Source organism: Durio zibethinus, chromosome 25 (genome assembly GCF_047325235.1).
Source record: "Durio zibethinus cultivar Kanyao isolate XHJ-2024 chromosome 25, ASM4732523v1, whole genome shotgun sequence".
NCBI lineage: Eukaryota > Viridiplantae > Streptophyta > Magnoliopsida > Malvales > Malvaceae > Durio > Durio zibethinus.
In genome coordinates, this window is record NC_143186.1 from 12779662 (window position 1) to 12851750 (window position 72089).

Sequence of the window (72089 nt, forward strand, 5' to 3'; positions counted from 1 at the left end):
TAGAACTTAGCTCTATTTATAGAGTTTTTGGGATTCAAGATCCCAAATCTTTTGGGATCCTTTTTTATGGAAAATTTACGTCTATTGGGTGACTTTTGGTTATCGGATTTCATGCTGCCAAGTTAGGCAGTGTTAGGGGAAAAATTTGAGCCACTCTAACAGCTTGATTTCGATTGCCAGAGTTAAAATGAAAGATTTTTTTGACTTTTTTTTAAAGATTAATAATAATAATAATAATAATAATAATAACAACAACAACAACAACAATAATAATAATAATAAGGAATAAAATTTATGCCTACAACTACCCTTTTTTGCTTATTTTTTAGAATCAGGATTAAAGTAAAGACAAAAAAAGACATCAATTTTATTTGGGCAAACACATACAAAATATGAAACATTAAACATAAAGTTTTTTTTTAAATGCTCCTTTAAATAGAGGCAACAAACTTTAAATATAAAAGCTCCTTTAACTAAAGGCAACAAACTCTAAATTCCAAAAGCTCTTCTCATCAAAGGCAACAAACTTTAAATCCAAAAAGCTCTTTTAACCAAAGGCAAACAAACTTTAAATCTAAAAGCTCCTTTCACCAAAGGCAACAAACTTTAAATCCAAAAAGCTCCTTTAACCAAAGGCAAAAAACTTTAAACTAAAGATCTGAGAGGACTTATAGATTATGCCATTTGGTCTTACAAATCATGCCTAATTTTGATAGAGTCCTCTAACCAGAGACTCTTGAAATTAAAAAGCTCTTCTGATCAAAGGCAACAAACTTTAAATTTCAAAAGCTCCTTTAACCAAAGGCAACAAACTTTAAAAATTAAAAAAAAAAGCTCCTCTGACCAGAGGCAACGAACTTTAAATTCAAAAAATTTGAAAGGCAATGGTATTTGAAAGATTTCTCTAAACAAATGGTTCATATCTTTCTTGCTTTGACTGTTTTTTTTATTGGTCTTGGATTGTCCTAGACCCATACATATGTCATGTCATATGAATGCGTGAATGACAATTTCATGTTTTTGCAATATCATGCAATAAATGATGATCATGATGCAAATGCACTTATTATGCAAATGAAAAGACCATCTTTTTTTTTCGTTGTCATTTTCCTTTAATCCTCAAAATTTGTCAAGGTTTGTCTCTTTTCTTGTTCTTTTGAATCCCATGTATTCCCACAGTTGATTAAGTTCCAATGAAAAAGATTTCTCTTCATATCTCATATTCCATATCAACCATTTTATGACCTATAGGCCACTTTTCTCATTAACCTTTGTTCCCTGCTATTTTGCTCATCATTTTAAATCTTATTCAAAATAATGTGTGTGTCTTTTATGGTCATTGTTTTTCCTTAATCATCTTTTGAATTTCAAACAATTATAACGCATTTCACATTTCTCTTTTTTTAATGAAAGGGACAAAAAGAAGGATTAACAAAATGGTATTTTATTTTGGTAAAAGGGAGAAATGTTTCATGCATTATAAAAAAGGATAAAACAAGGACAATAAGTAATCATATAACAAATATTCAGATCATCATGAACTAATTCATAATGGATTCTTTTATGAAAACTTTTGATTGGTGCCCTTGACTTTTTTGAAAATGCAACAAACCAAGCAAGCCTAAAACTAATGAGATCTTTTGGCACATATTGAGGATTGACCCACTCCATTCACTATCCCTTTTTTTTTTAATTTTTATCTGAGCTTCCCTTTCAGGTTTTCAACTCATATATCTTTTCAACTCAATTTTCTTTTTTTTTTGTTTTTTTTCAAGCATAATACCTTTTACTCTATCGATATTGATTGGATTTGGTAGATCATCTCCATCCATTCTTACCAAGATTAGTGCCCCATCAGAAAAGGCTTTTTTCACCACATATGGTCCTTCCCAATTAGGAGTTCATTTTCTTCTAGGATTCTGTTGGTTAGGAAGAATCTTCTTCAATACTAATCTCCCTATCGAAATTATCGTGGGTAAACTTTCTTATCATGAGCTTGTATCATTCTTCTTTGATATAGTTGGCTATGGTAAAGTGCAGCTAATCTTTTCTTCAATGAGATTTAATTACTCATATCGATCGTAAACCCACTCAGCTTCTTGTAACTCAACTTCTATGAGAACACGCAAGGAAGGAATTTCAACTTCAATAGGCAACACTGCCTCCATGCTATATACCAATAAAAATGGTGTAGCTCTTGTAGATGTGCGAATTGAAGTTTGATAAGCATGTAATGTAAATGGTAGCTTTTCATGCCAATCTTTATACACATTTGTCATCTTTTCAACAATTCTTTTTATGTTTTTATTGGCTGTTTCAACTGCTCCATTCATCTTTGGATGATAAGGTGCTGATTTATGATGCTTGATTTTAAATTAAGCACAGACCTTAATCATTATTTTATTATTCAAATTAAAAGCATTATTCAAAATGATCTTTTTTGGAAGGCTATATCGACGTATGATTTCTTTCTTGATAAACTTGCAAACCACCATTCTTGTCACATTGGCATATGAAGCTGCCTTTACCCATTTTGTGAAATAATCAATTACCACTAAAATAAACTAATATCCATTTAAAGCTTTTGGTGTAATGAGCCCTATCACATCCATTCCCCATATAGAGAAAAGCCAAGGTGTTGACATAACATGCAAGGATGTTGGAAGAACTTGAATCTTGTCTGCATAAATTTGACATTTATGGCATTTTCTAGCATATTCAATGCAATCTTTTTCCATTGTCAACCAATAGTATCTTGCTCTCATTATTTACTTAGTCATCATTTAGTCGTTTGCATGAGTTCCATAAACACCTCCATGAATTTCTTCTAGTAACTTTTTGGCTTCAGCAGCATTCACACATCTCAATAGTATTTGGTCTCGACTTCTCTTATATAAAATTTCTCCATCTAGAAAGAAATTCATTGCCAACCTTCTCAACATTTTCTTATCATTTTCTGATATGTGCTTTGGGTACTGTAGGTATTTAACATATTGTAATATGTCAAAATACCATGGTTTTTCATAAACTCTTTCCCTAACATTTGAACAGTGAGCTGGTTTCTCTCATAAGCTCAATTTGATGGGTTGGATTTTAGCATTTTCATTTAATTTGAACATTGCTGCCAATATAGCCAATGCATCAGTCATCTGATTCTTTTTCTTGAGGTAAATGATGAAACCAAATACTTTCAAATTCTTTGATCAATTTTGATATGTACTTTTGGTATAAAATCAACTTTGAGTCTCTGGTTTCCCATTCTTCTCGTAATTGGTATATAACTAAGGCGGAGTCTTTATAAACTTTCAATGCATGGGCTTTCTTTTCAAGAGCTGTTTGATGACCCAAAACACACGCTTCATATTTTGTCATATTATTGGTACAATCAAAATTTAGTTTCGTAGTGATTGGGTTGTAATCCCCTTTTGGAGATATTAAAACTACTTCAATACCATGCCCCAAAACATTTGATGCACCATCAAAATACATCTTCCATATATCTTCATTATGCTATTCTTTATCTATGTGTAGTACAGACATAAAGTCTTCATCTGGAAAATGAAATGTCACAGGCATATAATTTTCATGAGCGCGTTTTGCAAGAAATTTAGTAATAGCACTTTCTTTGATTGGGACACATATACAATGTCATATTCAGAAAGTAACACTTGCCATGTTGCTATTCTTCCCAACAGTGAAGGCTTTTCAAAGATATACTTGATTGGAGCTAATTTTGTAATGAGCCATGTGGTATGATACAACATGTATTGTCTAAGTCGACGAGCTATCCAAGCTAATGCATAACACATCTTTTCCAATGGTGAATACTTTAACTCGTAATCAGTAAACTTTTTGCTCAGGTAATAAATGGCCTGTTCTTTCTTTCCTGTTTCATCATGTTGCCCTAAAACACATCCCATTGACTTTTCATACACTGTCAAATATAGGATAAGAAGTCTTTCAAGGACAAGAAACATTAATACTGGTAGGTTTGATAAGTATTCTTTAACTTTTTCAAATGTCATTTGATAATTTTCATTGCATTTTCCTAACCCATGTTTTCAAATAATCTTAAATACGGGATCACATTTGGTTATAAGTTGAGAAATGAAACGAGCACTATAATTCAATCTCCCTAAAAATCCCCTTACTTCTTTTTATGTGCGTGGAGGTGATAGCTCTTGGATGGCATGTATCTTATCTGAATCCACCTCTATTCATCTCTTACTGATAATAAATCCTAATAATTTTCTTGAGGTTACACCAAAAGTGCATTTAGCTAGATTGAGCTTGAGCTGAAACTTTCTTAATCTCTTAAATAACTTTATGAGATTAGTCACATGATATTCTTCTTCACAGGATTTGGCAATCATGTCATCCACATACACCTCTATTTCTTTATGCATCATATCATGGAATAGAGTTACCATGTCTCTTTGATATGTTATCCCTGCATTTTTTAAACCGAAGGGCATGACTTTGTAGCAAAATGTTTCCCATAATGTCACAAAAATAGACTTTTCCATATTTTTTATGCCATTTTAATTTGATTGTAGTCTGAAATCCATCCATGAATGAAAATAGAGAGTGTCTAGTGGTATTATCCACTAGAGCATTAATGTGAGGCAATGAAAAATTATCTTTTGGACTTGCTTTATTCAGATCCTGATAATCAACACACATTCACACTTTGCCATCTTTCTTAGGTACTGAAACTATATTTGCCACCCATTCATGATATTTGGCCACTTTTAAGAATCTCGCATCAAATTACTTTTTCACTTCTTCTTTTATTTTTAACAACATTTCAAGTTTCATCCTTCTCAGCTTCTGTTTAATTAGTTTGCACTCAAGCTTTAGCGGTAGCTTATGCACTATAATTTTAGTATCCAACCCTGGCATATCTTGATACAACTAAGCAAATACATCTATATATTCATGTAGTAACTTTATCAACTCCTGCTTTATTGGTGATGACATCGAAGTACCAATCTTAACTTCTTTTTTAGTTTTTTCATCTTTTAAATTAACAACTTCAATGGTTTCTTGATGAGGCATGATTTGTTTCCTTCTTGTTCCACTAATCTCAATAATTTTGGGGATATGGCATGGTCTTCCACATTTTCTTTGTCATCGAGTTCACCAATATAAATAGAATTTTGAAAATCAAATCCTAGAATATTGTCATGATAATCTTCATTTTCATTATTCAGATACCTGAAAATAAGTGAAATGGATGAAATGTAGAATGATGTATAGTAATGTAAGGGATTGAAATGAAAAGAGCAAAAGAAATGGACAAATGTGCTACATTTGTCACTTATTCAATTGAAAATGAAGAAGCAAACACATATAAGACATTTAATGCTTTTAACAAAAGCATTTAGATTAGGTTCAACACATTACTTTGGAGAAAGTTTAAAAATAACAGGTAGCTCCTTAACATGCCAATTTTTTAGTTCTGCACCAAGAGGAGTAAAATAAACCCATGGATAGCCTAGATCTTCTTTCTCCTTTCTTTACCCACCATTTGTGTTAAAAATTTAGCGAAGATATTTTCCAACAATGGTGTAAACTCTTTCTCTATGTTGCCAGCTACATCTGGATAGATATAACCAGCTGAGATGAAAGTCTCATAAAGAGGAGGAAAAGATAGGCCTTCAGTCTCTACTTCTTGCCCCAAAAAATAAGCCAACTTTTTTTTTTCATTTTTTCTCTATGAATTTCATTCTTTATTTCGAGTTGGCTTGTACCCCAAGACAAACCGATCATCTTTCTTAGGCATCATCCATGGTCTTTGTATTCTCTACAAGTCAGTCCACACCTATTGTCCTTTCCCTACCACTTCTTTAAGTGCCATTTTGAAAGCTCTGGATAGATATGAAATAGGCACTTTTGATCCTTCACTCACATAGGTTGTATTAATGAATTCAAAGGATCTAAAAGAACATTATGGGGTTTCCTCAATTGCTTTAACATATAATGCGGTAGAGGGTTTAGTCATTAACAAATCTTTTTCACCAGCAACAATGACCACTTTTTCATCAATTATAAATTTTACTTTTTGATGCAGAGTGGAAGGAATAGCTCCTACCAGGTGAATCCATGGTCGTCCTAAAAGATAGCTATAGGAAGGAGCGATATCCATGACTTGAAAGATTATATTAAAAATACATGGTCCAATTTGGATTGGTAGCTCAATATCACTTGTCACTTCACGATGAGTTTCATCAAAAGTCTTCACTATCATATGACTTATTTTCATGTAAGACATGTCAACTGGCAATCTAAATAGTGTAGTCATAGGCATGACATTCAAAGAAGATCCATTATCAATGAGCACTTTTGTCAGTGTATGATCCTTGTATCTTGTGGAGATATGTAAGGCTTTAGCATCACCTCTACCACCAGGTGGAATTTCATCATCACTAAACAATATATAATTTTCCACTATGATATTTCTCACTATACGATCAAGTTTCTCTACAGATATATTATGAGCTATATAAACCTCATTGAGTACTTTAAGTAAGACATTTTATGAGACTCAGAATTTAACAATAATGAGAGCATAAAAATTTGAGCTAGTAAGCGATTTAATTGCTCTACCACACTATATTCACTATGCTTAATAAGCTTTAAAAATTCACAAGCCTCTTTCTTTGTAAACGAATTTTTACATTCTCAATCTAATACTGGGGCTGGGTGAGTCTCTTGATCGTTGGGTGATTTATCTTCTTTTTCTACGCTCGTCTCCCGTTCTTTTGCTTTTTCTTTTCGTGCTCTCTCAAGTGTTTTTAGAGTATAGCACCGCTTATTTTAAGTTATGCCTGCCACACCAGTTATGTTTGTTGTGCTTGTATCACGTGATCCATATTAAAGAGATTCATTATCCAAACCTTGTGATATGATATTACAATCATATTTTCAAGGGACTACCTTATTTGATTTGTACGAAAATGGGCTAGGAACCTTAATTGTCACCTTTGGTATAGTCATACAAACTAGTTCACTAATTTTAGCACTCAATTTTCCATCACAAAAATCATGACAGGCTCAAAATTCATATGAACTGGCTTATTAACCTTAACATTCGGTTTGTCTTCATAAAAGATGGTAACAGGATCAAAATTCATATGAACTGGCTTATTAACCTTAATACTTGGTTTGTCTTCATAAAAGATGGTAACAGGCTCAAAATTCATTCGGTAAGACCTATTTTTAGATGAGTCTCCCATCATAACATTCACTAAACTTTCTTTATAAAATTCAACCAAGAAAGAATCCATCATTCTCTATAACTCTTATTGAAATGCTTTACAATCTTAAAGTGAATGACCAACCATCCCCATATAGAATTCACAAGTGTGATTTGAATTATATGTGAAATTTTTATTATCTAAATTTTTAGGCATTGGATGAATCATATTTGCTTTCACAAAAGGCAGTAAATATTTCATTCATAGAGGTTCTGATATCATTTACTTCTTTTTTAATATTATAAATTGTCTCACTATTTAAAGCATTTATTTATCCTCTGTCATGATTAAGTAATGGATTGGCCTCCACACTTGGTTCGACCTTGGTTGTGAAATTTAAAATTTCGTTATCAATCAAGCTTTGAACCCTACGTTTGAAAGCTATACAATTTTTTAGAGAATGGCCTTAAATTCCATAACGATAGTCACAGGAAGCTTCAAGATCATACCACTTTGGATATGGAGGTTTTAAAGGCTCTATGGCTTGTTGAGCCACCAAGTGTTTCTGGAATAACTGAAGGAACAATTTCGTGTATGTCATAGGAATTGGATTAAATTATTGTTGCTCTCAATTATTTTAAGGTTCCTTTTGATTAAAATCTGTGGTATTTAACTAAGGGGAAGGTTATGGTAAAGGTGCTCGGGGATGAACATTGGCCTGAAAAGTAGGTGTCTGGGTTTGCATTGGTTGGTAATGGTATGGGTTTTGGAAAATATTAGAAATGGTTGGGTAAGAAGGTTGGTATATAGGATATGAGTGGTATGGGATCAAAGGTCTTGATTTTGGTTTTTCAGTGGTGACGACTTGCACTTCTGCATCTTTTTTCTTGGATGGTCCTCATTTCTTTGATCCAAAAACATCACCTCTATCAATCTTTCCATTTTTAATGGCAGTTTTTATTATCTCTCCTGTAATCACCATATTAGCAAAGTTTTTCGTGGCATGACCGATGAGCCTGTCATAGTATGGTGCTCGAAGAGTATTGATGAAAAAATAGTTGTTTCTTTCTCAGTGAGAAGAGGTTGAACCTGAGCAGCAACATCTCTTCATCTTTGGGCATATTCTTTAAAATTTTCATTAACTTTCTTTTTCATGTTTTGCAAGGACAATTTATCTGGAGCCATGTCTGTGACATGCTTATATTGAGTAATAAATTCTTTGGCTAGATCTTTCCATGACTGAATATGACTCCTGTATAATTGAATATACCATATGGCAGCTAATCCAGTAAGATTATCTTGAAAACAATGGATAAGTAACTTGTTATTGTTTGTATGCCCAGTCATTTTCCTACAAAACATAGTGATATGTGCCTGAGGGTATTTGGTTCCATCATATTTTTCAAATTCTAATACTTTGAACTTTGGCGGGATTACCAAATTTGGAACCAAACTGAGTTCACTAGCATCAATTGTGCCAAAAATATTTACACCTTCAACAACTCGTAGCTTTTTTTCAAGAGATCTAATTTCTATTATGCCTTTGTATTCTTAGATTGCTCTGACGTGCTTTTCTTTAGGTTCTCCTGTTCTCTTAGGTCATTTAAATCTGGGACCATAATGGGTTCAACATGACTTACCCTAATATTTAAACCAACATGTCCTTGACTTCGTGGTTGAATCAAGAAGGGAGGTAAATTAAATTGAGCATGTGGCTACCTTTTATGCTGTGTCATTTATGGATGAGTTTGATGAGAGGCTTGAGCATAAGGTTGAGTAAACCCTAGTGGATATAATGAATTTTCCCTATCACTGGTATTTTCTTGGTCTTGAGGCTCTTTCTCAGTAGTTACTTCTTCAGCTACCTTTTTTTTTTGGTAATTTTCCTCATCATATCTATCATTGCAACCATTTCTTTACGAGTCTCTTCTTGAGTCCTAGTTATTTGTTCTATCAACTTTTGTTGAGACCTAATCATTTGCTCCTGTATATCAAATTGAGCTTTTTCTATCCTTTCTATTCTAGATGCTTGCTCGTTTTCCATGATTCTGACTTGTGAACGAGTGTTGTAACGATGACGAGTGGTTTGATCTATGTTTTCTTGATGGCCTAACTATCCTTGCAGCGGATTGAGTTAAAGGAAACTCTTTGAGATTTGTTATTTTGAGGTCTTTTTCTTTTAATCACGGTGCATTTAAAAAAAATGGAATACACATATGATGCATGAATGCATGAATGCAAATGATGTGCTTATTATATATCCAATATTTGCAAAAGATTTTAAGTCTGAAGTTGAACCACCATATCATAACTTCACATTATCCTTACTAAATACCTTTTTCATTACAATATTAAAATTTTCAAAAGAAACGCCCTACATGCTTGTACTGCTCATAAGCATTTTCTAGAAAATTGGTCAAGCGTTGGCTATGCTATCATGGGTAAACCTTTTCTTTCACTTATTTAGCTTCTTGGGCCATGTCTCTTGCTTTGAAGCTAACTTCTATTATTTGTTCTACTTGGTGAGTGGCTTGAAATTCTTTCAACTAATATTTTTCCTTCCAATACTGTGCTCTATGTTCAAATTTATTGTGTTCCTCTCTCAAAACTTGAATGGCTTCATGTCAATAATGCATTTGCTATTTCAAGTCATTTACCAGACCTTGTAGTACCTTCTTTTCTTCCATAGATTGACTAAGCTCTTTTTTCTTAGATAATAAATTGGATCGAAGCTATTCTACATTTTTTTTAGACTTTTCAAGCTCTGTAGTTATTGTGGCGATGGACTTATGCTAGATTTCAAAAATATTTTCTTGTTTTCTTTCAAGCCTTTGAGATTTTACTTCACTCTTATCAGTCTTGTCTTTCCACTCATTAATCTCATGCTAAAGCCTTTTCTTTTCAAGCTTCCATATTTCTTTTTCTTCTTCAAATTTGTGCTTCATAATCTTCATATCCCTAGGAATATTTTCACAATGGGTGTCTTTTTTGTGGCATGGTCTATTTTCTTTAGGACCAACTTTGCTTGTGACTCGTTGACTTCTCCATATAAGATATTTAAGTGTGGCTTTGTCTGTATATCCTTCACGATCTACTCTTTGAGTCTGCTTTCACTTTTTGATAATCTATTTTATCTTTCCTAGAAATCTTGATTCCTCAAAAGAGAATTTCAATTCTTGAAGCCCATGAGTCATTGGGACTAATTGGTCTGACCCTAATTGTTGACGAACCAATGTCGGAGCATAGCTTATACCTGCTCATGGTCCTAAAAGTGGAACCCATCGCTTATCACCACATTTGTATAACATGGCTTCTCGTGGCATCCATGAGCTCTCCATATAACCTGAGCACTAGTGAGATCTTGCAAAATCAATACCCACTTTTCCTTGGTCTTTGATTTTAGCCACTCAACATTACAGCATTCTTCAATTGGCCTACTTTTATTACTATAAGTAGGATGAAATTTACCCATAGGATGTTGAAGATAACTTTTTGCCCAAATGTAGAGTAATTGTACCCACCCTATGAAGTGTCCTTATCTTCTTCGACAATGATTCAATGATCTAAAGGTCTCTGCTAGTATAGAAGGAACAAGATTGATTTTATTGTCTATTTGCTCAAGAAAGTCAATCATTGATACCTCAATATGCCTTAGGACCTTCGAAAAGATGATCAAGCCATAAATTGCCAAAGTTATCATTCTCATGCCTTGTTCATCCTCTAAGTGTTTGATGATGTAATCATGTAAGATTTCCCATGGGATGCAAGTTTTTGACCTCGCTAATAGATTTTTTTTTTTATTGGAAAGATGCAACCATAACAATGTAGTATACTTTTCTATCATCGGGGTCATATCTATTTCATTAAATATGAAACATCTGTATGCAAGATCCCAAAATTGAACTAAAGCTCTTATCAACTGATTTTTCATAGGCACCTCATGCAATGAAGCAATATGACCATATTTTTCTTCGAAAGCCATCTTCCTAGAAGTTGTTACATAGCACCTGATCTCGACCAATTTAAAGATGCCATTTTGCTAAAGTCCCAACTTGATTTCTTCAGGCAAATTTCTTGTTCAAATTCTTTCAAACAATTTCCCATTCTATTTTGGGCTTTTAATGATAAAGTTATCACCACATTAGTCTCTTCACACGTGGTGAGCTTCGAAACTGAGAACATCACGATGGTATTTCTGAAGCAAGATTGAAAATCTTCTTATTGATATTGGCATATTGAAAATCACATCCCATATACAAGTGTTTATAATGATGCATGATCATGAAACAAAAGGAAAATAAAACAAAATAAGGTTAGTGATCATATTAAAATAAATATTCTCTTATGTGTCCTAATTTAAGGTATAATCTACAAAAATGGTATGGCCTTATCTAAGGTTGGTTTCCTAATTTTCACTATATGCATGGTTTGGTAATTAACATAGGCTAAAAAGGTTTCTAAATTTATCCTCACTATTATCCACTCTGGGCTAGTAAGGCCCCCGATCCTCACCCATAACGGGCTACCAACGGAAAGGGTTTGACTTGAATGAAAGTATTTCGCTAGCCTAAGCGGAGGCATTATAACCTCACGAAAGTGTAGGTACTCTACTCCTTCCTAAAAAGGAATAGATTTGGGAGCTTGGGTATAGAGCTCATGCATAAATGCAAATGTACATGTGTGTGAGGGAATGTAATCATTTATTAATAAAATTAACAATATAATTAGCAATAAAATAATAACATATCAAAACCAAATGAAACAAAAAAAATTTATTCTGAGATAAGAAATTAAAATTTAATATTGAAAAGACCATAATATCAAAATTTGGATGATGCATGTTTAATTTTTTGCTTGACTCTCAAGTCTTCCCAATGGAGTTGCCAAGCTGTCATAATGATTTTTCATCCGGGGGGACTCCATCGCTAGACTTGGTGAAAATTTTTTAGAGTCGTCACCAATCTCTTATAGGGTGTGATTGGCCACCTAAAATATCATCTTTTAGTAAAAATCTTAAAATTAATTAAGAATTACTAAAAGAAGTTTAGGTATGTGAAATCAGGGTTAGGTCCAAGAGTACAGTTACGAGTGAGGAAGGCATTAGCACCCTTACTTGTCCGTTCAAAGAACGGTACCAATTAAACATGTGTAATCCTTTAATTTTGATAATACGGTCTTTTATTTAAGTTTAATTTCTTAAAATTTATTTTAAAACATTTTTTTCTATTTCAAAATTAACATTATTATTATTATTATTATTATTTCGTATTCTATAAATTCTCCCACGCTTTGGTGGAATTTATAGAAAATCACTATTTAGAAAATATTTTAAGAAATTTACCATTCACAAAATTCTCGAAACTTCGTCATAAGATATTTTAATTATTTATTTTAAGAAAAAGATTTTAGGAACATCCCGACTCTTTGGTGAGTTTCCAAAAATTATAATAAAATTTAAAATTATCCTAACTCTTCGGTAGAATCTAAATATTATAGTTATTTTAAAATTTTGTATTATTTATTCTTTAATATTTTTTTATAAGAAAAAATTTAGATTATCCAGACTCATCGGTGAAATCTAAATATTAATCTCTTGTTTAAAGAAAATAGAACTCTTTCAATTTTCTATATATTTTTTTAAAAAATTCAAGATATTAATTATTATTAATTTCATTCTTTATTATTCTTTATTATTGTTTTACATTGTTTAAATCAATCTTTGTTTTAGTAAAAATAATTTTGGATTATCCCAACTTTATGGTGAAATTTGAAAAATTATTTTTACTTGCAATAATTAAAAAAAATTAAACTCTTTTAGCTTTCTCTAAAAATTGCATTTAAAAGATTCATTTAAACAAGTTATTTTTTATTTTATTTATCGTTTTTTAGAATTTATTATTTTTTAGCAAAATTTTTTTTTAAATTATCTCATCACTTTGGTGAAATTTAAATAATAATTTTGCTTATAATAAAATTTTATTTTCATTAAAAAAAGTTATTATTAAAATTTTTTATTTATATATTTTTTAGGTCTTTATTTTATTTCAGTTTTATTTTTATTCTATTTATTTATTTGGTTTTTTTTGCTAAAAAAATATTACCAGTAATAATACAAAATAACAATAATAACAATAATAATAACATTATAAAAAAATAATATAAAAAAATAAAAAATCAAAATCAAAATGAAAAAAAAAAGAGGGAAAACCTGCGAAATGGGTCAGGTTGACGTGCGGATCCTGCGCGGGTTGGGTTCGATCCAAATGTCCAAAATGATATCGTTTTGGAGGGCCTATACAAGGCCTGTTTCAGTTTTGTTTTTTTATTTTTTTCTTTCCTTTCTCTCTCTACCTCAGAGCCCCTTTCTCTAAAATCCTGGCACCCCTCGTCGGTCACCGTGGATACCCAGTTTTTGGTCGGTCTCGTCGTGCACCAGTGGCTGAAAACTTCAACAACGTCGGGAAATTCAAAAATCCCATATTTCGATGGCCGAAAAATTCAACGATCATTGGAAAATTCAAACTTTTCTAGATTTCGATGTCAAAAAATTCAACTATCATCAAAAAATTCAAACTTTTCCAGTTTCTGACAACCTAAAAATTTTTTCAAAAATTCTCAAAAATTCCTTGAATGATCCTTTTTGCTTTCTAAACACTTTTTCAAGCTCAGATTTTTCAAAAAAAAATCTATAACTCCTAGATCAAGAATTTCAATCTTAGAAATTTTTTTTTTGTGTTTGCTTTTTTTTTCTAATTTATGTATTCCCTCCTTTTTTTTCTCCATTTGTATGTCTCTTTTGTAGAACTTAGCTCTATTTATAGATCTTTTGGGATTCGAGATCTCAGATCTTTTGGGATCTTTTTTTGGTGAAAAATTTGTGTCTATTCGGTGACTTTTGGTTATCGAATTTCATGTTGCCAAGTTAGGCAGTGTCAGAGCAAAAATTTAAGCCATTATGGCAGCTTGATTTTGGCTACTAGAGTTAAAATCAAAGATATTTTTTTACTTTTCTTTTTTTAAATAATAATAATAATAAATAAATAAATAATAATAAGGAATAAATTGGTGCCTACAACAGGGGATTACGGGCTAAGCCTATGATATCTCAATATTGATTAATGAAGTCATAGGTCATATCACTTCAAGAACAAATATGATTTCTATCCAGCTGAACATACCACTTAGCAGTAGAGCCAGTGAGGCTGTCTTGGAACACATCATTAAGAGTTTTTCATTATTAGCATGGGCAGTCATTTTTTGACAATGCATGATAATATAGGTCTGTGGACACTTTGTACTGTCATACTTTTTTAACTCCGAAACCTTGAACTTCAGAAGAATAACCACATCTAGGACTAAATAGACCTAGCAACATCCACTTAACTATAAAAACCAATGCCCTCTATGGCACGTAACCTTTCCTCTAATAAGTTTATCTTCTGTGTAGCTTTTGAAGCTTCTAAAGTCTCATTCTCCTTTGGCTTTAGCTTCTCTTTCTTTTCTGGATCATCCAAATTAAAGACTAATATTAGTTCTATTGCCTTCTCGATAAAGACAGGATTTATATAACTCTGATACTATGGTGGACTTGAAGCTGATGGCATTTCAGGCTATGTGTACCTTACAGTGTATGTGAACTGCTATGGTGGTGGATCTTGAGTGGACTGGCCTTGCTGTGGCCCAAAACCAAGAGGATATATAGGGTCAGTCATCTCTTATAATAGATAGTCTTGTTGGCTAGTTTTTTTTTTACATTTTTTCCTTTGTTTAACTTATTCGAAGCTTTTAGAATCTTGTTCAATTCCTCTTTAAGCTTCTCTTGGGCTTTCTCTATCCTCTCGAGACGGTTGGAATTTTCTTGTTTCATTTGTCTGGCTTGAGCTCTTGTATTGTATTGGTGAGTTGGGTTCTTACTTGGTGAAACTATCCTTGAACCTTGAGTACCATAATTATGATCAGAAATGTTATGCTTTATGCATGATACGCTGATGTATGAATAAATGTACATTTTCATGGGTGAAATGTAATATGAAACTGATGCAGATGCACGATGTTACATATGACAATAAAAATAATGCATGACATGATAATGCAAATGCACAAAGTTAGATAAACAAAATGGTTAGATCACAAACCACTTTTTCTTGTGTCCTAACTTTGGGTTACATCTATCACTGGGTAGGAAAGGCTCTATCTCAGGGCTAGCCTCTTAAGTGTTGATTATATGCAGGGTTAGGTGATATTGACTACTGAGGGTTCTCAAATTGTTCCTTACATCATCATCCATCATAGACGAGTAAGGCATTCCAATCCTCACCCATCACAGGCTACCAATGAAAATGATTCAATTTGAGTGAGAGTATTTCGGTAGCCATTATGGAGATTATTATCTCATGAGAGCGTAGGTATTTTACTTCCTCCTAAGAGGGACAAAGCCCAGGTGTAGAGCTCATGTAATGCAAATGCAAGTGGTGGTGTGTGTGAAGGAACTTATAAATTTCATGCCCTAAACATTTAAAAAAAAAGACAAAAACATTAGTAAACAAATAACACATATCATTACAATTTAAAACCATTAGACTAAAAGATAGGATAAATTCAAAAATTATGGCTTAACTCTCTAGCATTCCCAGTGGAGTCACCAAATTATCATAACATATAGATCCGTAAATCTATAGCTAGTCTTAACAAATGGTGTCGCCACCAATCTTTTTTTACTAGGTGTGATTGACCACCTAAGGAATCTATCCTCTTAAGGAACTCCTAAGCTTGATTAAGGGTCTCTAAAAGAATAGGTTCAGGTCTACTAACCAGAATAAGGTTAAGGAGTTAGGTTACATAAGAGAAAGGTTATAGCACCCCTACACGCCTATCTGAAGGATGGTACCATATTATTTTAAATTTTTCCTAGGGTTTTGGTTCTAATGGTTTTGAAATTTAATGTTAAAATATTACAAATAATTCTTAAGATTTTTCATCAATCTGGTAGAATTCTTAAAAATATTTTCTTACTTCAAGAGTATTTAAGAATTCCATTTAATTTCTTGAAGAGGCTTCGTCATTGGAAAAAAGGTTTAATTATTATTATTATTTTTTTTATAATTTTTATTGAAAATATATTTAATTATTCCACAATTTGGGCCAAATTAGAAATATTTTTTCATTTTGAGTTTCTAAATTCTTCACCATTTGGGCCTATTTATTTATTTATTTATTTTTAAATTTTTCACCATTTGGATTAATTTAGAAATATTTTCTTTTTTTGGTTTTAGGAAAGAAAATAATATGACAATTATTTTTTTTTATTGAAATCTCATTTAAAATTTTGCACCATTTGGGATAAATTTAAAAAAATTTCTCACCTAGAGATTTCTTAGAAAATTTACCATTTGAAATTTCTAAGAATCTCATTCTTGGATAATTGTCAAATATTTTCAACCAAATTTTTTTTAAGATTGAAAATAAATATTAATTATTGTTATTAAAACTTTATCTAAATTATTCCAGCATTTGGGACAAATTTAAGTAAAATTTCTCAATTAGGAATTTTATAGAAATTTACCATTGAAATTTCTACAAATTTTATCATTGGATAATTAATATTTATTCTAAAAATATTTTATATTTTTTTAAATTTTATCATGCAAAAATAATAAAAACACATAAATAAAATACTAAATCAAAAAATCAAAAAAATAAAAATGGCTCAGCTCGGTGATTGCAAAACGACTCGGCTTAAGGCACAAAATGTGGCTCAGGGGGACACGGTTTGGCAGCTTAATGTGGCTCGGTTGCTGAGGAGTGGTTGGCATGCGAGTCAAAAGTGGGTCAAGCTGCGGGTTAGGTCGACTGAATAAAAAACGCATAGATCTTGATGGGTTATTAAGGCTAAAACGATGCCATTTCAGTGAGGGTATAAATAGCCCAAATTCGGTCTATTTTCACCAGAATTCCTTTGCTCCCTCCTCTCTACTTTCCCTTTTCTCTTATTCTCTCTCTAAATCCCTCTAAGAACACTGGTTGAATTTAATCAGATTCTGAAAATTCTTGCTGGAATCTGAGTTATTCATTGAGATTTTGTCGAAAAGTTCACCGGTTTCTGGAAAGTAGCTGCCGAAAACTAGGAAGCTTATTGAAATTTGGAAATGTAGCTGAATCTCATCAAAAAATTCAACCAGCACCGAAAAATTTAATCGACGTCGAAAAATTCACCAAAAAACTAAAAAATTTTCAAAAAATTTTCTGGAAAATTTTTCTTCTTTTCTTCGAGAATTTTCCTAAAATTGCTAATTGCTTTTCTGACTTTTCTGCCTCTATGTTTCTGTATTTTGTTTTTGTGTGTTTGTTTTGTCTCTAATCTATGGATATTTATAAGGTGAAATTCGAGAGCCCTAAAACCAAATAAGATTTTAATCCCTTCTAAGTTTTAACTCCAAGCTTTAATCTAACTAAAACACCTCAACCCAGTCCTACCCAAATTTAACCACAATTTTTCCTGTTTTTCCAGCTTTTTTTCATTTTTTTTTCAAATTTATTAACAGAATCCATATCTTGTAGACCACCAAATAGATTGGGGTGTCTACAGTTTGACGTTACATTTCAATCAAGGTTGACGATTGAACCCTGTTTTGTGAGACTATAACATCCTTTTACTTGTCCTGCAACGTAATTGCTTCTAATAACCGGCATTGGAAGGATGAATTGAATCATAATGATGAACAAGTAAATTAGAGACTTTGTCACATTCAGACAAAACAGAGCTTTTCATAAGATGGAGTTTTGTAAGACTGCATTTCTGTCCCCCAACTGGATGTCTGGACCATTGAAGAAAAGATCAACATACTTTACCGTATGTTGGGCACTGAATGACCAGCCATTTGCGGAAGAATTGTCCCATCTCTCCAGTGTTTAGACTATTATTGAGGGTTGACTGCTTCCACCTCTTGTCTTTTTCAACTTTGTATAGTTACTTTCTATCCCTATCCTCTCATTTTCCTAACTCTCACTATATATGCTCAAAAGTTCAATAATTCTTTTTTTTTTCTGAACCAAACATCAAAAGAGTGTCCCGTACGGTTTGGGGCACTGAATTTAGTAGTTTTGACGCACAATTTAGTTAAAAGTATATCACTTATATTATTTATATTACAATTAATCAATTTGAGTTTAAAATTATGTAAAATATATTAAAATATTATACAAAATTTACACTTATAGGTAGTCGCATCATATATATATATATGTGGATTTTATTCAACTTTATCTTGAATTTATTCACTTATATTAATTTTTTTAGGTTGGTTTATCTATTTATTTTATTACATTAAATTTTTATATGAAAATAATACTCGATTGTTTTTTTTTTAAAAAAAAAAAAACCTTGAGATTTGAGTCTTGCGGTTTAGGCTCTCTTCTTGTACCGTATATTGTGTTTGGAAATTAGGACCCATTTGCACGTATTTCTTAATCAAAAGATGAGTCAGAGGATGCGATGGCTAAATCCATGAAAAGAAAGTATTTAAAGAATATTGAACGATTAACACTAGAATAGTACACTGGCACCCATTAAACTCAGTTGTTTCTGATCTCTTCATGATTTGCCTTATCCCCACGCCTAACCTTATGGGAAAAATTGGCTTCCTCTTCCCTCTTATGGTTCTGCTCCTATTGCCTCCCTTTGGGGCTACTTTATCTGCCGGTTCACCCAACATCAGCACTGACCAATTGGCTCTTCTTGTACTAAAATCCCATGTCACTTACGACCCTCGAAACTTCTTGGCATCCAACTGGTCTACTTCTGCCTCTGTTTGCAATTGGATTGGGGTCACTTGCGGATCAAGACACCAGAGAGTCACTGCTCTGAATTTTTCAGCAATGAGTCTTACAGGCACCATTCCACCTCACTTGGGAAATCTTTCTTTCCTAGCTTGGCTCGACATTCACAATAATAGTTTCCAAGGCTCGTTACCCATTGAGTTAGCTAATTTGCGTAGGTTGAAATATTTGAACTTTGCTAACAATAGCTTCAGTGGGGAATTCCCGTCATGGTTTGGTTCCTTCACTCAACTTCAGTCGTTGTATTTGGATGGCAACAACTTCACAGGCGTTATCCCATCTACTCTGGGCAATTTGTCAAAACTAGAAATATTGATCTTGGATTACAATAATTTGAAAGGGCCGATACCTGCAGCAGTTGGAAATCTTTCAAACTTGAAATGGTTAATTTTGGATGAGAATTACCTTTCAGGTTGCAATTGGATACCTTTCTCAATTTTTAATGTCTTTATTCATTGTAGAATGTTGATTTTAGAACTAATAATTTCATTACAGGTCATCTACCGTCGGGAATATTTGATCACCTTCCTAAATTACGAGTACTAAGTTTGACATGGAACCAGATCTCCGGTGGAATTCCTAATAGTTTATTCAAATGCAAAGAATTGGTGTATTTATCTTTCCATTACAATACTTTGGAGGGAAGTTTGCCCACAGAGATCGGAAATTTGACTATGCTCAACCAATTGTATCTCTACAGGAACAACCTCGAAGGTACAATGAACATGTCTATTTTTTTTTTCTTTTTAAGGTATCAAACCGGGTCCGCTTATGGACTTCTCTGAAATACTAATAAGAAATTTACCTTATCGCAGGCTTCATTCCTTCCTCAATCTTCAATCTGTCTTCGTTGCAAGTAATTTCATTAGGATTAAACAAGCTCTCCGGTCATCTCTCGCCAGATATTTTTGATCACCTTCCCCGATTACTATTTCTTGATTTGATTTGGAGTCAACTTTCTGGAAGAATTCCAACAAGTTTATTCAAGTGCAAAGAATTAGAATATCTATACTTGTCTGGTAATCAATTGGTGGGGAATATGCCTTCAGAAATTGGGAATTTTACTTGGCTTAAACATTTGGGCCTCGACCAGAACAAATTTGAAGGTAAGCTCAAGGTATATTTTGGTGTGCCTAAGATATATAGTGAACATCACATAAGATTATATATGTGATTAACTGAAAATTTATATTCATTAATATCATCTTTATATTTTTTGTCTTAATTTCAATTTCAACTTATAATTTTATATATCAAACTAAATGTCTTATCATTTGGTCATTTTATTGAAATTTTCAGCCTTTATATATTTGAAAGTATGTAGTACTCTCTCACTTTTATATTTAATTACCTTTTTTAAAGACTTACATTTCCTTCTTTTGTTTATGTTTCATATATTCTAATTTTTAATAATTTTTTTAAAAGACGTCTATGATAATAATGATAAGCTTTCAGGTTCCATTCCTTCATCACTCTTCAATAGTGTGCTCCAATATTGTTACGTACGTACTAATAGAATTTTCTAATTCAACTTATGGTTGTCCGATTAATAGTGCAGCCACGCACTTAGACATGGCAAGATGTTGTGGGGTAAATTGTCCTGTCATTTGTCTTGGTTGACATATGCATTGTATTTGCATACGTTACATCACAAACATAGTTTATTTGCATTTTTTTAATTTCATATAATCTTCAAACTCCTAACCTAGATTTATTCCTTATTTTCTCCCAGGACGCTTTCCAACTGCACCACTTTCATTGCATTGGTTATCTGTTTCAGAGAATAATTTAGTTGGAGAAATGCCTTCCTCAATTTGCAACTTGAGTTCCCTTCTAGGTCTTATTTTGGATGAGAATAATTTGGGTGGAACTATTCCAAAATGTATTGGAAACTTGAGCTCTCTCTTATACATTGTTCTACGTAAGAATAATTTTCATGGGAAATTACCTGAAAATTTTGCTAAAGGTTGTTCTTTGAGAGGTTTTGAGATCAACAACAACCAATTAGAAGGATCACTACCACGATCTTTGGGTAATTGCAAAGACTTGGAACTCCTAGATGTGGGGAAGAACAACTTAAATGACACTTTTCCTAATTGGTTGGGAAACTTGGATCACCTACAGGTTCTTGTCTTGAGATCGAATAGATTTTATGGTCACGTAGATAACTCCAAAGTTACATTTTCCTTCACTCGTGTGCGTGTCATTGATCTTTCTCACAATCACTTCAGTGGATACTTACCGACGAATTTTTTTGAAAATTTGCAAGCCATAAGGGAAAGGTGTGAAAAGAAAGTTAAGCCAGAGTACATGATGGATGCATTGGCTGATGGAGTGGTGTATTATATTCAAAATCTTACTTTTACAATAAAAGGGTTGGAAACAGAATTTCAGGCACTATTAACCACTTGGATGGTGATTGACTTTTCGAACAATCAATTCGTTGGGGAAATTCCTAATTCACTTGGTGAACTTCATTCACTTATAGTCCTCAACCTCTCTCACAATAGTTTAACAGGTCCTATCCCATCATCTTTCGGTGATTTGTCAGAGCTTGAATCATTGGATCTTTCATCGAACAAGCTCGAAGGAGAAATTCCAGCACAACTAAAAAATCTTGTATTTTTAGAGGTGCTGAACTTTTCTCATAATTATCTTATCGGACCTATTCCTCAAGGCAATCAATTTGATACTTTTGAAAATGATTCTTACAATGGGAATTTGGGTTTATGTGGATTCCCATTGTCAAGGAGTTGCAGTAATGATAGGAAATTGAAGCCAACACCGACAACAAGAGCATTAAGTTGGAAATTTGCAATGCTGATGGGTTATGGATGTGGATTGGTGTTCGGATTGAGCATGGGATACATTGTATTCACAACTGGAAAACCATGGTGGTTCATCAGGATGATTGAGAGAGGTCAACAAAAATATATTAGAGTGAAAAAAATCCGATAATGGAGAAAGAAAATAGAACAAACTATGCTCCTATAGGTAAGGTATAATCGTTCTCTACAAATAACTATTCCTTTTTATTATAATCTTCTTTTTCTTTTTTACAAGAGGGTAGGAGTTACGACTGAACCTCAAACTGAAGATTTTTCTCTGACAATTATTAATAAATGTTTCGATTCGGTCTTATAGGGAGTTGATGAAAACAAAGGACATTTTTCAAGCCTAAAGTGGTAAGGGTTCTATAATTTTATTTAATTATATAAATAGGAGAGATTCTCGTATGAGTTTTACATGTATCCTTCCGTTTTTTTTTTTTTTTTTTTGACTGCTAGAATTTTCTTTGTTAATACCTATGTAACTTGTAGTCAATATATAAATTTAGATGATGATTTAATGAATGATATGTTAAGATTATAGTTTTGTGGTCATAATTTGGATTTAGTTTTTGTGGATATGGATATTTTGTCTTTGTTAATTTTAAAGTGGGTAGAGTACTCTACTTCTTTGAATTGGATCCTTTTGGCCTCTGCAATATTTCTTCAATATTCTTCTATTCTGAGAAAAAAATATAAAAGAAAAAAATGGTTTTTTATATTTATTTTTCAAGCAATGTACAGTGAAGAGGACAAAGTTTTTCACATTTATATGATAGATATTGTATTTTGTTTGACAGGGACGAATCTAGGGGCGGACAAAGACCTCACCTCCTTAATTAAAGAAATCATGGTTGTAATCTTTATTACAATGTTTACATATCTTTAGAAAGTAAGAATAGTTAAACGCGAAATCAATTTTGTAATAAATATTATAGTGATTTAACTTTCTTTAATTTTTTTTTCTGTTACTAAAATTAACCTTCTATACTTTATTTCTTTACTTTGTCTGACTTCGTTGTCCCTTTGTGTTGATATGATAGTCCATTTCTAAATAAATTCCAATTTGTTAGTGGTATATGTTAGACCTTATTCCAATTTGTTATATCATTAGCGAGGTTTTTAACTTCCTATGTAAAACGGGCTTAAGGAATCGATATGTGTTTATTTAAAATATATTTAATTAATAATGAAAATATAACAATTATATATAATAATGAATTTGGGAGTTTATTATATGATAAAGTCTGAATTCATTATTATAAGTATAATTATTATATAATAATAATTTTAGAGTTTAGCCGATAATTATGTAATTCATTAATAGAGTATTGGATTATTAATTTCAGTGATAAGGGATCAAATTATGAAAATCTCAAATATAAAAATAATTATTTAAAATTTAATTTAATTAATTTATATAATAATTTATATCTAATAAATATAAAATTTAAATTATAACGCTTATAACTTATGCTTTTATCTTTAAATTACAACTTCTTTTATAAAAAATCAATCATATAAATTTATTTATAAAATTAAAAAACTCCACCGAATGGATAAAAATAATGATCATACACTTTATTCTAATTTTTTAGTGGTGTCAATTCATGGTCCCCTCTTACCGTCTCCATCTTGCAAGCGGGTATTCCATTAAGCTCCAATATTGACTTAAAACCGAGAGAAAAGCATCAACAAGAGTCAAGGTAGTGCGATGTCCCTCGTCTCTTGTCTCTTCTTCCTGATCGTGTGTCCCTAATAATTTCTTAACATTTTAAAAGATGACATAAAGGTAAATGGGCCCTCTCAAAATTAGACTTTTTTGATAGACTTGGAAAGCGTAGGTCTTGTTCTTGTTTGGCAAGATAGCAAGTGCGAACACAGGAAAAATTTTAGATATTGCAGGAATATTGTACAGATTTTCTTCCGCAATAATGTTTACTTATGAAATAGACATGCCAATCAAACACGGTCGAAACAAAAAATCGATTCAAGTGAACCAATAAACACGCCATCTAATTTCAAGCTCAACTAAGCTTGCTCTGATTCCCATTGGGCTAACTTGATAGAAAATGAAGATAATTTTTTTTTCAATGAGAACACTTGTTGGAAATTGAAGAGATTTTTTATTGCTATTTTAGACTTGAAGGGCATGGAGTGACACGTCATACCTTAAACTTGACAAAATAAGGTATACTTTTGTCTTAAAAAAAACAGTAATTGTAAAAATTATATCTTAGCTTAGAAAAAGTAAGTTGTAAAGATTTAAATATAATAGCGAATTAAACTTTTTGGTAAAAAAAAATCAAGAAAAAGAATGTATGTGTCTTAAGGACTAAACTTTTATAAATTATTATATTTAAATTCTATATCCTTTATCCTCTATTTAATTTCAAATTCATTTGTGCTTTAATTTTTTTATATTTTTTATAGTATCATTTTCCCAATTATATTTGTTAAAATTTAACTTTGAAAAGAATTTAGATACAGTCCAATTCATCCTTTCTCTTAAATTATTGATTTATACTTGAGCTAACATAAATAAAAATTAACCAATATTTCATTCAATATGAAAATCATTATTTAAGGAAAAATAATTAATTTAATACATTATCAATTGTGGGATGTGTATATAAATAGTTCTCTTTTTTCATTTTTAGAGTTTTTATATACTTTTATATATAGTAATGATAATATTTTGATAATAATTATCTAATTAACTGTCAGTAAAATTTTGAAATCTGTTTCAAAAAATAGGTTTAAATGGTTAGCATGTGTCTATTTGAGTATATTTAATAAAAAAAATTAAATTATTAATTAATAAATGAACACATGACCAGTAACGAATTTTTATATTTAATTTTGGGGTGACTAACTAAAAGTTTAATATTTTATATTTAACTGCAATGATGTCTAGTTATGAAAAAAACATGTCAAACAAACACCACAGAAACAAAAGATCCATTCAAGTGATCCAATAGATACTCCATCCAATTTCAAGTTCAACGAAGCTTGCTTTGATTCCAATTGAGATAACTTGATGAAAATTGAAGAAAGAGGGCCCCGGATTATCATTGTCATTTTTAAAAATTTCCAAATCATGTTGAAATTAAGCTACCATCAAAATAGCCTTTGACAAACAAAATATGTGGAATGTATTAGTATTAAATAATGAACAATCAACACTATGATTCACCAAACTTAATTGTTCTTTTCTTTCTCTTAATTTGCCTCATAACCCAGGCATATACCGATGGAAGACACTAGGTTCATCCTCCCTCTCATGGTTGTGATGCTCTTGCATAATTTGGTGCCTAGTTTTTCGATAGAATCACCCAACATCACCACTGATCGATTGGCTCTCCTTGCCCTGAAAGCCTATGTCACTCGAGACCCTCAAAATGTTTTGGCAACCAACTGGTCCGCTGCCACCTCTGTCTGCAATTGGATTGGTGTCAGTTGTGGATCCAAGCACCGCAGAGTCACTGCTCTAAATCTTATTAGCATGAGTCTCACAGGAACCATCCCACCAATCTTGGGAAATCTGTCTTTTCTTACTTCGCTCAACATTAGAAATAACAGTTTTCATGCCTCATTACCAATCGAATTGGTCAATTTGCGTCGGTTGAAATTAATAGATATTGGTAGCAACAGCTTCAGTGGAGAAATCCCATCATGGTTTGGCTCCTTCCCTGAACTTCAAAGCTTGTTTCTGTACGGTAACAACTTCACTGGTGTTATCCCATCTTCTTTGGGCGATTTGTCAAAGCTAGAGAAGTTGGTCCTATATAACAATAGTCTTGAAGGGCAGATTTCTAAAGCAATTGGAAATCTTTCTAATTTGCAATGGTTATATTTGGATTATAATCGTCTTTCAGGTTCCATACTTGCCAATCTTTTCATATAATCTTCATTGCAAAATATTGATTGCAACACTAATAATCTCATCTCAGGTCATCTCCCTTCGGATATATTTGATCACCTTCCTAAATTACGGCAGCTAGGTTTGGTTTCGAACCAGTTTTCCGGTAGAATTCCAGCCAGTTTATCCAATTGCAAGGAGTTGGAAATTTTGTACTCATCGAACAACTCTTTGAACGGAAGTGTACCTGAAGAAATTGGAAATTTGACTATGCTCAGGGAGTTGTATCTCAGTGTGAACAACCTTGAAGGTACGCTAAACTTGGCCATGGTTTACAAACTAAAATCAAAACTAATTAATATGGAATACATGATTAATTGGAAATTTATATTAACTTTTTCATAGATCCGAATTTTGAATTTCAGATTCGGTTTAGAAATTTTAATTGAAAATTTCGTGAATTTTATTCGAAATTTTCTATGTAATTATTAACTTTCGCCGTACCATTTGGGATTTGACATATGCTTTAATTTCTTTACTAACCATGAATCATTATTTTGCATTTATTTTATATATTTTCGCTATAGTATCAAATATTAAAGAAAGTCCACATTTCATAATATCAAGATGATGTAAAAGTGATATGTATAATTATATATACTAGTTTTTTTTCATGTGCTATGCCGTAATTGTTAACCAAATTATAATTCTAATATTTTAAAATAATTTTAATACTTTTATAGTAATAAAATTGAAATAACCATCATCATACTAAATTAAATTGAAAATATAAATTTAAGTTTGAAAAAAATAAATATAACAAAAATTTTAAATTAAAATTCCAATAAAAAATAAATATTTAACCTTTCTCTATTTTGACTTTTTTTTAGAACTTTTCTTTTAAGTCTTTTGATTTTAGTTCATCATTTTCATTCATTTTTTATATATTTTTTTCTTTTTTTTTAATTTTTTTAGAGAATTATCTTCTATCACAATCAAATCGGATTTTTTACTTTCCTTTCTTCTCTATTTTGTGCTTTTTCTTGAGCTTTTTCTTTTAACTTTTTTTGTAGTGGATTTTTATTTTCAATCAAAAAAAATTTTAAGGTAATCGATTATTGATGAACTCATTTAAACTCTTGCTTTTCATCTATTTGCTATTGAAATTTTAAATTATTTATTTTGATTTGAAACCATATTCTTATAAAGTTTTTGTTGCTTGAAATAAAGTAAATATATAATATTTTCTTTTTCATGATCACTTACTTCTATTTTTGATATGTACTTATTTATGAAATATAAATCATTTTGTAGTTTCATTTTATATTAAAAAATACATACTTACATGAATTTTACTAATTAAAAAATGTTAATTTATAAACATATTCTAAAAAAAAGAATTTGAAGCAATTAAGAACCATTTTCATCAATGATGTTTATTTATACATTTACAAGAGATATTAACTAAAACTATTTTTAATATCGACTATTGATTTCTTAAAAAGCCACTAAATATGCATAACTTAATAAAATATGTTATAATAAGAGTTTAAATAACACATTTTACTTAAAGGTATATCTTGTCATAATCAAATAGTTTTTTTATATTGTTCTTTAAATATTGAAATATTTTTCTCAATTAACTTTGGTTCAACATTATTATTGTTTGTTAAATAATGAAATATAATAATTCTAAAATTAATAAGATATGACCTATTTTAGATAAATATCAAAAGATATTATTATATTTTGAAGGTAAACTATGTTTTAAATCTTAGACTTTAAAATTGATAATGAATATAGTTTTAATATTTGAACTCTTTTTTAATTAAAATGGAGTAATTTCTTTATTCAACGAACACTTAATTATATATTTAGTATAAGTCATACAAAAAATTTATCATTTAATTGATATTGTTATAAAAGTATAATTTATAGAATTCATATTATTATTAATATTATTAAATCATATATTTTGATTTAAAATATTAAGTACTTGATAAAATAACTTTTAGATATTTTTCCTAAGGTATTATCTAATAAGTTTAAACTCATTATTTCTTTCTTTCATTTTAAAAATATCTTTAAAGCCAATAATTTTTTTATAGTTGCTGCCAGTGTTATAAAACCTACCACATAACACAAGAATTTATTTTTAGTAAAAATATAGCGTTAATCTAGTTACTATTAATTTATTATCAAGTAGACAATCAATGACATAAAATTTAGATAAATTCGTTCCAAATTTTTACTTCAGAAATTGATTTTTTTTCAATAAAACTACGTTATTATAGTAATTGGTACATGAATATTGTTTTAATTATTTATATATGTGTACAATATCCACAAATATTTGTAATTCAATACCTTAGTATTAAATGGCAATAAATATATTTTTTAAAATAAATAAAATATGTTACACAAATTAAAAAATATATATAGCTCTATATCAATATTCAACCAAAACAAAAACAAAAAAATTTACTAAGTTAGTAATGATTTACTATTATATATTATCGATGATTTACTACTAAATTATATCACTAATTTACTATTAAAATATGAATAATTTAGTATTAAGTGATTCATATTTTACTACTAAGCTGAAATTGATTTATTATAAGTTATCATTAATTTATTGTTATCACTAATTTATAATTAAATTATAATTGAATTATCATTAAGTTATCAATAAATTCGACTAAGTTAACATTGATTTATTATTATAACTAATTTATTACTAAGTTTTGACTTCACTCTCACTAGTAACCAGAGTTTAATCCTTAAAAAGTTCAAGTATAAAAAAACTTATCATCGATTGATAACTAAGTTATCGTGGATTTATTACTATGTTATCAGTAATTTATTATTAAATTATCGAAGATTTACTATTAAGTTATGAAAGATTTACTACAAAATTATCAATGATTAATTAATTTACTACTAAATTATCATTGATATACAACTAAATTATAAGTGATTTACTACTAAATTCAATGATTTACTATTATATTATTATGCATTTACTAATTACCATTGATCTATTACTAACAATTTAACAATTAGCTATTAAGTTATCAATTATTTACTACTAAGTTATCAATTGAATTACTACTAAGTTATTTATGATTTACTATTAATTTATCAATAAATTACAATATATGAAATAATTTTCTTTTTATATAATAACATCATTGTTTCATTCATAATTTAGAATTTTTTTACTAAATATTTTTAATGAATAGGTTCATGGTAGGTTTATTATAGTTCGTAGTGATGAAAGTTCTAGCTTTGTTCTTTCTAGTTACCAGGGTTCAATAACTGGTAACTTCATATATAAAAAAATGTTATCACTAATTAAACAATAAGTTATCAATTACTTATTACTATCTTATCACTGATTTATAATTAAATTATCATTAATTTATCACTAAGTTATAAATGATTTACTATTAAATTATAAACAATTTACTACTAAATTATTGATAATTTACTATTAAGTTATAGATAATTTATTATAAAGTTATTACTAATTTATTATGAAGTTTTTGATGATTTAGTATGAAGTTATTAATAATTAACTAATTTACAATTAAATTATCATTAATTTATAACTAAATTATCACTAATTTACAACTATGTTATCAATGATTTACTATGACATTATTAGTGATTTACTACTAAATTATCAATAATTTACTATTAAATTATCAACAATTTACTATATACTATTATGCATTTGCTACTATGTTATCATTGATTTATTACTGAGTTTTAGTGATTAACTATTAAATTATCATTGATTTATTGCTAAGTTATTTATGATTTACTGCTAAGTTTATAATTTAATTACTATTAAACTAAAATAGATTTACTATTAAGTTATTAGTAATTTATTACTAAGTTTTCCTTGATTTACTACTAAATTATCAATAATTAACTATTAAATTATCATTTATTTTTTTATTAAGTTATCATTAATTTACAACTATGCTATTATGCATTTACAATTATGTTATATTGATTTACTATTAAATTATTATGCATTTATTATTACATTATTATTAATTTACTACTAAGTTATCAATTATTTACTATTAAATTATTATTGATATACTATTAAGTTATCACTAATTTACTATACTAAATTATCACTGATTAACTATTAATTTATCAATGATTACTATTAAGTTATATTGATTTATTTTTAATTTTCAATTATTAATTATTACTAAGTTCTAAATTATTTACTACTAAATTATCATTAACTTATTATTAAGTTGTTTATGATTTACTGTTAAATTTGTCAATTAATTATTTCTCTTTTTATCTATCCCAATTAACTTTCTTTTGTTAAAATTTTTTAATTTTGAAATCTATTATTTTAAATATTTTAATAAATTTAATTTTATAAAACATATATTTAGAAACCACTTCATTTAAAGTTTTTAAAATATGTATTTTTTCAGATTTTTTATCAATAATAAATATAAAATAATAAGTGATTAAAGTTAAAAAAATTGACCAACAAAAATAAAAATGTGATAATTATATTGGGATGGAGGAAGTATTAAACTGAATCTTATTTACTATTAACTTATTATTAATTTATTACTAAGTTATCATTGATTTACTATTAAGTTATCACTTACTTTTATTAAACTATCCTTAATTTACTACTTTATTTTTATGTATTTACAATTATGTATAAATAATTTACTATTAAGTTATTTGTTATTTACTATTATATTATTATGTATTTATTATTATGTTATCCCTGACATACATCTATCTTATCAATTATTTACTATTAAATTATTATTTATTTACTATTATGTTATTAATAATTTACTAATAAGTTATCCATAATTTAATATATAGTTATCATTGATTTAATATAAAGTTATTACTGGTATTGTCTAAACTATCATTATTAATAATTTTGCTACTATATGACTCTCTCTGCCTTTATTTGTTTGTCTTGTGGTGATTTTTACATAGTTTAAGAAAAAAATTTTAACTTTAATATATTTAATATTAAAATTAATTTTTTATAAAATTAAATTTTTATGATTTTTAATGTTAAAAAGTAAAAAAAAGATCATAAAAATAATTTAAAATATAAAATGTAAGAGTATAGATATTTAAAATAGAAAATAAGACATAATTTTGGGACATCCTAAAAAAAATGGACAAAGAAAATAAGACAGAGGGAATATTATACATTTACTATCATGTTATAATTTATTTAACACTAAATCCTCTAGTTAATTTAATTGTGTAAAACATATTAATAGACGTAATGTATTACAAACACTAAAATATTCATCTGTAGAAAAATTATTTTAAATCTTCTAGCCGTATTGCTTACTTTAAGTGGGGCATGAATGACTTAACCAAGAAAAACTATTTTAACAAGAAACTAAATAAAAAGTAGACAATATTTTAATTTGCTAAAAAAATTAAATAGAAATAAGTAGAGATAATTTAGTAAATTATCACATATTATATATAATATAGATATATATGAAACATCTTCTTAATTATAAAATGTCCCATTCAAAGTAAGCTATAAAATCTAAAATATGCACATGTTTGTCAGCTTTCTAAATTTTAGATAAAATTTAAATAACTATTTATAGTAAAGTTGGCTCAATTCCAAATAGGGCACTTTTTACACATTAATTAAAAAAATTTAAGGTCATGATATCATCTATAATCTAATATATTTTTTAATCATTTTCATATATATTATGATATATTGACCAACTGAATAATAAAAAGACTAAGTTAGTAATTTGAGGATCTATATGAAATATTAATTGATTCATTTATCTTGTTTTTGTATATATACATATATATAATGTTATTTTATCAATTGAGTTAATTTTTTTATCTTAATTGTAAGACTATATAAATAGATATGTTTTATTCCACAACCTCATACTTCAAATTTTTTATAATGTGACTAATGAGTTCAATTATAAGTCTTCCATTCTTTATGAATTGAAGAATTATTTAAATATGCATGATTGGCATGTAGTGTATTATTAATAGGAGTCTACCAAATTAAAAAATCAATTTTAATATTGTTTGTAGTTCACATTTTTTTATGCATATATCATAGATGATATATGTATTTATGTATAATAAACACACTCATAAGAGAACAAATAATTATTAAATGGATACTTTCATGATAAGAATTCAAATCACTAATTATATACTTTAAGGCCATGTTTGATGCATAGAATTATTAATAGAATAAGATGATAATCATTTTATATTATATTTTATTTGTATCTAAGGAGAGCATATGGATTATGAGGAGAATTAATATCCTCTTGGCATAGGATTATTCAGTCCTCCAAAAATGAAGAGGATTATATTTAATCCATGGGATTAAACTTGCATGTCCAATTATACCTTTAAAAATTATATCAATAATTTAAATTATATAAATTTTGAGGAAGGATAATTTTGACAAATAAATAAATTATCTTATCATAATCCTTGCATACATCAAACACAAATTTTGATGATATTATTTAATCTAATCCTATTCATAATATTATCTTATCCTATATTCTCATAATTTTGTATATCAAATATGACCTAAGTATATAAACAAATAAAATGAAATGAACTATAACATTAATGTTTCAAAGAATATAATAATTAGTTAGAGAACTAACAATGCTTTGATCATTCAACAAAACACACACAATTAATCAATATTTTTTACTATCAAAACACAAAAATATGTTAGAGTATTATTAATTGAAAATAATAAATTCATATTTTTCAAGAAAAAATAATAAAATATATTGATAATATTATTTTTAAATTTCACAAATGAAGTTAGCAGCATGATATATACTTTTTAGGTCTTAGAGGATATTAAAAAAAAAACTAATTGAAAAAAAAAGTGAGTGATGGGTTATTTTCTTAACCCACTTATGGAAATAAAAAAAACTTAACTATCAATATATTAAATAATTTCTTTCTTCAATATTAATGTTTCTTACCAATATTGTATTTGGTTTCATAAAATTTTTTTTAAGTACTAAATATTTGAAATTACGTATAAAAAATAAGGATAGACCGAAATTAATTTGGGTGTAGTATAGAATCAATCTATAAAAGATGAAATAAAAACTAAGTTTAGTGACAATTCAAGAGTACATGAGATTATGTTCATAAAGTAAAGATTCATTTAAGCATTATAATGTTAAGGTGTGATTGCATAGAGTGATTAGAAATATTATAATCAACCATTGCAATCATCAAACATGTAAATGTATATTTATCATAAAAAAAGCATATAAACTTACCATAATACATGTATTACTCTTTTTTTAATAATTTTTTGATAATTTAATTTATAATTTTATATGAAATTTAATTTTAATTAATCTAAATTAAATAAATAAAAAATATAAATATATTTAAGGACTCATCATATAAACCATTAAAAAAGATAAAGAGTAAATTAGATTGTATCTTAAAAATGAAAAATTATATGCTTTACTTGAGATAAAGTTTAAATGTTTTGATGGCATACACATTATGGTCTAATAATTTAGACTAAAACAATTAGTAATTGAGAAATAGAGAAAAGATTTGTCTATATTTCGCTCAAAATCATGAACTCATAGTATATCATAGGCCATAATATTTTATATGAATTTGATTGAATTATTACTTATGAAATTTAACAAAAAAGAATTCTAAAAATAAATATGAGAGTTAATTTGAGTTAATTTTGGACAACAGATCCACCATATCCTACAAATAAATTTTTAATGTAGTTTAATTTGATATAAATTTTATAATTTTTAATTGATTTAAATTTAAATAAGTAATGAATAAAAAGCTATATATTTAATGTCAAATAATCATTATTAAATAAATAAATAATGCTAAAAATTGAAATATAAATGTGTTAATTTTTAAAATTTATAAGGATATTTATGTTATTCATATTTAACACTTTTAGATTTAAATTTAAATAACTAACTAATAAAAGTTATATATTTAATGACAAATAATCTTTATTAAATAAATAAAAAATGCTAGAAATTTAAAGGTAAATTTATTATTTCTTAAAATTCATAGAGGTATTTATGTCGTTCACTTTTAATACTTTTAGAGTTCACACTTTTATATGTGGATGATATTTTAAATAATGATATCAAAGTATTATTTCATCCATGTGCAATGTACGTGTAGAATAAACTAGTATTACATGAATGCTCAAGGTTTGTCATTTTTCCTCAACATATATAAAATCAACTATATATTGATTGAATCTAAATAGAAATGTTAAATTAATGCTTCTAAATAACATTGTGCCTTGATTGTTCATTAATAGACATTCAATTAATTTCTGTTAGCTAGAGTATGATCTACTATCTATCTACCTTACAAAAACTAATTAAGTTTGAATAATAATATGTTTTCAGGTTCCATTCCTTCCTCAATCTTCAACATTTCTACATTGCAAGTAATTCAGCTAGGGAAAAACAACTTCTCAGGTCATCTCTCATCAGATATGTTTAATCACCTTTCTGAATTACAATCGCTTGACTTGAGTCAGAATCAATTTTCCGGAAGAATTCCGACAAGTTTATTCAAGTGCAAAGAGTTACAATACCTATATTTGTCCTACAATCAATTGAAGGGGACTGTGCCGGTAGAAATCTGGAATTTAACTTGGCTTACGGAGTTGGCTCTCGACCATAACAACTTCCAAGGTAAAACATTAATTCATTCTTATAATAATGCTTACATTTTTGTTTTTAATTTCAATTTTCATCCAAAATTTTATGTATAACAAAAACTTGAATTCAAATATTCTTTTATAAATTAAACATTTAGTTTGTGGCTGTGATCTTTTGGCTACTTTGAACTTGTTTATCACTTTGAGATACTTTGTCTAAAGTTTTTGAAGCTTGCTAGTGTGAATTAGTGTATTTTTTTTATACAAAGTGGTCATAGTTTGGTAAGAGTAAAAAATAATTCACATGTTAGAATTTGAGTTTCAAATTTGTTAAATATTATTTTTTAAAAAAATGATTATACGAAGCAATTAGGGTAAGCCTTGTGCTCAATTTATGTATCATTTTGCTATACTATTTATGTTATGCGTTAGCAAAAAATAAAATAAAATATCTAATAAGGTTTTATCTTTTCATCGTGCTTATGTTTGGTCACTTGGATTGGAAAATTTTTCTTTTATATGTTCAAAAGTAACTATTACTTACTAAAACAAAAAATGAAAAAGCTAAAAAATTCATTTTGCTTTAAAAAGGAAACAAGAACTTTTGTTTATTTACAATAACCAAAGGCTTTTTGAAAACTAATTCAACTTAAGTCTTTTGGATATTCAATGCTACATATTTGAAAAATGCCATACTAGCCATTGTTAGGAAATTTTGATTTCTCCTTTTGAGCTATAACTAGGATTTTCAAAAATTATAATGCAAAAATAAATGGAAATTAAGAAGATTAGAACACCTCTTTTCTCACAAGTGCTCGATTGAAAAATGGCCTTCTTAATTAATTATTTATTTATTTATTTGTTGCAGTACTTTCTCGTAGGAAAATTTTAACCTATAATGGATGATTTAAACTCGTTTTCCAGGTGAAATTCCACCAATTATTGGAAACATGAGTTTTCTTGGTGTGCTGTTTCTTCCCTCTAACAATTTCACAGGTATAGTATCATCTCCATTCCTTTTTTTATCAGGTTTCCACATGTCAGAAATTCTTTCAATTACGTCTGAATTTGAAAATAAGGATTTAGATTTCAAAATTATAGTACTAATTGTGTGATATTGAAAGAGCAAATTAATATAAATATGACTTTATTAGAAGTTTTCTTTAACACAACTCAAGTAATTAATAAAAATTTAGTACATGTAAGAGAAAATTATTTGTCCCTAGAAAGTATTTTAAACATTTCTTATTAGAGCTTTCCTTTTTGTTAGATTAAATTTTGACATAGAATACATAATATAAATAATTAGTGAAGTAATTGCTTTTCATAGTTTTATCCTCAACTATAATTTTCTAATCTAACTTATACCTATGTAAGCTGTTGATAGATTGTTAAATTATTAATTTCACTTATCAGATTTACCGAATTCAATTCTAACAATTTCAAATAAAAAAATAATAATTGGCCTAGGTATCATGGAAAAAGTTCCAAATCTACAAAGGAATGTAAAAGAGTTATTTTTCTTGCTAAAGAAAAAAGATCACAATATTTTATTTACATTTTTCGGAGCAAACCTCTTTTAAATTAGAATCTTCAAACTCCTAATCTTGTTCAAATTTGCCCCTAGGACGACTTCCATCTCCACCACCTTCATTGAGATGGTTCATGGTTTCAGACAATAATTTAGTTGGAGACATCCCTTCCTCAATTTGCAATGTGAGGTCACTTCAAGGTCTCAGCTTGTTTAAGAATAATCTCGTTGGAACTATTCCACAATGTCTTGGAAACTTAAGCTTTTCCCTTGTAGACTTGGAGTTACAGATGAATAATTTTCATGGTACAATACCAGGAAATTTTTCTGAAGGTTATTCATTAAGAAATTTTAACCTGAATAGCAACCAGCTGAAAGGGTCACTACCACGATCTTGGGTTAATTGTAGAGACTTGAAACTTTTAGATGTAGCCAACAACAACTTAAATGACACTTTTCCCCATTGGTTAGGAATTTTGGATATAGAAATTCTTGTCTTGCGATCTAATAGATTCTATGGTCGGATAGACAATTTTGAAGTTACATCTTCGTTCTCTCATTTGCGGATCATTGATCTCTCCCATAATGATTTCATTGGCTACTTACCAATGAAATTTTTCGAAAATTTGCATGCTATAAGAGATGCGAACAGAAGGAAAGCAGAGTACATGATAGATTTATATGATGAAGATCGTTTTTATGATAACTCAGTATTGATTACGACGAAAGGGTTGGAGTTACAATTCATTGACATCTTAACCACTTTCACAGGAATAGACTTTTCAAGTAATCGATTCGTTGGACAAATTCCTGAAGTACTTGGAGAACTTCATTCCCTTTTAGTCCTCAACCTCTCTCACAATAGTTTAACAGGTTCTATCCCATCAGTGTTAGGGAATTTGTCAGCACTTGAATCATTAGATCTCTCGTCAAACAAGCTCCAAGGAAGAATTCCTCAAGAACTAGTGAATATGATATTCTTAGAGGTATTAAACCTATCTCAGAATCATTTTGTGGGACAGATTCCTCAAGGCAATCAGTTTGGTACTTTCTCAAATGATTCCTACATTGGGAACTTGGGTTTATGTGGACTTCCTTTATCAAAAAATGCGATGATGATCAGAATTCGGAAACTCATCCAATAAAGTTTGATGAAGATGATGATACCACAAGAGAATTGAATTGGAAATTTTCTATATTGATGGGTTATGGATGCGGATTGGTGCTGGGACTGAGCATGGGATACATTGTATTTACAACTGGAAAACCATGGTGGTTCATTAGGATCATTGAGAGAGTTCTGCAAAAATATGTTACAGGGAAAAACCGAAGAAGACAAGGAAGAAAACAACACAACTAATACTCTTAGGTGAGTTTCGATATTTCTAACAAAAAATATCTGCTTTTTTTTTTATCTTAATTTCTTTAACAAGTTTTAACAATTATGACCAGATTTTATGTGTTGCAGTAAGGATACTCCAAGGGAGGCCTATTTCTAACAGATTGGCAAATGGGACATTCTTGATAAGAATTCAAGAAGGAAGATTTTTCAAGTCCGGCAGGATATCCTATATTGTTATACGTTAAACATCGTTGTGTTTTAGGTTACTGTTTGTTTCCAGTTTGTTGGATTATAGTGACTAGTTTCTGCTGTAATATTACTCCATAAATTCTACAGTGCTTCCCTATAACAATGATATGCAACTTCCTTTGCACATCGTTATCTTCAATAAAGTTAATGAGCACTAACTTCAAATTTTGAATGATTTTTTTTTCATTTTTTTCAAATCTTTTTAACCAAGGAAAACAATCATTTGCAGTTCAATTACAGCTTTCCAAAGATCTGACAGAATATGATAATCCCCTGTTTTTCTTCGAACTAATGATAGTTTTATTCAACATTATTCTATATACAAGCTTACTCTTATTTGTCTCTCCCTTTTAAAATATTCAGACTGATTCCCAAGTACTTAGCCCACAGGTGACAGCATTTTGACTGATGGTTAGTTCATTGTCAAAATACAACAAATTTATTAGCAGAATCAGTGGATAACCGATGATTTCACAAAACTGCCTGTAAATGGGTTCTTTGGTGAGTTGAGGAAATGTTGCAAATAAATAGAACAAGGTGTGAGTTGGGATTTTTTTAAGCAGAAACAAATTCCCAATGAGATTAACACAAAATAAATCACATGCAAGAGGCAAAATTTAACATGATTCGGCTTAATTGCCTACATCCACGGATGAGAGAGAAAATCCATTTTAAAAAAACATAGAGATTACAAAGAGTACACAACATCATAAATAAACACTAATCTTGAGCCCCTGAAACAATCCTAATTTTCATGCTCCATAGCGTATAACTTATGGAATATCTTTTATCCCATGCAACCAGTGTTTTCCCAAAGAAACTATTTTTTGCATCCTTACACCTATCTCCCATATAAAGATCTTATAACTCTCTCTTTCATAATTCTAAAAGTTAATACTTACTTTATATTTATAAAGCTCCATTACTTGATCACCAAGAATATCTATTTACTAAGAACTCTTACCCCATTAAGAATATGTATTCTTAATGATCAAGTAATGCTTTAACTAATAGAATTTCACCAAATTCAAATTGATTTCCAATTAGAATTTGAGTCAATATCTAACAAAACTCTACCTTGACACAAATTCTACCACAACATTGACCTTCAATAAATCCCAACTACACATGGTTGAATCAATGCTGACTCCACTAGATTCAAACAAGATGGTTAGTACTCATGTGCAGCCAAATCAACTTTACCCAATTGAGTCCACATGCAACTAATGCCTTGTTGCAACATATTCTCTTGCATGTCTCTGATCTTACAAACACAATCTACAACAACAAATCCCCTTCCACAATTGATGTGGGATAACCTCAACAATCTCCCTTTTCACACATCGAGTTGTAAAAGAGAACTTCCATGCCTAGCTCATGAGGAGATGTTGGCAACAATCAATGTGGGATAACCTTAACAATCTTTCCATTTCACACATTGGGCTATAGAAGAAATCTTTTATGCCTGGCTCATGAGGAGATGTTGGCAACCTGACTCCAATACCACTTGTTGGGATTTTTTTAAGTAGAAACAAATTCCATAATGAGATCAACACAAAATTAATGACACGTAAGAGGCAAAATTTAATGTGGTTCGGCTCAATTGCCCACATCTACGAATAAGAGAGAAAATCCACTATAAAAACGTAGAGATTGCAAAGAGTAAAAACCACCATAAATAAACACTAATCTCGAGCCCCTGAAACAATCCTAATTTCCATGCTCTCAAGTGTATAACCTATGGAATATCCTTTATCCCATTCAACTGGTGTTTTTTCAAACAAACTCTTTTTCACATCCTTACGGACTTACTCATATGGAGATCTTATAACTCTCTCTCTCATAATTCTAAAAGTTAATACTTACTTTATATTTTTTAAAACTCCATTACTTGATCACCAAGAATTTCTATTTACTAAGAACTCTTACTCATTAAGAATATTTATTCTTAATTATCAAGTAATTCTTTAACTAATAGAGTTTCACTAGAATTCAAACAATTCCCAATTAGAATTTGAGTCAATATCTAATAGTGTGCCGGGAGATGGTAGAAAGGAAGATTGGAGCATACTTTGAGGTATTAAGTGCAATGATATCTAGCATGTGGTAATAGGTGGTGAAGCAAGGCTAAGTAAGGAAAAGAATAAGGCTAAAAAAGAATATAGGAAGAGAGAATTGAGTAAATTTGCTAGAAATCTCCAAAAGTCCAATAAATTGTGGAAACTCCTATTTATAAGTTTCAAGAATAGGAGTTACATATCTTAAATATTGAATATTAATAATGATGAAATTGACAATTATAAAAAGTGTTAATGTATTAAATATGAATAATGGTAAATAATGGGGGAACTAACTGTTACAAAAGATGTTAATATATTGGTTAATGAGAGTTTAATTAGCTTTTGGTGATAGTCATGGTGAACATAGAAGTTCATTATCTATTTTGAAAAAAAAAGGGAGGGGAACATTCATATCTCGATAAAAGGTTACGAGGAAACCTCTTAACGATCTTTATATCTGATCCACCAAACTAAGTTTTTTGAAACATCCCAATGATGAAATTAACTCAAGAACCCTATCATATTCTAGGGTTATTTTCACTTTTACTTTCAGTGAAATAACATTCGGTGAAACATCTTTTATGGAATAACCCTTAGTAAAGCAACTTTTAGTGAAAGAGTTTTCGATAAAGGTGTTGGTGTTATTCCTTGAGGAAGTTGTTCCATGAAGGTGTTGTTCCGTACATAACTATTTTGTGAAAGAGTTGTTCCATGACTAGCTATTCCGTCAAATAATCTTTACTAAAACATTCTAATCACCTATTTTGACTTATCCTTAACTTTAACAATTTTAGAAAAATTTAAAAGAATAAAATATTAGTAATCAAAATGAAATACCTACATTTTGCCCCTAATATAAGAATTTTAATATAAGAAATTCTCATGCACTAGTATAATGAAAGAGTAAAAGTAATATATATAATAAGTATGATATATTTATTCTCATAATTTAAAGATGAATAACACTACCAAAAAAATGGGCTTTATCGACAGAATTTTCTATCGATAAATGCTAAAAATCCATCGATAATACTTTTATTGATGGTTTTATCAACGAAATAATTTTGTCGATGTTAACTATATTGGTAATATTATTCTATCGGTAATGCTTAAAATTTATCAGTAATTACTGACAAAAAATCCATCTGTAATTATCCACTAATTTATTGGCGGCAATTTTAGCTATAAAATTTTTCATCGATAATTAGCTACGAAATTTTTCGTTGGTAAAATTGTCAATAAATCTATCGATAATGGATTTTTTTGGTCAGTAGTAAAAAAAATCCATCAATAATAATTAAAATTCCATCAATAATAGTAAAATTTTATCGGTAATAACCATAAAAATAATCATAAAATAATTTTCTCCATCGATAATAGTAAAATTTTATCGGTAAATTCGTTAGTAAAAGTACAAACTCATAAATAATTTAAATAAAAAGATTTATAATTATTCAAAAAACCTATAATTATTTCCAAACCTTGTAAATTACAATTTAAACATGTGTAATTATTTAAATTTGCTATTATTATTAATTAAAATATCAAATCAAAGTAACATTCATAAAATACATCATCCAACATTCATCAAACATCTATCAAATATCCATAACATCATAAAATATCAATTCATAAAATATCCATAGCATCCATCCATCCATCCAATACCTCATACAAATCCAACAAAATATGTCACTATACTACTGCTGCACCTCCTAATTTAGAATATCTAATGCCGTCATCAGGTCTAGAATATTGTGATGTTGGAGTCTGTCTAGACCCTATCAATTGCATCATCTGCTCCATGAATGATCTACGCTCAAGTCTTAGCTTAGTTCTCAACTCATCAATTCATTCTTCTATCTGAAGCTGATGAGTCTGAGAAGGCAAAGATAATGAACCACCAAAAAATTAGATGACCCTACTATAGCAGTAAATTAAGTTGAATGAAGGAAGCCCCTAGATCTATATGTTGATCCAAAGCCATGCACATGAGTGCATGTAGCTTCAACCCCTCTAATAGCTTCAGTCCATACTTGTGGATCAAATTCTAGATGATTGGAATAGTCTTCACCGTATTTCTAAGATAATGCAATAGCATAGTTTTCCTACAAAAAGTCTAAAACAATAATCATTACTACAAGATCTATATAGTTCACTAAAATATCACAACTTAAAAAATTCACAACTTTAAACAATTAACAATTTCAAACAATTCACAACTTTAAGCATAATTTTCACATTTTACAAATTCATTGCATTTCAATATACACTAAACTATATACTTCAATACAAGATTTCCTACAATGTCTTTGCTTTCAATTACTTCACTATATACTTCATTAACAATCAAAATACACAAATAGAATCATAAACGAAAATATACAAAAATTTTCACCTTTCACAAATGTGATCTCATCTAGATAACATGCAAAAACCTTTCACAAATAAGTAGTTATCGCAATATATTATTAACATACATATTTCATCAATAATCAAAATACACAACCATCATCATAATGCAAAAAATGTAATACTTGATCAATAATCACAATACACAACCTTTATCACACTATACAACTAGAAGCACAAAGCAAATTACGCAACAATTTTCATGATTTCATAGCCTTTGCATCACAAAACACATAAGATATCATTTATTTCAATAAAGCAAGGCAATAATTTCATCATTATTCAGTCATTTAAAAGTCACATACATTGACAACGCTGAACTTGTTGTCAACGAAGTCACCACATCCTCCTGAACTTTTGTGAGTGCGATTGAAAATTTCTATAAATGTGGGTTCTTGTTGCAACTCAGGTGATTGCATTTGTTTAGACACATTCAATGTAAACCTAACAATTTTTTATATGACATGATGATATGATATGAAAATAATATGAAAAAATCATATGTGTTTTAAAAAATATATGTTTCGTGTTTATTCATGTCAACACAAATTTTCACACAACACAATTCGTGTCTTATATATGTTAACATGTATAAGACAAGAAAAACATGTTTAAATAAAACGTGTTACTCAAAAACGCATTTAACACATGACATAACACAAAAACATGTTTAACATTTTTTTATATTTATTTTAATTTAATATAAACATATAAGGATTACTTTAAACATTTAATTATGATACTGATTTAATGATTATTATAAAATTATTTTTATATTAATAATATAAATACAATATAAATAATAATATTAGTTCAATACATTATTACTTTTTTCTTTAATCTTTAGTAATTCATCATTTTGGATTTGACAATAAAAACTAATATGGTTATGTATACATTTATGATTGTTATATTAGTAATGTATATATTAAAATTGAAATATATAATATATGCTAAATGCATATTAAATGGGTATAAATTTTTTTTTATTTTTTAAATATGCAAGTATTTTTTTTATATTAGTAATATATATAATATATAAATTTTAACATATTAAATATATATTGTTCTTTGTAACATTTTATAATAAGATTACAAAATATTTTTCATTAACAAAAGAATTTAGAATGACAAATATATACTTAATTGTTAATAACAAGTAAAATTCAACAATATGATCATTGATAAAGCAAAGCAAATTTAAATCATTTAAATATTCAATAATATATTATAATGATAATAGATAACATTTATAATGATAAAAAATTATATGATAATCTTAATAACATAAATCATAATATGCAATTCTTTAAATTATAAGAGTTAAAATAAGAAATTATACATTTGAAATTAAAAATAATACTTATTCTAAATAATATGTTAAATGATAAGAAAAATTTATAATTTATTCTATATTACATGATACTATATTATTAAAATGTAAACTGTAAATTATTGTTATTTTTTTAATACTCTCAAGCTAGTAGGTTCATATGCCTTGAACTGGGCATGATGTTTGATGATATATATTTACTATCTATTCATGTATATTAGTGTTATTCATGTATATCAATGTGTATCGGTGTTATTCGTGTTTATCAATGTATATTAGTGTTATCAGTGTTATTCATATTAATCGTGTCATGTCACGTGTAACACGTATAATAAACTGTCGTGTTCATGTTTAAAATTTAAACACATTTTATAATTCATGCCGTGTTCATGTTTTAGTACTTTGTGTCATTACATGAATCAAACACAACACGAAAACATGGATTGCCAAGTCTAATTCAATGAAACATATAACAATACAATTTATATAATTTATTAATATTTGATGATAAAAATAACTCATAAAATAAGATAGTACTATTCTTTTTTTATGAACAAAAAAAGGAATCAAGCCACTAGTGTGTTTCATAATATTTCCTTTCTTTTGTGTCCGATGATTTTTTTAGCTTTGGCAAAGATATTTTGCCATTGAAAAGTGCTCCATACATTGTCAATAAGAGCATCCCAAATCGAAGCTGTGATCCACCTTTGCTCCATACCTTTACACTCTATAATGTTATCAACTCCACACTTTTTCATTGTCAAGTCTCTCCATCGGACAATAAGTCTTTCAATCAATTCTTCGAAATATTGTTCCAGGCTCGTTGAACAAGATCATCATCTAACTCTACCCACTGACATTTTTTCTAACATAATAAATAGGAATACTATAAGTCGTTGACAATAATTTGAACTTTTAATTCAAATTAAATAAAAATATATACAAAAAAATAAATATCCATTTATTACCTTAAATTTATCAAACAACATAGACTTAACTGGCGCATGTACTTTACCCTATGTCAGCCAAGGACCAATATAATTCACTTGAATTATTTCTGAAATTGTTGAGCTAACCGACAATTGCTCAAATCAACTACCAACATCAATTTGTTAGTAAGATTAATTTAACTAAACAAATTCATTAACAAACAAAAAATAATAAGAAAACAAGTAATACCTACCTTCAAGTAGAGTAATCCACACCCACTTATCTGGATCCAAAAGAAACCCTTTGTTTGCCCCTTACTCCTCTACCTAGTTGTCCTCCCTTCTTTTTCTTTAACTGGTGGATCATTGGCTAATTATGGATTGACATATTGCTCTATTTATGGATCACCCATCATTGGTGCTGGAGGTGACTAGTATGGTCAATAAACTATATCTAGGGTGAACTTAACCCCCATGGTTCAACTGACCCCGTATGGTGGATCATACTATATCATTTTTATGATGACCTGATACATTCAACACCTTTACTGGATCCTGCCCTAGAACCATCTTGATCGATAGTACTTTTTGTATGATGTCTCATCATTTGATCTATATAGAACAAAAACATTCCATCAATATTCCAATAACACCAAGAAAAAAACAAATATATGTAATATTACTTTAGTAATATAAGATTAAATGAAATTAACAAAATATATTTAATTTTAGATAAAACAAACAATAAAATATTATATTTAAGTGAGTTATATTGTGAACATCGAATATAATCAAACCACAATATTTCATTAATTAGTAATATATAAATTTCACTAAACTATCAAATTTTCAAAACAAATATAAATCTTAATAATATATAACTTACTTCAAAAGGATCATTGGCTATTAGTAATATATAAGTTATAACCTCAAATCAATATGAATAAATTTTATTTTTATAATTATTATTAAAATCTAGAAAATATTAAATATAAAACATCCATACAAATATATAAATATTAATACACATCAAATGCAAATTAACCAATCCTAAATCTTACACATCTAAAAGTTAATAAATATATAATTTATTTATATTAATTTGATCAATACAATCAAACCACAATATTTTAATAATTAGTAATATATATATTTCACTAAACTATCAAATATATAAATTATTTCAAAACAAATATAAATCTTAATAATATATAACTTACTTCAAAATCATATAGCTATTAGTGATATATAAATTATAACCTCAAATCAATATAAATAATTTTAATTTCCATAATTATTATTAAAATCTAGAAAATATTAAATATAAAACATCCATACAAATATATATAAATATTAATGCACTAAAACCCCAAATTAACCAACCCTAAATCTTACATATCTTAAAGTTAATAAATATATAACAAAACCCAACAAATATCAACAAAACTTTCACAAATAAAAAAATAAATAACTCAACAAATTAAAAAAAAATGCGAAAACCAATACTAAAAATAAATCTAAATAAAAATTAACAATACTCAACAAAAAATCCAATAAAAGCATATCACCAACAAATTTTAATAAATCTATAACCAAAACCTAAACAAATTTCAACAAACATAAAACCAAAACCCAAATAAATTTCATCAAATAATTAACTAACAAAAACTCAACATATTGGTAACCAAAACCCAAAAAATTGTCAACAAATTTATAGCAAAAAATCCTAAACTCAACAAATAAACTCAACAAAAAAATATATAAAATAAACTCATTTACAAAAAACTCACCAAAGATAGCTAGGGGACAAGGTCGTGGCATTGGCAGCAAGGTGGCGACAGGGAGAAAGGGAGGGGGAGAAGGAGAAAATGGGAGAGCAAAGGGGATAATTAGGGATTTGAGAATTTGGGGGCAAAGTTGAGGGGCCAATGGTGGAGGGTTTTGAATTTTTTTATTTTGGTGATGATTTTACTGATAGAATTTTTTGTTGATAATAAAAAAAAATTATCTTTTACCAATTGTTTTACGGATGAAAATTCTTTCAATAAAGTCCAAAATTTTTTTGAATTTTTTTAACGATGAATGTTTTCATTAGTAAAACTGTCAGTAATGTCAAAAAAAAAATTTTATTCAATTTTTCTAGCAAAAGATTTTGAATTGGTAAATCCATTGTTAATTATTAGCGATGAATTTTTCATCAATAAATTCGTCAATAAAATTGGCAACAATTTGTGCCAAACTTTTAGTGACGGATTACCTATAAATTTTGTTCCGTTGATAAAAATCCATTGATAATAACCCTTTTTTTAGTAGTGTATTGTATGCCTCATTCAAATATATATATTTTTACTACACATTGCGCATGAGCAAGTTCATTGCCCATTGCATGGAATTTCTTTGATAAAGATCAAAGAATGTTTCATGTATAAAATAAATAAATAAATTTTAATATAAATGAAAGAATTACTTGTGATAAAGGTAATGTATAAAAGTGTAAACCATAACATTAGTGTTTCTCTTAAAAAAAAGTAATGAAATTGTTTTCCTAAAGAAAATAGGATAACAAGTAATGGGAGTATTTTCTTAAAAAAAAAAAAAAGGAGAATAAGTAATGGGAGTGTTTGCCTAAAAAAAATAAGACAACAAATAATCACTGTTTCCCTTAAGAAAATATGAGAATAAGTAATGCGAATATTTTCCTAAAAATTAGAATAACAAGTAATGATAGTATTTCTCCAAAAAATAGGAGAACAAATAATATGAATATTTTATAAAAAAAAAAATAAGAAAACAAGTAATGAGAGTGTTTTCCTAAAAAATAAGGGAATAAATAATGGTAGTATTTCTCTAAAAAAAAGGAGAAAACGAGTAATATGAATATTTTTCAAAAAAATAAAAGAACAAGTAATGAGAGTATCTCTTTAAAAAAAGAAGAGAACAAATAATAAAAATCAGTTTTATTTTTCAAAAATAAATCAAGATAGCTAATATTTTTAGCAAGTATTGTAAATTTTTTTTTTGTTTAGTCGTAAAGCCCTGCCTTACACGTAAAGGCCTGCCTTATATATAGAGGTGAGAAGAATGAGGATGGGTCATACTCATTTGCTACAATTTCTTTTGTCTTGTTTCACATCCACTTTATTTGCCTTCCCCTAATGGTTGCAAGTAAATTTTTTAGATGCCACACATTTGAGTCAAAGTTAAAGAAACTAATAAAAGTGAAACATGAAAAGTCTAATTTTTTTTAAGAGTAAAAACAACATTCCATGCACAAGCATCCTTGTGCTCGGGAATGCCCTATGGGCGAGGAATTTTTTTAAAAAAAGTTAAAATTAAAAAATACTTAAAAATGCATAGTTAAAAGTTCTTTTTATAGTATTCCCTTACGTAAAAGTTCTTTTTTAAATAAAAAATTGAATCTTTCATCCAAGGAAATTAAAAAAATGAATAATATTATTGAAAAGGCATATGACAAATTGGATTTTTTTTTTAGATAGTTCTAATCATGAATCATTTTTAAGATGATATGCTAATAGTTTAGGATTTTTTTTTTAATAACGAGAAAAGGTTCATAAACTAAAGTATGAGAATCACTTTTAAAAGAATGATGAATGAAAAGTTCATGAAAAACATGTCTTGGAATTGTGCTCAAGGAATGCTTTTAAAAAAAAAAAAAAATTTTTGAATGCTGGGAAACATTTCTTGAAACAATATAAAAGTTATTCTAAGAAAAACATGCTAGTACATCATAATTTCTTTTAAGTACATTTTAAATAGTGCATAAGAAGTGACTTTTGAAGTAGCACGTTGAAATTTCTTTCTTTTTTTTTTTTTAATTATGCTAGGTAACAAACGTTTCTTAGGTAGATTTTGTTCAAATTAACATAAATAAATAAGATGTGTTTCTTGACAATCACCCCTTGAAATGTAGGAAATATTCTTTGTAAGAATGCAAAAGATGTACTTCTCATAAATTATGAGCGAAATACTTCTTGGAACAACATGACAAATTTATTTTTAGGAATCATCATTTAGATGAAAAAATTGTTTCAATATGGAAGCATGAATGAAAGATACTTTTTTTTTAAATGATAGGTAATGAGAAATGTTTCATGAGACGCATTTCTTAAAATTACACATGAATATTTTGAGAATTCTTGTGAATAATAAGAAACAAATTTTAGAAAAATGCATGTGGAATACTTATTATGATATCATGAGAGTACACTGAAAGAAAAAGTCAAAAATGCTTCTAGAGTGGAACTTGAAAAACACTTCATTATGATGATTTATGAAAATTTTCTTACGATAAAAACTTTTAGAATTATACATGAGATGCTCTTCTTAAGAAATATTTCATAGTGTGAAATAAAATGATTAGTAAAGCATTTCTTAAAAATGATTTGTTTTAGATATTGTGTTAGAATATAAAAGAAGCAATTCTTGAAAACTATAAATATAAGACATTTTAAGATATTGAATAAGAAACATCTTTTTTTTTTTAGAATCATTTGTCAAAGTAATACAAAAAATGAGCTTTTTTTAAAAAAAATTCTTAAAGCGACACACAAGTATTAAGTATGAGTGAAACATCCTTTAGAGTAGTAATGTCATGTTCTTAAGATGATGCACAAGAAGTTTTACACAATAAAAATTATGAAAGATATTTCAATTGTCATTTTTTTTTTGAAGAACTTGCATATAAGAGTAAAGTAGTAACAATAAGAAAGTAATATAAAATATTTCAATTGTCAACTTTTTTTTTATGTTTCTATAAATAGGTAGTGTAGTAGTAGAAAATAGCATACTAATCAACTAGATTTCAAGAAGAACTTATATGAGAGTGGCGTAAAATTGTTTCTTTATAGAAGAAAGTTATAGAAGAGACTCAAATGACCATAACATCTAACTTTTTTTTTAAAGAAGACCTTATAATGAAAGTAGTGCAAGACTACAAAGATTGATTTTCTCTTTGAAATATTTTATATTTGATAGTGGTGAAACTATTGTAAGGCGACAAAGTGTTTATTGGAAGAACTTGTATGTAAATTGAATGAAATAATAAGATTTAAGATGTTTTGCTTTCTTTAAGAAGAATTTTTTAGGAAAATTTTCAAGTTTGGAATTAATTATTTTTTCAAATTTGTGTCATTATATGTATGCACTATGCATTTTTGCTCCACTATATTCCAAAGAGTTTTAAGCTTTTCATTTGCAAATTATTTTGTTAGCAAGGTGAACTTCTTAGCATATAAAAAATGTGTGATATAATAATATGTATATGATGTAGTACTTATGAGATTATGCAATTTTAATGTTCGAAAGTCTTAATAATATTAGCATTTCATTGTAATTGTAATATCTCCACTTATGAGGTAGATAAAGTTTATAATAGTAGCACTAATATAATTGTGTGCATAGCAAAGAAGAACCATCAACTTCATATTAGGGAGATAAGTTTTCAACTCAATACAAAGGAGATGTTTAATCCAAATAAAAGTGATGAAGCCGTGTCCAAAAAGAGTCAAGAAAAATTATTTACATCATAGTTCTTAAGAAATTAGTGATAAAAATGTGGCCAATAATTGTATTATCAATTTATAAGAGAGAGAATTCTCACTTTGATATCAAGAAAGCTCACTTGATAGCAAATATAAACAATAGATTTATGATAAAATAATAATGATATAGTTACAACTATTCCTACTCATGGGTCGGGAGGCCTGTCTAAAATTTTGAAGGATTTGAACATGAATATTAAGCTAGTTAATTGACTTTGGACAAATAAATGAGGCTCGATCAAAAAATAGGGCAGGCATGAGTTTCACCATTTAAGACCTGAGCTTGGCCCTGCCAACCTTGAAAATTAAAAAATATTTTTTATCATAATGGGACAAAGCCCATTTGCTTTTTTTTTTTTTATAATGGATAAGGCCCATTTGCTTCATTACTTATAATATGATAAAGCCCATTTTTTCTTTATACAATTCAACAAAATTAAATTGGACCCAAGCCCAAATGAGTCACAAATTCAATTAAAATTAATTAAATTAGTTAATTAATAATTTACAAAAAAAAAGAAAAAAATTATTTTCCCAATTTTAAATTCCAATGCTTTGGGTGGGCTTAGACTTTATTATTACATGTAAGAATGGACTTGGGTAGAAAATGAAGCTAGAAATATCAGGCCAAGTCAACTTGGGCTTGCTTAAAATACTAGAAATCATGCTAAGCCCGACTAGAACCTAGCTTGGCCTAACCTATGACTAGGTCTAGTTGCAACCAAAGAACAATTTTCAATTTAGAGATAATTTTTAACGTGGTACTAAGGAGATTCATTTGATAACAAGTATCAACAATAGAGTAGCAGTCCAAAAATGAGTGATAAAGCTATGGCGAAAGAGTAATTTTCAATTTCATACTAGGGAGTGAATTCTCAACTCAAAAAGAAAAAGATCAAACTCCATTATGTATTAAGGAGATAATTTTTTCTCAACCTAGTACCAAGGAGATTAATTTGATTTCAAATCATAAATTGTTAAATTGTGGCCAATAGAAGTGGATTCAACACAGTAGGCATATCAACTTTGTATCTCAATTTGGTTTCAAAGTTTAATCTTATATACAATAAAAGAAAATTCTCAATACAATTTACGATAATAACTTTTTTCTTCAAGTTATAAAAAGGCAAACATTTTCATAACTTTTGTGATATTTGATAAACGAGCGTGCATTAGAATGGACATTTGTTGAAATAATACATGCTTTTCATTTTTTCATGTTAAGTTTTTTTTTTCAATTAATTAAAATTCTTAAACGTGTAAGCACTAAATAATAATTATATAAAAATGCTTAAATAGTTAAAAAAAATTAAAAGGTAAAGATTAAATATTTGTACCTAATTAAACTTTCAATATGAAAGAATAAACATTCTAACCACATTATTACTCCACCGTTGAGTATCATTGTGGCATTAGGATTTTTCATATCTAGCATAGTTGCTCATGTCATGTCTTCAATGAAGTTCTACTCAATGCAACCATTCCACCCAGTAGAGCCGCCAAAATGTAAACAAGTTCTTTGGTGAGGTTAGGAAGCGTTGCAAACAAATAGAACATGATGTGCCAGAAGACAGCGAAAGGGAAGATTGGAACAAACCCTGAGATATTGATTGCAACGGCAAGTGGTAGTAGGTAGTGAAGCAAGATTAAGTAATGAAGAGAATAAGGCTAAAAAAGGGATTTAGGAAGAGAGAATTGCAGGGAAAATTGAGTAAATTTGTCAGAAGTCTCCAAAAGTCCCTCAACGAATTGTGGAAACTCCTATTTATAGGTTTCAAGAATATGAGTTACATATCTTAAGTATTGAATAGTAATAACGATGAAATCGACAATTATAAAGAGTGTTAATGTATTAAATATGAATAATTGTAAATAATGGGAGAATTGGCCATTGCAAAAGGTGCTAACATATTGGTTAATGAGAGTTTAATTAGTTTTTGGTGATCATTATAGTGAACATAAAAGTTCTCTATTTGTTCTTAACAAAAGGGAGAAGCACTAATATTTCAGTGAAAGGTTAAGAGGAAACCTTTTAATTATCTTTATATCTAATCAACCAAGCCAAGTTTTCTAGAATATCCTAACAGTGAAATTAACCCAAGAACCATACCATATTTTAGGATTATTTTCACTTTTTTTTTTTCGATGAAGTAATATTCGGTGAAACATCTTTTATGTAATAACTCTTAGTAAAGCAACTTTTAGTGAAAATCTTTTATGGTGAAGGTGTTGGTGTCATTCCTTGAGAAAGTTGTTCCGAGACCAGCTGTTCAATGAAGCTGTTGTTCCGTGAAGGAAAATGTTCCTTAAATAGTTGTTCCTAAACAACTATTCTGTAAAAGAGTTATTCTATGAATAGCTATTCCTCAAAATAATGTTTACTAAAATAGTTCAATCACCTATTCTGACTTATTCTTAAATTTAACAGTTTTTAAAAATTTAAGAAAATAAAAAACTAGAAATCAAAATAAAAAAATCTCGCTGCCCCTAGCATTTTGTTTTCATATAAGACTGGAAGTTGTGCATGGTTTTTACCTTTCTTGCAAGGCAAGAATACGAAATTAATTGGCTTAAATTATACGCTAATTTCAACACAGAATAATAGACTTTCTAGCTGCTACAGAAAATGTTAGGTCTTGTACTCCTAGGCATTTATACAATTTCAGTGCATCATTGGCAAATTGGCAAACTTGGCTTTCAGGTCTCCTATAGTCCTGTAGATCATTGAACTTTGAAAAAGCAGTATTCCAGCAAGTGGGAAAAACAAACTATTAGAACCAGAAAAATAGAAGGAAATGGTTTGATCTTTAAAAGGTTGAATCAAAAGGTATAGAAAGCAAACAGGGTAATGATCAGGTTGTTCCAAGTGCTTGTTGTGATAAGTGCATGAAGTTACTTAAAAACACGAGCTGACAGTGTAGTTAATTTGTACCTAACCCAATTTCCATGAATCTTAAACAACAATACATGCAGAAAAATACCAACATATTCATTGATTCATTCCAAAACATGCTGACTTAGCCAGCACGGTTTCCCGTTCTTATATATATACCTCGAAATCCAAGCAATATGTCATTCAAGGCCTCATTTCTGATTTACACTTCTATAAGAAAAGGCATAGAAAATATAGCATCTCTATTCTTTCTCTTTGCATTCGAAAATGACTCGATTAAGCGTTGTTTTGATTATCGTTATTTTTGCTTTCATCTTCCTACCAACGTCTCTTGAAGCTAGAAAGCTTTTGAATTTAGAGAAGAAAGAAGTTCCTTCATCCGAGGATAATTTTGTTGGAAGCACCTTCGTCAGGGAGCCTACGAAAATACTTCCTGCTAGTGATCATAAAGGGCATGCTATGGCTAATAAAGAAAAGCTCTTTGCCATTCATCTCGCCAAAATTGATCAAGTCTTACAGTCTGTCCCAAGTCCTGGAGCAGGCCACCACTAATTGCATTATTCTCCCGCTGTCCCCCTCTATATATAGCTTTACCAAACAATCATAGTTATAACTCTATGCTTGTCTCTTTACACAGATTTTATGCCTTTTCAATTGATTTTCTAGGGGTTTGGTTCAACTATTCCTCTCACCATATGGATAATACACAATTACATAGACAATTTCTTTTGTAATTTGGGGGTTGGGGGCTTAATTTTCTTAATATATGGAATAAACAATGTAAGTTTGCATTGAATAATAAATAAAGCTCATGATCATCTTATATGGATACGAATAAACGCAAACTGCAATTAAAATTGTAATGATCATAGCATTTCTCTTGAAAAGCATATCTTACAGAATTGTTTGTTCAATAATTAATAAGAACTGCATAAGCCTCCACATGCTTTGCTTTGCTTGATTGAGTACATCCTCACCTTCATTATTGCTTTCATTTTGTTGATACTCTCTTTACAAGCCAAAAATCTGTCGATCATGCAGTAAAGATTGATAACTTTCAAGTGTTTTTCATAACCCTTTTCCCTGAAAAGCAAAATACCTTTTTTTTTAATTAAACAGTAAAGGACACTTGTAAAAGTGAATCATTCTATTCATGGTCTCAAACTTGGAATCTTCCCACTTATATGCGAAACATTAAAATAGAAGCAGAAAGGACCCACTAAAATGTAAGTTGCATAATGCCTCTGCTGAATCTCAGCTGCTTAATGGCTCAATCAAGCCAAGTTCTTCTTAGTCATACTAAAGGGCAAATGGGCTCTACCATCTAAACAGTGTCCTTAGTATATTGTTACAATTAACTTGAACCACCTTCGATGACTCTAAATTCACTATCAGAAAAATGAGGTAGCATATATTAAAGAAGTTCAAATCATAATGGATTTTCCTTGAGCAAACATCCAGGAAAGGGATGGTTTGAACTGTTTTCCTCACGCGAAATTATCAAAGAATATTGAAAAAGAAAAACCTTTCACTGCTTTAGACACAAGAATTTAATTTTTGGCCGGTGAGAATACCACAGAATTCTTCTTGTTTATGCTACTGGGTTTACTAGATAAAAGGCTTCAGCTTTCCAGCAATACTAGAACTTTAAGTTTTTATCATCTAAAAACTAACAGTAATACCATAAAATTCTTCATGTTTATCATTATCAAAAACTTGGTGGTACTGTTCAATAAAATTAAACTTTGATCTTTGAGCACCGATGATTTTGGCGTCCAATAATATTCTAAAAGTAATCTTTAGGTACTGTTTATCTGAAAGCCCTTCACGCAACCGGTATTTCTTTCAATAATGTGCCTTTTTATGTGTAAGATGATACATTGAATCAAGAAATCCCTTCAAAAGTTAGAAGTATCTGCACTAATCTGCAGATTCGCCTACTTGGGCAAATATTACCTAAAACGAATAAACTTATCCATAATCACTTAAGATGTTAAAGAACTTAGAATTTCTAATGACAAATATAAAGAAATTAATTGCATATTAGTACCCTTGTATGCACAAACTGAGGTATATATGTTTCGGTAAATGGTTCGATAACGTAAAGGGAGTCCTAAACCTAAAGCTCTCGCCATGATTCTTCTTTCTAGACCTTCTGAAGAAAGTCAACCTAGGCTCCCAGGTCGATGGAAAAAGTGCAAGAAAATAACATTGGTTGCATTAAGTTGAAATGTACCTAACTCATTGTCTGCGAGGCTTTCAACTATACATATCTTCTAAACCAATTTAATTAACTTGACCCTGACGCCTCTACCTGATCATCAGTGGCCTATAACTAGATCAGTTCATAAGCCAATTCAACTATCCCAAACAAAGCCTCAGTGTTTCCTTATTTGCAGGATAAGCCGTACTTTACTTCCCAGACTTTCCTCTACTAGCACTCCAAATGGCTTAACTCAACAAAACTACAATCCTTTTTATTGCTGTTGCATTAATATGCTATGCACCATCTTTTGGTGCCAGAAAGATCTTAAGTAAGGAAAATATGAATGGTCCAGTTTTGGCGCAGAGTATCGTTGCGAGTGCTAATCCTATGGTTTTTGGTTCACTTGCATCTCCTGCTAAAAATGATCATGTAATGGCAGTGAATGAAATGCACAATATCAACCACAGTGCTCTGTCTGACCAGTCAGTTCCAAGTCCAGGAGCTGGCAATTAGATGATTTGAGGGTCAAGTTGCCTTCACAAGAATATCTAATAAAGATGTATCTTATCATTTGGTTCATGTACTGTTATTCGATTTCTTGGGGGTGTGTCGTAGATACTTCACCATTTGAAAGTGTAAGAAACAGCATATAGACTTCTCTTAATATGTTGTAAGCAATTCGCATTGCACATTTCGATTTGATTAAGCAATGAAATCTTCAATTTATCTTTTTCCTCGCAATCTTAGCTTCTCATTATTTCCTTCCTGGAAAGTGAAAAGGAAATATATTTGGAACTCTAGGATATAGGAAAATAGCTTTGGAATCGTGTAGGACGCTGCAGCTTATTCAGAAGTTACTATCAGAGTTAATTTATTAGTCATTTCAAACCTGATATTAGCTTCAGCTTCTCTAGACAATGAACTGCCAATGCTCTCCATTCTGTGGCCGTTGAAATCCTAAGTAGTGTCATTTCCTCCTTTCGTGACTGTAATCCCTCACCAATAGGTTCAGTCTCAGTGAACCCTCCTCAGAAGCATGTTTTAAATTAGATGGTCATGTAAATTAGATATTGTTAAAGGAAAAGAGACAGTGGTATTAGCACTGTTCTGATCCTCCAACAAATGACTCCCAAGTACCAAGTTAGAGCTTGGCTAATAAACAAAGGCCTCCGGGGCTTGATTTACCATATAACTACAATTAGCCTTTTTTTCATAATTCAAAGCTTGTGCACTTATGTCACACAAATGATTTAATCTTAATATCAGAACCAGTCAACTCTCTTTTGATTATAAAATCTATCAGGAAGGATAGTGAATTTCCGAACTAATAAGGTGGAGAGGGAGACTTTCAATACACCAGAATATTAATCACCCTTTCGATGGATGCATGGAACTATTTTTTTTTTTTTTCAATGGAATGGTATTTACTCCAGCAATGTGGTAGTTATGGAATTTGCTTTCCAGGGCAATTTGGTTGATCTGGGCAATGTGGTAGTTAATTGGGCCAATCACCCAATTAACTTTAGAGCTCAACAATGACATTTTACTTGTTTAAGCAAATAAAAATTCAGTTTACATGCTTACAAGCTGCAGTTATATTGAGAAAAGGATATTAAATATGAATAAAATTTTGCTAGCAGATTTCAAAATACAGGGACCATTTCCTAACTGTTTCCAGCTGCTGTTATATTGAGAACGAGGACTACAGGAAATTTGTTTACTGCAGTAAAAATGTTATCGATTCAACGATTGGTACTTTGACTTTTTGAAGAATAGATTCATCGGTGTTATAAAGGGTGGAAATGAAAGCAAAAGAGATCACATCAAAAACTTTGTAAGGACCAAGCTACAAGCCCTGTGACTCTTCTGACTTCTAACTCTGCTCCACCTGATCAGCTGCAAAGATACTAGTCGAGGACCAGGGGTTTCTCCACGCAAAACCTGGCATAGAGTTGCAGAAAAAAGGAAGTTTCCCTGTGAGGTTTCTCTACTAAGATTTCTAGCAAGACATTTTATTTATCTACAAGCACAATCAACCAATATCGACCAGCCACTGAAATGAGAAAAGAGCAGAGCATTGTGGCACAAACATTCTCTGTGAGTAAAACATAACATCCAAACAATCAAGACGTATGGAGTTGCCAGTATTCACTTCTTAAAGGGCATAGGTTAGAAGGAAATCATCAAGGACAAACACGACGCATGTGTTCCATGGCACAAATATGAACAGATAGTATTCACTTCTTATTCTTTGTCCTGACTTAGTGATACCATCGAAAATTAATTACAATTACAAACACCAAAATGTTGGCTTGCTTTTAGCCAAGATAATCGGAAATTTTGGTAGGAAGGTCGATAACCAAACAAATTTACCACTCTTTTCCTTTATTTAAATAAACCGAAAATTGAGTTCCAATTATGTCTAAAAGTTTAAAACTATTTAACCAACAATTAAGTTACAATTACGTAGAAATTTAAAGTTTGTTTATATGCGAATTGTATACAAAGACTTAAATTCCATTCTAATTGGAATTGGATTTACAATAAAAAATAATAATAAAAGAAAAAATAATAATAGAAGCTACCTATAAATACCCTTTATGTACCAAACACAAAGCTCAGCAACCCTCTTTTGTACTTCTTTTTCTTCACCTAATTAAGTGATTTTCTATCGTTGTAAACTTTCCCAGATAGTTTAATAAAAAATTCTTTACATTCTTCAACTGTTTTTCAAGACAAACATATGGGAAATTTTGAACCGGATTGGGAATATCTTCCACAACTCTGTCTCTTTAAGGTTCTCGACAAATTAGATGCCCCGAGCAACTTGGTTCAATTTGGTGCTGTCAGTAGGCATTGGCATTCAGTGGTCAATACTTTTCTTGACATAAAAAGGCAATCATCACCGAATATGGTTCCCATGCTGTTGATTCCAACCAAAAGGAGCGAGACAAAGCGGAAAGCATATAGCAGCCAAAACAAAAGTCTCCAGTATTGAGCTTCCAAAGTCTTATAATAAAAGAAGTTGCGGATCTTGTTATGGTTGGTTAGCTACTGTGGACGAGAACATGGTAACCCTTTCAAACCCTTTTAAGGACTGCATTAGCATTGATCTCCCTCAGCTTGAATTTTCCAATAGAAAGCCCATGGGCTACCAATACGACCTTCAAAAGGTTGTGTTATCAGCTGACCCTTCATTCAATACGGACAGTTACGTTGTTGTGGTAATCTATAGCGCATATAACAGATTAGCTTTCTACAAATCCTGGCAGAAAACTTGGACATATTTCGACGAGCACCTGACGCTTTTGACCGATATTGCTTTTTATAGAAATTTGGTCTATGTCATAGGACACAGAAACAATATTCTGTCATTTGAAGTTAATGGTAGTTTTGACAAGGATTTGGAGTCACCAAAGTTGAAGACAGTTTTGCCAGAAGATCCAATATCAGACTTAGAGGCTTATTGGGACTGCGCATATCTAGTTAATCATCTAAAGGGAATCTATACACTATTCATAGGAAGCTCGAATCTGGTGATGAGATCGAGGGACAGGATGATTATTTGACCGAGAAATTTGAGGTTTTCAAGTTGGTTTTGGGTGACGAAACAGGTGAATTGGTAGAGAAGAAAGAGGCAAAGAGTATGGATGGAGATGTGGTTTTTGTGGGTGATAATGGGACCTTAGCTGTTGCAGCGTTGACTTTTCCTCAAGGACAGCCTAATTCTATATATTTCACTGATGATTATATTGATGTTAATGCATATGAGCCATGTGGTCCTCAAGATATTGGCATTTTCAATTTGAAGATGGAAGCTTTGAAAAACATTACCAATTCAAACCTTCACATAAGGACCTCCTTCCCTACCTTCGGATCCTGCCACCGCATCAATTTAATTAAGCCAATACATCAGGTTAATTTTGTCTGTAATTTGGCATAATAATCTAGTTAAACTCATGATTATTAGTTAGTTTTGGAGATTACTATAAGTGTTTCGTTTGTTTTTAACTTTTACTTATTTGTTATATTTTTTTTATTTAGTGATTTCTTCAAATTTTCTTTTTGTTATTTGATGTTTACATTTTTTTTATTTTTTATAGAATTCAAATATCATAATTTCAATTCTATTTTCATAATTAAAATTATTTAGAGCATAAAAACAAGAAAAACATAAACATATAATTAATAATGTCCATCAATAATTCATTATTTGAACAATAAGTAAATAAAAATAAATTAAAACATAATTCAGAGAAAGTGAATAATTATTATAACTAGTTGGTTAATTAAATAGTAAAATAACATCCTAATCTTGGATAGAAGCAGTCGTAGCCTTTACCAATAGTAACATAATAATCCAAGATATATGAGCAGTCATAGGCTTTAAGCAAAATAGTAATATGGGCATATATAATAGATGTTAAAGTTAATGGCCATTGTTCCGATGTTCTATTTTTGCCTCTTTATTTGTAAAACCACGTTTGCAGAGATCACATTTGTATTTGATTTCTTTCTTTTGGTGGAATGTCTTTTGGTGCTTGATGACATCTTTTAAAGATTTGCTTTTTTTATCACAAATGTTGCAAAGAGAATCGTAATCATTGCGGGATACATTTTCAGCAACATTCCTGATGAGAAAGAGTGAATAAACTTTAGAAGATTGAAATATATTTTAACTTCTATGAAACCTAATGAAAGTAAAGAAGGATTTATATAGTAAAAAAAAATGTATTTTGAATGATGACACAGTTGGTGAACATAAATTTAATGGAGGTCATTCGAATTAGCAGAGAAAGAAAAGATGAAAAATGAGCAAAGAACAGCTGCTACCAAGTCAGGTAGGTTTTGCAGCTCCAAATTTCTTTTTTTTTTTTTTTCTCTTTCAAAATATAAAATTATTGAACTGAAAACTATAACCTATCATGATTATTTTATTAGATGTCATATAAAAGTAGTTTTTGACACACACAGTATTCTTCTTGCTTTTTTTATTTTTTTTTCATATCTTATCTATGCTATTTTACATTTCCGTATTTATTTTTTTAAAAAAAATTATTATTGAGTTGATACCATTTAATTTATTAATAATATATAAAATCTATACATTACATAAATTAATATAAATTTTTATTATAATAACCTAGACTAGAATAACAAAATTAATTATAATTCTCATGGAGGTAAATTTTAAACTAATATACTTAGCTTAAAATATAAAAATAATTAGATGATATTATATTAATATAGCTTTAATTAAAAGAATCTCTATTGATTTACGATCGACACCTCTTCAATATTTTGTTGGTTTTGTTGGACTTCTATACGAAAGACATGACATGTTATTTTTTGGGTTTTGTTTCTTTCAAAAGTTTGGGCTAGGTAGTAGATATCATTGTATAAGATCTAATATAAATCTTTATTGGGCTTTATATATTTGGATCCCTTGTAATAATAATTTAGATATTTTCAAAATATATTTTATATTTTTGTATATTTAATTTCTAATATGATGCATGAATTAAGTTTATTAAACTACTTAAAAATAAAATAACTAATTTAAAAGATTAAATTTATTATTTGAAAATTTAAAACTACTACTTTAAAAATAATTATCTTTACTTTATTATTACCATTATTATTTTAATGAATATTATTATTCTTTATAATATTATTCAATTTAAAATTATTTAATATAAATATTTAAAAAATCTCACACTGACAGCAGTCCAGTACTAATTAATTTTTCACTCATTTATTGTAATCTTTTTTTTTTTTTTCAAATTGTTTGACTCTATTAAAAAAATTTAAACTAACCCTTCTACACTTATAGAACATTTTTTATGAAATTACATAAATTACTAAATAATTAATTAATAAATTAATAAATAACATCTTACTATAATGAGTTTATATTTGATACACTATTAATGTATAAAGTTTATACATTATCAATTAATAAAATTAACGTTTTTTATAAAGTGTCTCTACTTTGGTCCTCCAAAATCAACATAATAATCAAGTTAAATTCCTTTTTTTTTTTTCTAAATATAAAATTATTGAATAGAAAATTATAATCTATCAAGATTCAAAATTTCTTTTACCTAGAATTTAAAACTTTGAATTGTTATGTTATACACATGGAAGATACATGTTAAAGTTTAGTAGATTCTGTGCCGTTTTTTAATTATGTTCAGGTTGATGCATTTAGGAGTAGATTCTAGTCTTTTTTTAGGAGGTAATCGTGGCCATTGATAGCTGATATTTATCAGCTGTTCAACTTATAAATTGTATTCTGTCCATGAATAAACTTGCAGCATTCTTTGTTCTCACATTCCACAGACTTTTTTATGCCATGGTATCAAAGCCAATCTTGTCGGCTATCTAATAATTGTCTTTTCTTATCTATCTAGTGAGGAAATGTTTCACTTGTTGGAGAAAAACAAATTTTTTATAGGTTCTTAGTTGTCGAAATGGACATTAGTGGATTTGGCTACTCACAGAATGACATGGAGAAACTTGTAGGTACCAATTACAAGTATTGGTGCATGTGTATGGAAGCTTTTCTTCAAGGACAAGACTTATGGGATACTTCCAATCTATACTTCAAAAAATGCTGAAGCAAGAAAGAAGTGGAAGATCAAGTGTGAAAAGGCCTTGTTTGCATTAAAAAACATCGATCAACAAGGAACTCATTGATCATGTTCGAGATGTTAAATAGCTAAAAGAAGTCTGAGACACCTATGAAGCCTTTTTCATGAAAAAGGATACAACAAGATTGCAGTTTCTAAAAAACGAACTAACTATCGTTACTATATGTCTATTTTTGAATATTTCTTAAAAGTTGAGAATGTGTGTGTTAAAATTTCAAAGTTAGACAAAAAAATTGAGGAACCACGATTGAAGAGATATCTCATTCGAGGAATTAGGAAAGAATATATGTCATTCATCACATCGATGCAAGGGTAGGCTAACCAGCCAAACATTGTCGAGTTTGAAAATTTGCTGAGTAATCAAAAGGCCTTAGCAAAATAGGTGGGTAAAACCACCATAGCACAAATCAATGAAGTTCTCTACAAAAGAGAAAGGACAAAACCGAAATGGTCTTACCAATAACAACATAAATGGTTCATCTATCAACAATAACAAAAAAAAAAGTGTTACATATGTGGGAAACTCGGCCATGTCAAGAAAGATTGTTGTGTGAAGCTTGAAAATGGGAACTTGAACATTGAAAGAAACAGAAAGCAAGATTCTTCAACTACAGAATGAAAGACTTGTTTTTCGAATGAGGTGGTTAAAAGAAGTGTCGCTGAAAATACGTTAATTGACTACCCCAATGATTTGATCTTTGACTCTAACTGCACTCACCCTCTTAATGAAGATGACTCATTACTTTCCAATGCTCACCATCATGATAGAATAAAAGTGGTTGTCATGGCAGATAATTTAGTTCACCCAATGGAAAAGGAAGGCAGTGTCAATGTTAAGGTAACCCATTCTGAAAACAATAGCAATGTTGTCTTGAAATGTGTTTATCATGTTCCTAGAGTTAAGGAAAATTTAATTACAGTTTCACAAATTACAGATTCAAGAAAGCATGTTCTTTTAGGACTTAATGATGTGAACGTGCTAAGAAATGTGGAGGCAATAAATGGTGATGTCATCTACACCATAAATAGAAAACCTAACTTGTTTGTATTGTCTATATCTAAAGCTTATGCAAAAAAGACTAGTCGAAACAATAATACAGCTATTTGGCATGCAAGATTAGGCTACACTGGATATTAGCAGACGAAGGAAATCAAGTTTAAGCATATAGTTGATGGCGTTCTGATTTTGAAAAGCATACCTCTAGACTTAGTTTGCCAAAGATGTCAGTTTGGCAAATCCAAACACTTGCCTTTCAAGAGATTGTAGAACCAAAGATCAAAACCTCTTAAATTAGTTCAATTGGACTCAATGGGACCAACCAAAACACCAAGTTACAACAATTATCGCTACATGATGATCTTTGTTGGTGATTTTTCCAAGTTTGCTTGGGTGTATTTTCTGAAGTAAAAGAATGAGGCCTTCAACAAGTTTCTTGACTTCAAAAAGCAAATTAAGAAGGAACTTAATGCTAAGATCAAGTGCTTAAGAACAGACAAAGGGCTTGAGTACATGGAATAGACTTTTTCAAGTTTTGTGAAAACAATGGGATTCAAGGTAGATGACACGTCAAAAAACTCTTTAGCAAAATAAGGTTGCTAAAAGAAAACTTATGCATCTCTAGAAGACAAGTTTGTCATGGATACATGATAAAAATCTTCTTTGACAATTGTGGGCTAAAGCTATGAAGTGCTCATGTCATGTAGTGAATCGTTTACCACCGTGGCAAGGTAACCAATCTCTCTTTGAGCTTTTATATGATAAGAAGCCAAATGTGAGTTACTTGCAAGTTTTTGGTTCTGTTTGTTATGTTCACACTCCAAAAAATGACAGAACGAAACTAGATCTAAAAGCAAAACAGTGTATTTTTGTTGGTTATGATCAGCATTGTAAGGGTTGGAGGTGTTAGGGATCACTATAACTCTGATATCACTTGTTGGGCAAAAAGTCTCAATCCAATCAAGTCAATGGAAGCAAAATCAAATAATCAATCAATCACATAAGAGATAACAATTTAACATGATTTAGTCCAACCAACTTATGTCCACATATGAGAAATAAGATCCATTAGTTGTAGAGAATTACAAACAAATATCAAATCAAATCAAACACTCATAACTAATACCCATATGCCCTCTTAATCTCCTCTAGTTATTCTCAACCCAAACAAACACATACCCATATGCACCCTTTCAACACAACCAAACACAGACCCATATGTACATATATAGTATACCTATGTGGACCCTCTCAATCTCCTTTAGTTCACTCTCAAACATTCAAACATACACACCTATAAGACGTAAATCCCTAGTACTCCTATTGGGTGTTTATCCCATAAAATCTTACAACTCTCTTACATCTTTTTCTCATACCTAACCTTGTAGAGACTTCACCTATTTATAACCATACATACTTACCTATTATGAATCCATTTTCTCTTAGAATTCTGCCTATTAAGAATCCCTTTTTTTTTTTAATTCTTTTTTTGCAAATTTTTTTAGTCATCAAGCAATATCTGCACAATTGCAAACAAATCTCTTATGAGATTTAAGTCATTATTCCTAATAATCTCCACCTTGACTCAAATTCTATTAAATCATCTATTTTCATGCTAGACATGCTTGGCTTCACTTGCAATGGAAGTCTCACAATCATCTTTTCTTGTGTGTTTTCACATTTTATGCATACTAATCCTTAATTCTTAAAACTTGCACTCAAACTCTTCTCTTGAATTGGGCTCCTTTAGGTTTGCCTCTTCCCATGTCTTGAACCTTCAGCTCTTTTCACATCTTAAACCTTTAGCTCTGATACCACTTGTTAAGTATTACCACAACTTTGATAACACTTGTTGGGTAAAAAGTCTCAATCCAATCAAGCCAATGGAAGTGAAATCAAATTATCAATCAATCACATAAAAGATAACAATTTAATGTGGTTCGATTCAACTAACTTACGTTCACAAATAAGAAATAAGATTCATTAATTGTAGAGAATTACAAACAAATATCAAATCAAATCAAACACTCATAACTAATAATCATAGACCCTCTCAATCTCTTCTAGTTATTTTTAACCCAAACAAACATATATCCATGTGCACCTTTTCAACACAACCAAGCACATACCCATATACATCTATATATCATACCTATGTGGACCCTCTCAATCTCTTTTAGTCCACTCTCAAACATTCAAACATGCATACCAATAAGATATAAATCCCTAGTACTTTTATGAGGTGTCTATCCCATAAAATTTTATAACTCTCTTACATCTTTTTTTCATACCTAATCCTATAGAGACTTCATCTATTTATAACCATACATACTTGCATATTAAGAATCTATTTTCTCTTAGAATTTTTTTTTTTTGCAAGTCAAACTTGCTTATTAAGAATCTTTTTTCTTTTATAATTCTTCTTCTGTAAGTCTTCTTGTCCATCAAATAATACCTGCCCAATCCCAAACAAATCTCTTATGGGATTTGAATCATTATTCCTAATAATCTTCATCTTAACTCAAATTTCATCAAATCATCTACCTTCATGGTAGACATGTTTGGTTTCACCTGGAGTAGAAGTCTCACAATCATCTTTTCTTATATGTTTTCATGTTTCATGGAAACTGATCCTAAATTCTCAAAACTTGAACTCGAACTCTTCTCTTGAATTGAGCTCATCTAGGCTTGTTGTTTCCCATGTCTCAAACTTTTAGCTCTTTTTATATCTCAAACCTTCAGTTTTGATACTACTTGTTAGGGATTAGCACAGCTCTGATATTACTTGTTGGATAAAAAACTCCATCCAATCAAGCCAACGAAAGCGAAATCAAATAATCAATCAATCATATAAGAGATAACAATTCAACATGGTTCGATCAAAATGGCTTACGATCACAAATGACAAATAAGATCCATTAGTTGTAGAGAATTACAAATAAATATCAAATCCAATCAAATACTCATAACTAATACCCATACACTCTCTCAATCTTCTTTAGTTATTCTTAACCCAAACTCATGTATACCCTGTCAAAACAATCAAACACATGCCCATATACACCCATACATTATACTTATATGGACCCTCTCAATCTCCTCTAATTCACTCTCAAACATTTAAACATATACACCCATAAGATGTAAAATCTCTAGTATTCATATAGGGTATCTATCTCACAAAACCCCACAACTCTCTTGCATCTTTTTCTCATAACTAACTCTGCAAAGACTTCACCTATTTATAACCAAACATATTTGCCTATTAAGAATTCATTTCCTCTTAAAATTTTTTTTGCAAGTCAAACTTACCGATTAAGAATCTCTTTTCTTTTAAGATTCTTCTTCTCCAAGTTTTCTTGTCCATCAAGCAATAGCTACCCAATCCCAAACAAATCTCTTATAGAATTTGAGTCATAATTCCTAGCAGGAGGTGCATGGATCCAGAAACCAAGAAGTTCACTACCTCTTGAGATATGGTCTTTGATGAAGTTTCACTTTACTATAGAACTTCAGAAAAAACTGAGTCAAACATCAAAGTTGATGATGTTGCAAAGTTAAAACCAAGCTTAAATGATGACTTTATCAATTATAAAGACTTCGAATAGTCTAAAAAAAAGAGGAGCAAAAACAAAAAGCTACAACAACAAATTAGAAAGCCAACAATAGGAATAAAAAAAGAGATGATTAAATTTTCCTACCACTAAGATGATTTAGCCGAGAAAGAAGACAACCAACTTAGTAAAAAGACTATTAATCCTAGTCAATGAGTTCATTATAACATAATGCTTTTTTGTAAGTCCAATTAGCTCTCGTGAACCTTTATACTTTAAAGAAACTAAAGGGCACCCAAGATGGGAAGTGGCAATGCAAAAGGAAATTTCAGCACTTATGAAAAACAATAATTAGGAGTTAGTGCCAAAGCCTAAGGATATTGAACCAGAAACATATAAATAGGTTAACAAGTTGAAGAAGAAAGTGGATGGATTGGTGGATTGATACAAAGCACAGTTGGTTGCTTAAGGTTTCTCACAACATTATGGACTGGATTATAAAGAGACTTTTAATCTAGTTGCCAAGATGACAGCAATTAGAACTCTCATTTCGTTGGTTGCCTATAAGAAGTGGAATTTGTGGTAACTTGATGTCAAAAATGCATTTCTTTATGGATAATTAGATGGAGAAGTGTTTATGAATTGACCACATGGTTTTGTCTCTAAGGAATTTCCTCACCATGTTTGCCAACTAAAGAAAGCTTTATACGACCTCAAGCAAGCTCCACGTGCGTGGTATGGAAAAATCTCTAAATATTTAATTTTTTATGGATTCGAAGTTTTTTATTCCAACTTAAATATATTTGTCGAGAAAATTTTGGGGATGCATTTGTTGGTTCTTTTATTTGTTGATGACATGATTATTACTGGAGACAATTATGTTAAAAGTCAAGACTTTATGTGATGGCTTAGCGATTCAATTTGAGATGAAGAACCTAAGAAAAGTTGGATATTTTGTTGGAATGGAGATTGAAGAAATGGAAGGTGGTTTATTCTTATCTCAAAAAAGAAATGGTCAAACCTTATTGGAACATTTTTCAATGAAATATGCAAAGCCAAAAAGGATTTCTATTGAACCATATATCCAGTTAAAAAAACATGAAGGAAAATCAATGGTGGACATGTACAAGTTTCACCAACTTGTTAGTAGTTTGATTTATTTAGCTATAACAAGATTGGATTTGTCATTTTTTGTAGGTGTTATCTCTTAGTTAATAAAATGTCCTCAAGTCCCTTATCTTGACATTGAAAAAATAATTTTAAAATATGTGAAAAACACTCTTGAGTTTGCGTTACTATACATAAAGAATGAAAACTTTATGTTAAGTGGCTTCGTGGATTATGATTAGGCAAGTAATGTCGAAGATAGAAGATCAATAACTAGCTACTATTTTTTATATGGGATCAACTGCAATTTTGCAATGTAAAAAGAAGTAAGCAAACATTGCTTTGTCTAGTATCGAAGCAAAGTATCGTGTTGCAACAATGGCTGCACTAGAAAAAGTTTGGTTGAAATAATTGATAACTAACATTTACAAAATGTTGAGTATCCCGTTACTTGAGGTGTGACAATTAAATTGTCATAACGTATAGATCTAGAGATCTATCACAAAACATGGATTAAAAAAGTCACCACTAATTTTTTTTTATTTAAATGTGATTGGCCATTTAACTGAGTTTGTCCTATTTTAAAGAAGAATCCTAAGCTTGACTTAGGTATCTTTAAATAGTATATTCTAGTCTATTAAACCAGATTTAGATTTGATAGTACAGTTATACGTGAAAAAGATTATAGCACTCTCACAATGCCTATCCAAATGATGATACCAGTTTAATTTCAAGTTATCCAAGCTTTAAAACATTTTATATAATTTAACCAAATAATTTAATTATTCCAATAGTTTGATAGTAATTTAAGATAATTTTCTCATCTCATGAGTATTCACGGAGACTAGTAACTCACACTGAAGAGGCTTATTCATCAGATTTGTTTAAAATTTTTTTTTTGACAACAATTTATTTTCAGAAATATCTTTCAATATGTTGCTAAAACTTTTTGTCAAAGATTATCCTTCAATATATTAACAAAATTGAAAATTTATTTGTTGGTAAAAATAATTTATTTTCAAAAATATCTTCTAATGTGTTGATAAGATTTTTCATAAAAAATTATTTTTCAATATGTTGGTAGAATTTTAAAATATTTTTTCAAAAAAATTCATTAAGTCCTTCAATAATTTGGTAAAACTTAATTCAATATTTAAATCCTCCAATAGTTTAGTAGGATTGAAAAACATTTTTTTAATTTAAAAAATAAATTAAAATAAACAAAAATTATCATGTAAACAATATAATGCAATAATAATATAATATATCATGCAATAATAATAAACTATCATACAATAATATTAATTATCATGCAATTAAATATAATCATGCAATTATACAAAATATATTAATAGATCATACAATAAATATGAAAACATGAAATTAGATATAAAAAAATACAAATATATTAAACCATGTTAAAATAAGTACTAAAAAAATAAATTCATAAAAAACATCATGCAAAAAAAAACTTTTTTTTCTCTTTTTCTTGTCTCACCACATTAATTCAAACAACCATTTAAAATAATAAAAATAATATATAATATATAAAAAATGGAAAATAAAAAAATCAAACCAAAAAATAAATAAAAAAAGGACAAACCTATGAAACGAGCAGGTCGTCAATCGAATCTGCACATAGGTCAACTAGGTCAATACGCGAGTCCAAGCTTATCCAAAATGATGCCATATTACTCACGCATAAAAAGGCAAAGTTTTGGTTCTTTTCTTAGATTGCTTCAGCTTCTTTCTCTCTCTAACTAATTTTCGTCTGCCTTCTCTTTAAGAACTCAACCTAAAAACTCAAACTCCCTTCAGTTTGTAACCAAATATGCAGATTTTGATGTCAAAAAATTTGACTGATCACCAATAACTTTAAACTTTTCCAAAAAACCAATAAACCCAAAAAATGACCACCGTGAACCCTTCAGCACTGCGAAAACCACCAAGAAATTGAAATACCAAACCAAAAAATTCAATCAGAACCCACTAAAAACCCCAAAAACCCAGATTTCAAATCCAACCTAGAAAAACCTAGAATACACTCAAAACTTCAAAAAATTCCTAGCAAAATTTCCAAAATTTCAAATATGAATTCCAAAAACTAAAAAATCAAATCCAACAACTCTGAGACTTCTAAACCCAGAAATCAAAGCATCAAACTCAAAAAATCCAACAAGATCCCAAAATAGAAAATCTCAACACCAACTCCTAGATTCCAAACAAATCCCAGGAAAACTCAAACTCAAAATAATACCCAAAATTCCTTAGAAAATCAACCTAGAACCGAGACTAGAAAATCAAAATCTAGAATCTATAAATCAAATTTAAAGTTTCCAGAACTTAAAACTAAATCTCTGAAAAACATGATTGCTTAAAATTTTTAGTTATGCCCTGTTTATGTCATCTTTTCTTTGTGGTTGATTTTGTTCTTATAGGGATTGAATCCCTATCAAATTTGGAACCTAAATTAATTCAGTCAGATTTTTTGTGATTTGATTCTGTAATGTGTGATTTGTTTGATTGAATACCAGAATAAATCCATAGTTTCCCATTTTTGATTTTTCCTTTTTTTTTTTTTTTTTTGCTTTGACATTTTTTAAAGCCTAATTAATAACAAAATTAAAATGAAAACTAAATTTAAAAAAAAAAGTTTGCTTTTATTTTATTTTGCCCAACACTTCTTAATCGGGTTCATTTTATAATCAAATGCCCATTTTCGATTCTCAAAAAATTTTCGAATAAAATAGAGTCTCTACACAAAGTGCAATCAAGTTAGCATCAAATCTAGTATTTCATGCTCAAATAAAGCCCATAAAAGTTTAACATATTATTTCATTCGAGAGAAAGTTCCTGAACAAGAGTTTGAGTAGAAAAATATTGGAACAAGTGATCGATGTCTTCACCAAAGCACTCACAAAGCCAAAGTTAGAGCTATTTGGTAAAGCTTTTGGTTTAATAAATCAAAAGCATAAATTAAGAGAAATGTTAAAGTTTAGTGCATATTATGTCATTTTTTTTAATTACATTTAGATTGATGCAATTATTTCTATTGGAGTAGAGTCCATTTAGAGTTGGTCAAATTAATGTTGTTAGAGATTTTTTAAAAGGACATCATGATCCACTAAGAGTGGATACTAGTCTATTTTCTAGGAGGAAATTATTGTCATGGATAGTTGATATTTCTCAACTGTTCAGCTTATAAACTGTACTCTATTCATGAATAAACTTGCAGCATTCTTTGTTCTCATGTTGTACAAAGTTTTTTTTTTTTGTTTGTTTCAATGTCACTTTACAATAAATAGAAGAATCACTCTAAACCCTAAAGCAAATCCCTAGAAGAAAAAACACTCTACCAAATTTTGGTTTGCTGAGTTTATTATGGTTGTGTTTTGCTTCTATTCTTTCTTTATTACTTGTTGTTGACTATTTTTTGTTTGTTGGATTGTCTCTCCTAAAAAATGTGGCTATGTCGAGAGTCTATTGCTTGATTTCCCCACTCTGAATTGTCTATTCGATTGAGGCTAATTATTTGTTTAAATAGGAAAATTTGCCTTGATTGTGATAAGAGACCAGATTAAAATGGGATTTAACTTTAAATTAAATTTTCATTATCTTCGTAAAGATAATCTCAAAATTTCATCTTCAAAAGAGTTTAATCTAATCCTAATTTTTCAAAAAACAACTTCATAAATTATCCCCAGGTTAACCGAATTTTTTATTTGGTTTTTTTTTTCTTCTTCTTTTTTTCTTTCTATATTTTATTTTTTTATTTTTTATTTTTTCATTAAACAAAATGAAAGAAATGAAAAAAAAGGAAAATAAAAATAAAAAAGAAAGGAAGGAAGGACTTACTCTTAATTTGGGACGTACCCAAATCAAACCAAATCGAACCATCAAAACATAAAACTTAAAATAAACTTGGCTTAAAACCTAATAAAAATTTAAATTCAAACGTTCTTTTTATAAAAATTCAGTAATTTTTGAAATTAAAAGCTTTTGAATAAAATTGAGTGTTTATAATTTCTATCAATTTAAGTTTCTCAAACTAATTAACAAGGCCTTAGTGTCACACTTAAAAAGTAAGTAATATATTTTAATTTCATATCAAATTAAAAAAAAAGTTATTGGACATATAAATATTAAAGTTACACATCCTAATAAATCAATTTTACAAAAAGTGTAATGATTACGTGACCCGTCCCCACTAACACAAATAAAAACCTCTAAATGTGGTGTGACATATATATATATGTATGTAAAAACTCTCTCTCTCTCTATATATATATATATATAAATATATATATAAGAGATTAAATTATGATCATTTAAAAATTAAAATTCAATACTTTATATATAAACTATATAATTGTTAATAAAATGTCAAGCATTTAATGTAATACATAATTACTTAAAATTAAAAAATTATTCTATAAACAAATTACATGATTGTCAACAAATGTTAAGTTTTTAATCAAATTCATATAAGATAAAGCTATTGCTAGTTCAAACTTAAATGTTGAGACAAATTCTTTTTTTTTTTTTTGGGTTAGAAAAAGGAAAATTAGAATAAAGTATCTTGATTTTTTGGCTGTGAATCAAGTTCTTAAAGTTAAAAGGATGTTTGCAGTTATAAGCAAACTTTTGATCGCGCATATTGTCGGACATTTTTGACATTATGTTAAATGTACCTGGATGGCAAATTTGTTATTTTCTCAGATATTGTAGGGGCAGGTAAGGAATGAAATTATTCCAATTTGTATCCATTTTAGGGCACAAAATCGTAGAGGGTTGGTCAACAGAAGGCTAATCGTGG

The 72089-nt window shown here is 29.2% G+C and overlaps 1 protein-coding gene and 1 pseudogene across 2 annotated transcripts; both read left to right on the top strand.

The window, feature by feature from the left end:
- The first annotated feature begins 18578 nt into the window (after positions 1-18578).
- LOC111276561 (uncharacterized) lies at positions 18579-22940 on the top strand. Its single transcript, XM_089754694.1, has 6 exons — positions 18579-19446; positions 19530-19748; positions 19850-20140; positions 20767-22028; positions 22179-22219; positions 22663-22940. The coding sequence occupies exons 1-4, from the start codon at positions 18792-18794 to the stop codon at positions 21990-21992; spliced, it is 2391 nt and encodes a 796-aa protein (XP_089610820.1). The 5' UTR covers positions 18579-18791; the 3' UTR covers positions 21993-22028; positions 22179-22219; positions 22663-22940.
- Positions 22941-25082: 2142 nt separating this feature from the next.
- LOC111275946 (uncharacterized) lies at positions 25083-38053 on the top strand (annotated as a pseudogene). The gene is made up of 6 exons (XR_016333783.1): positions 25083-25740; positions 25816-26034; positions 34190-34480; positions 35371-35442; positions 36074-37346; positions 37430-38053. The product of XR_016333783.1 is annotated as an uncharacterized LOC111275946 (transcript).
- The last annotated feature ends 34036 nt before the right edge of the window (positions 38054-72089 follow it).

Excerpts from the sequence above, each read along its gene's own strand:
- LOC111276561 (XM_089754694.1), top strand. The coding sequence starts at position 18,792 with ATGATTTGCCTTATCCCCACGCCTAACCTTATGGGAAAAATTGGCTTC. Across the intron at positions 19,447-19,529 it reads GGATGAGAATTACCTTTCAG|GTCATCTACCGTCGGGAATA; the intron begins GTTGCAATTGGA and ends ATTTCATTACAG. Across the intron at positions 20,141-20,766 it reads CGACCAGAACAAATTTGAAG|GACGCTTTCCAACTGCACCA; the intron begins GTAAGCTCAAGG and ends ATTTTCTCCCAG.